Source organism: Hyla sarda, chromosome 6 (genome assembly GCF_029499605.1).
Source record: "Hyla sarda isolate aHylSar1 chromosome 6, aHylSar1.hap1, whole genome shotgun sequence".
Lineage (NCBI taxonomy): Eukaryota > Metazoa > Chordata > Amphibia > Anura > Hylidae > Hyla > Hyla sarda.
In genome coordinates, this window is record NC_079194.1 from 219,026,215 (window position 1) to 219,098,303 (window position 72,089).

At 44.1% G+C, this 72,089-nt stretch overlaps 2 protein-coding genes across 4 annotated transcripts in view; one reads left to right on the top strand and one right to left on the bottom strand.

Moving 5' to 3' along the window:
* The first annotated feature begins 4,639 nt into the window (after window positions 1-4,639).
* On the top strand, window positions 4,640-41,190 carry LOC130277694 (para-nitrobenzyl esterase-like). Of its 3 annotated transcripts, XM_056528415.1 has the most exons (10): window positions 4,676-4,771; window positions 24,699-24,796; window positions 25,971-26,668; window positions 28,742-28,849; window positions 32,594-32,790; window positions 35,957-36,159; window positions 38,672-38,730; window positions 38,817-38,984; window positions 39,641-39,862; window positions 39,940-41,190. In XM_056528415.1, exons 3-10 carry the CDS (start codon window positions 26,119-26,121, stop codon window positions 40,080-40,082), a joined length of 1,650 nt encoding a protein of 549 aa, XP_056384390.1. In that variant the 5' UTR covers window positions 4,676-4,771; window positions 24,699-24,796; window positions 25,971-26,118; the 3' UTR covers window positions 40,083-41,190. The 3 variants fall into 3 exon arrangements, with proteins under 3 accessions (XP_056384389.1, XP_056384390.1, XP_056384388.1); XM_056528414.1 differs by lacking the exon at window positions 24,699-24,796 and having other exon boundaries at window positions 4,640-4,771; XM_056528413.1 differs by lacking the exons at window positions 4,676-4,771; window positions 24,699-24,796 and adding an exon at window positions 20,550-20,827.
* A 15,635-nt stretch (window positions 41,191-56,825) lies between these two features.
* Window positions 56,826-72,089, bottom strand: part of ARFGAP2 (ADP ribosylation factor GTPase activating protein 2) — a 29,413-nt gene continuing 14,149 nt past the window's right edge. Inside the window, exons 5-16 of the mRNA XM_056526464.1 lie at window positions 71,937-72,017; window positions 71,659-71,764; window positions 71,529-71,585; window positions 68,678-68,730; window positions 68,466-68,602; window positions 68,253-68,384; window positions 65,091-65,216; window positions 64,815-64,952; window positions 60,230-60,353; window positions 57,873-57,966; window positions 57,665-57,783; window positions 56,826-57,584 (exon numbers count right to left, since the gene is read on the bottom strand). Of these exons, the coding sequence (XP_056382439.1) occupies window positions 57,564-57,584; window positions 57,665-57,783; window positions 57,873-57,966; window positions 60,230-60,353; window positions 64,815-64,952; window positions 65,091-65,216; window positions 68,253-68,384; window positions 68,466-68,602; window positions 68,678-68,730; window positions 71,529-71,585; window positions 71,659-71,764; window positions 71,937-72,017 (1,188 nt within the window). The 3' untranslated portion in view covers window positions 56,826-57,563. The remainder of the gene's footprint in view (window positions 57,585-57,664; window positions 57,784-57,872; window positions 57,967-60,229; window positions 60,354-64,814; window positions 64,953-65,090; window positions 65,217-68,252; window positions 68,385-68,465; window positions 68,603-68,677; window positions 68,731-71,528; window positions 71,586-71,658; window positions 71,765-71,936; window positions 72,018-72,089) is intronic.

Genomic DNA, 72,089 nt, shown 5'->3' on the forward strand with positions numbered 1-72,089 from the left:
AAATTTTTCATTTTCACAAGGGAAAATAGGAAAAAAGCCCCCCAAATGTGTAACCCCATCTCTTCTGAGTAATAACATACCCCATATGTGAATTTAAAGTGCTCTGCGGGCGAACTACAATGCTCAGAAGAGGAGGAGCGCCATTGTGATTTTGTAGAGAAAATTTGTCCGGAATTGAAGGCCACATGTGTTTACAAAGCCCTCATAGTGCCAGAACAATGGACCCCCGACACATGTGACCCCATTTTGGAAACTACACCCCTCACCGAACGGGACAAGGGGTATAGTGAGCCTGAACACCCCACAGGTGTTTGACGAATTTTCATTAAAGTTGGATGGGAAAATGAAAAAAAATTATATTTTTTCACTAAAATGCTGGTGTTACCCTAAATTTTTCATTTTCACAAGGGAAAATAGGAAAAAAGCCCCCCAAATGTGTAACCCCATCTCTTCTGAGTAAGAACATACCCCATATGTGAATTTAAAGTGCTCTGCGGGCGAACTACAATGCTCAGAAGAGAAGGAGCGCCATTGTGATTTTGTAGAGAAAATTTGTCCGGAATTGAAGGCCACATGTGTTTACAAAGCCCTCATAGTGCCAGAACAATGGACCCCCGACACATGTGACCCCATTTTGGAAACTACACCCCTCACGTAATGTAATAAGGGGTACATTGAGAATTTACGTCTCACAGGTGTCTGACAGATTTTTGGAACAGTGGTCCGTAAAAATGAAAAATAAAATTTTTCATTTGCACAGCCCACTGTTCCAAAGGTCTGTGGTGTGTAAATACTCACTGCACCCCTTATTAAATTCTGTGAGGGGTTTAGTTTCCAAAATGGGGTCACATGTGGGAGGGTCCACTGTTCTGGCACCACGGGGGGCTTTGTAAACGCACATGGCCCCTGACTACCATTCCAAACTAATTCTCTTTCCAAAAGCTCAATGGCGCTCCTCCTCTTCTGAGCATTGTAGTTCGCCAGCAGAGCATTTTATGTCCTTACATTGGGTATTTCCATACTCAGAAGAAATGGGGTTACAAATTTTGGGGGTCATTTTCTCCTATTACCCCTTGTAAAAATGTAAAATTTAGGGGAAAAACTGCATTTTAATGTTTTTCATTTACTGCACAAAAATGTTTTTCATTTACACATCCAACTTTAACGAAAAGTCGTCAAACACCTGTGGGGTGTTAAGGCTCAGCAGACCCCTTGTTACGTTCCTTGAGGGGTGTAGTTTCCAAAATAGTGTGCCATGTGGGTATTTTTTGTTGTTCTGGCACCACAGGGGCTTCCTAAATGCGACATGCCCCCAAAAAAACATTTCAGCAAAAGTTGCTTTCAAAAAGCCAAATGTGACTCCTTCTCTTCTGAGCATTGTAGTTCGCCCGCAAAGCATTTTACGTCCTAACATGGGGTATTTCCATACTCAGAAGAGATGGGGTTACAAATTTGGGGGGGGGGGCATTTTCTCCCATTACCCTTTGTAAAAATGGTAAATTTGGGGGGAAAACTGCACTTTAGTGTGAAATTTTTTTTTTCCATTTACACATCCGATTTTAACGAAAAGTTGTCAAACACCTGTGGGGTATTAAGGCTAACTGGACCCCTTGTTACGTGCCTTGAGGGGTGTAGTTTTCAAAATGGTATGCCATGTGGTGTTTTCTGCTGTTCTGGCACCATAGGGGCTTTCTAAATGTGACTTTCCCCCCAAAAACCATTTCAGAAAAATTCACTCTCCAAAATCCTATTGTTGCTCCTTCCCTTCTGAGCCCTCTACTGCTTCCGCCGAACACTTGACATACACATATGAGGTATTTCCTTACTCGAGAGAAATCGGGTTACAAATTTTGGGGGCTTTTTCTCCTATTACCACTTGTAAAAATTTAAAAACTGGGTCTACAAGAACATGCGAGTGTAAAATATGAAGATTTTGAATTTTCTCCTTCACTTTGCTGCTATTCCTGTGAAACACCTAAAGGGTTAACACACTTACTGAATGTCATTTTGAATACTTTGAGGGGTGCAGTTTTCATAATGGGGTCATTTGTGGGGTATTTCTAATATGAAGGCCCTTCAAATTCACTTCAAAACTGAACTGGTCCCTGAAAAATTCAGATTTTGAAAATTTTGTGAAAAATTGGAAAATTGCTGCTGAACTTTGAAGCCCTCTGATGTTTTCCAAAAGTAAAAACATGTAAACTTTATGATGCAAACATGAAGTAGACATGTTGTATATGTAAATCAATATATAATTTATTTGGAATATCCATTTTCCTTATAAGCAGAGAGCTTCAAAGTAAAAAAAAAAATGCAACATTTTCAATTTTTTCATCAAATTTTGGAATTTTTCACCAAGAAATGATGCAAGTATTGACAAAATTTTACCACTAACATAAAGTAGAATATGTCACGAAAAAACTATCTCGGAATCAGAATGAAAGGTAAAAGCATCCCAGAGTTATTAATGCTTAAAGTGACAGTGGTCAGATGTGCAAAAAATGGCCGGGTCCTTAAGGTATATTTGGGCTGGGTCATTAACCCCTTAAGGATGCAGGACGTAAATGTACGTCCTGGTGCGGTGGTACTTAACGCACCAGGACGTACATTTACGTTCTCTGCATAACCGCGGGCATCCGAGCGATGCCTGTGCCATGAGCGGCTGATCCCGGCTGCTGATCGCAGCCAGGGACCCGCCGGCAATGGCCGACGCCCGCGATCTCACGGGCGTCCGCTATTAACCCCTCAGGTGCCGGGATCAATACAGATCCCGGCATCTGCGGCAGTGCGCAATTTAAATGAGCGATCGGATCGCCCGCAGCGCTGCTGCGGGGATCCGATCATTCAGAACGCCGCACGGAGGTCCCCTCACCTTCCTCCTTCCGGCTCCCGGCGTATTCTGCTCTGGTCTGAGATTGAGTAGACCAGAGCAGAAGATGACTGATAACACTGATCTGTTCTATGTCCTATACATAGAAAAGATCAGTATTAGCAATCATGGTATTGCTATGAATAGTCCCCTATGGGGACTATTCAAGTGTAAAAAAAAATGTAAAAGTAAAAGTAAAAAAAAAGTGAAAAATCCCCTCCCCCAATAAAAAAGTAAAACGTCCGTTTTTTCCTATTTTACCCCCAAAAAGCGTAAAAAATAAATTTTATAGACATATTTGGTATCACCGCTTGCGTAAATGTTCGAACTATTAAAATAAAATGTTAATTATCCCGTACGGTGAACGGCGTGAACGTAAAAAAAAAAAAAAGTCCAAAATTGCTACTTTTTTAATACATTTTATAAAAAAAATTATAAAAAATGTATTAAAAGTTTTTTATATGCAAATGTGGTATCAAAAAAAAGTACAGATCATGGCGCAAAAAATGAGCCCTCATACCGCCGCTTATACGGAAAAATAAAAAAGTTAGAGGTCATCAAAATAAAGGGATTATAAACGTACTAATTTGGTTAAAAAGTTTGTGATTTTTTTTAAGCACAACAATAATATAAAAGTATGTAATAATGGGTATCATTTTAATCGTATTGACCCTCAGAATAAAGAACACATGTCATTTTTACCGTAAATTGTACGGCGTGAAAACGAAACCTTCCAAAATTAGCAAAATTGCGTTTTTCTTTTTAACTTCCCCACAAAAAGTGTTTTTTGGTTGCGCCATACATTTTATGATATAATGAGTTATGTCATTACAAAGGACAACTGGTTGCCCAAAAAACAAGCCCTCATACTAGTCTGTGGATGAAAATATAAAAGAGTTATGATTTTTAGAAGGCGAGGAGGAAAAAATGAAAACGTAAAAATTAAATTGTCTGAGTCCTTAAGGCCAAAATGGGCTGAGTCCTTAAGGGTTTAAGGGGTTAAAGGGGTACTCTCGGGTAAAACCTTTATATTTTTTTTTAAATTAACCGGTGTCAGAAAGTTAAACAGATTTGTAAATCACTTCTATAAAAAAATCTTAATCATTCCAGTACTTTTTAGGAGCTGTTTACTAAAGAGAAATCCAAAAAAGAAATGCATTTCCTGTGATGTCCTGACCACAGTGCTCTCTGCTGACCTCTGCTGTCCATTTTAGGAACTGTCCAGAGCAGCATATGTTTGCTATGGGGATTTTCTCCTGCTCCTGACAGTTCCTAAAATAAACAGCAGAGGTCAGCAGAGAGCAAGTGGTCATGACATGAGAGGAAATGCATTTCTTTTTTGGATTTCTCTTTAGTATACAGCCCCTAAAAAGTACTGGAAGAATTAAGATTTTTTTCAATAGAAGTGATTTACAAATCTGTTTAACTTTCTGGCACCAGTTGATTTAAAAAAAAAAAAAGAAAGTTTTGCACGGGAGTACCCCTTTAATGGAGCTGAGCTACAATACTAGATACAAGCCATGGACGGGGTGGGACGGTTTCTGTAAGTAAGCACTTGGTATAATCTTGGACAAACCCTTTGATTAAATATTCAGTGTGTTCATGTTCCTTTATCGTCTGCAGGAGGTAATAATGTTCAGCAAACTTCTCTGACTGGAATTACAACTTGTGTAGGCAAAATGAAGACTGCCCCGCCACCTGTTGGGTTGAAATAAAAAAAAAAGAAAGCATGTCGCATGCCGCAAGTATTTAATAGTCACTGAGCTGGTCAGACTGTGCAGGGAGGTGAAACACGTCCAGAACAAAGGTTGAGTCTCGCCCCAAAGCTGACAGCAACATAGGGAGGAGCAAAGCTACACTACACTGTGCCTTCATATAATCCAGCATCATGGCGGGGGACAAGTGAGTATCCTACTATGACAGGGGGAGGCTGGGGGGTGTAAGAGAGGGTGGCTCAGACTGTAGATGCAGTTCTTAGGCCTTATCCTCTCCTCAGCCAAGGTAATGGAATACTAGGAGCCAGCTGTGGATCTTTACTACCGGTCATCTCCATGCACCTTCTCGGTAGGCAGAATAAATGTTTGTAGGACATGATGAATCCTAATCATGGGGTCCTAATATTCCACTGTCATCTATACTAAAGACTCTACAGACAGATCACTGGTGGTCAGGCCAGTGACATACATAGAAAGGGGGTCCCAAATATCCAGGTGAGCCTATCTGGTTTTGCCCCCCAGGACAGAAAGGTGTTTATTTCTCTCCGCTTTCCATAACCCATTAGTCAATACCACTCTACTAATATGGTGGCCATGGATTTCACTGGAGACAGTCCTTGCATCATTTCTTACCAATAGAAAAAGAAATAGGACCAACCGTGATGAGGACCCTCTTCTCAAGGGTCCCATAGCAACCACATGGTCTACCACTAGGGTACGTACACCCCCTTGGGTCAGTCTTCACTGCTTGTCAGTGCATTTAGGCTGCACCTCGCTGGGATTTTCTTGCTAGGGTGTTTTACGCTGACATTTGGGTCTGATCAGATGTAGTGTGCACTGGCGGACATTTTTCATAGACAGTGTAGGGGACTAATGTTATACAGTGGTCCCTCACGTTACAATATTAATTGGTTCCAGGACGACCATTGTATGTTGAAACCATTGTATGTTGAGACCAGAACTCTATGGAAACCTGGTAATTGGTTCTAAAGGCACCAAAATGTCATCCAAAAATAGGAAAAAGTGAGGATTAAAGAAAAATAAATAGATTACTAATATAGATGAAGCAAATCCTTACATATAAAAGTAAGAAAGATCTTCTGGGAGCTGTAATCACTGTCTATGTCAGTGTTTCCCAAGCAGGGAGCCTCCAGCTGTTGCAAAACTACAACTCCCAGCATGCCCGGACAGCCAAAGGCTGTCCGGGCATGCTGGGAGTTGTACTTTTGCAACAGCTGGGGGCACCCTGCTTGGGAAACACTGGTCTATGTAGAGGACAGGAGCTTCTTCGGGGTCCTGTACAGTACACAGTGTCCTAAAAAAGTAACATGGAGTCACCCTCACCTGGTGTCCAAAGGAGCAGGTTACCCTGGTACAGGTAAAGTGTACAGAACATGTAATACCTCCCTGTACTGTAGGGGGTGCTACCAGACATCAGTCAGTGCATACGCTTCAGTAATACAGGTAAAGAGTACAGAACATGTAATACCTCCTGTACTGTAGGGGGCGCTACCAGACACCAGTCAGTGTGTACACTTCAGTAATACAGGTAAAGAGTAGTACAGAACATGTAATACCGCCCTGTACTGTAGGGGGCGCTACCAGACACCAGTCAGTGCCTGCACTTCAGTAATACAGGTAAAGAGTAGTACAGAACATGTAATACCTCCCTGTACTGTAGGGGGCGCTACCAGACATCAGTCAGTGCATACGCTTCAGTAATACAGGAAAAGAGTACAGAACATGTAATACCGCCCTGTACTGTATGGGGCGCTACCAGACACCAGTCAGTGCCTGCACTTCAGTAATATAGGTAAAAAGTAGTACAGAACATGTAATACCTCCCTGTACTGTAGGGGGTGTTACCAGACATCAGTCAGTGCCTGCACTTCAGTAATACAGGTAAAGAGTAGTACGGAACATGTAATACCTCCCTGTACTTTAGGGGGCGCTACCAGACATCAGTCAGTGCATACGCTTCAGTAATACAGGAAAAGAGTACAGAACATGTAATACCGCCTGTACTGTATGGGGCGCTACCAGACACCAGTCAGTGCCTGCACTTCAGTAATATAGGTAAAAAGTAGTACAGAACATGTAATACCTCCCTGTACTGTAGGGGGTGTTACCAGACATCAGTCAGTGCCTGCACTTCAGTAATGCAGGTAAAGAGTAGTACAGAACATGTAATACCTCCTGTACTGTAGGGGGCGCTACTAGACATCAGTCAGTTCATACGCTTCAGTAATACAGGTGTTTTACCAATAAATTGCCCATTCTGATTGGTCGGTTCTTCCGGCCATTGACACGTTTCACAGATCTAGACTGTCCGTAACATTGTATGTTGAGTCTGGTTTCAAGTTACAATGGTCCAGAAAAGACCATTGTATGTTGAAACTATTGTATGTTGAGGCCATTGTAAGTTGAGGGATCACTGTACACAGGTTTTGATGGTGTAGTAGTAGTAGTGTACATGCACCAAATGTATACACATTTTTGTGAAATTTTACTTCAGAACCGCACTTTGTGTTATCCCTTTTCTGCGACTTGTCTGAGACTTTTCCACCCAAGCGACCTTTTGTGTGACTTTTTGAAACTGGTATATGTTTGTAGCGTTATTGAGGGCTATGCGAAAAATCTGCGACTTTTTAGAAAAAGTTCCATGTTATAAGTCTCTTACCAATGCAAAGCGAAAAAGCAATAGTGTGGACCCAAGTCATTTTAGTCAAAATCACTTTAGCAAAAAGTCGCACACTTTTTGTGCAAGTGTGACAAATCTGACACAAAATAGTGTAAAATGCTTGATAAATGTCCCCCGTTGTGACCATTCTAGAACCATATGAGCATATATTATTGTAGGCTCCTCAATTTCAGAAAACAGGGCATTTTTCTCCCATAGAAGTCTGTGGGTGTGAAAAAACGCCCCTAAAAAAAAAAAAGCTTTGGGTGTTTTAACATTGGTGTTTTTGCCGGCGTTTTTTATAGTTTTTATTTTTATTTTTTTTACTTTATCGATCCAAAAAAGGATGGAGATTATTTTTATTAAATTTTGGAGGTTGCTATTAAAAAATAAATAAATAAAGATACAGTACAGATGGAAAAAAATTGTAGGGAACGAAATTTATATATATATTTTAAAATTTGTATTAATTTTTAATCAGGGACCAATTTATGTAAGCGGGCAGGGACATAAAAAATGTAGCCGGCAATAACGCCGTAAAAACTCCCCGCGTCCAGATGTTAGCTATTCACTTGCCATTTTTCAGTTTAGTGTTTTGTTTTTTTTTATCCTTTGGGCCTTTTTCAGCTATTTTGGCCTCAGAGGCTGGTTTTCAAAAACGCCCTCCAAATCCTAATTTGGCATTTTTATCGGGAAAATGTTGGCGTTTTCCTCCCATAGAAATCTATGGAAGTGAAAAAACGCTCAGAAAAACTCCATGTGGGTTTTAACTTTGTCGTTTTTGCTGGTGTTTTTTATTCTTTTTTGGACTTTTGCGATCCAAAAAAGTGAACGAGATACCTTTTTTTAATAAAATTTCGTAGGGTACCATGAAAAAAAAAAAAAAAAAAGATACAGTAGTGAAGGAAAAAAATTGTATTACCTTTTAAACGGGGATCAATTTTATGTGTGCGGGCAGAGCAATAAAAATGTAGCCGGGAATAATAAAAATGTGTGTGTGTGTGTGTTTTTTTCACTTCCCCCCCCCAAATTTTTAGGTAGTACTACTACTCCCAGCATGGAAGACACTGTTTGTTCCATGATGGGAGTAGTAGTACCTGTACTAATTGACAGATCGCCGCAGGTGTCACTTCTGACACCCGTTGCGATCCTCCTGTATAATGTATAGATGCGGCCGGCTGCTCTTCTATGGTGACGTATATATGCACATATTCATATTTCCCGCAGAGCTGTGATTGGCCAGATGGTTCCAGACAATCACAACTCTCTGTGGGAAATATGAATAGGTGTATATAAACGTCAGTGCAGGGGACCATAGAAGGGTGACCGGCCGCACCTATACATTATACAGGAGGATAAACTGTCTATTAATGCAGGTACTACAGCTCCCAGCGGGGAGCAGAGTGTGCTCCATGTTGGGAGTAGTAGCATCTGTAGTTAAGGACAGATCACAGCAGGTGTCCCTCCTGACACCCAATGCGATCATCCTATCTTTTGCAGAGATTTGGAGCGGCTTTCTCCTGCGCTCTGCATCTCTGCTCTGTACGCCGGCCGGCCACTCATTCATTCATATTTCCCTCTTGGAGCTGTGATTGGCTGCACCAATCCGGCCAATCCCCACTCTGGGCGGAAAATATGAATGAGTGATGTTCTGTTCACATCACTGGCCGGCCCGAAGTACAGTGCAGAGATACGAGTGCTGCATAGAACCGCTCCACATCTCTGCTGTAGAAAGGACAATCGCATCGGATGTCTATTAGTACAGGTACTACTACTCCCATCATGGAACAGTCTGTTCTATGCTGGGAGTAGTAGTATTACCTAAAAAAAATTAAAAAAAATAGAGGGGGGAAAAAGTGAAACACACACACTTTATTAAATTCATAAAAATTTTGTTAAATACATTTTTTTCCATCACGACTGCATCCAAAGGGTCCAAAAAAGGAAAATTCCACACAAAGGTAAGAAAGCCAGAAAAAATGCAAGAAAAACGCCAAAACGCAGGGAAAAACAGTGCCAGTTTTTCTGGCTTTTATAAGCTTGGCTCTAGAAAATTAAACAGATTTATAAATTACTTCTATTAAAAAATCTTAATCCTTTCAGTAAATATGAGCTGCTGAAGTTGAGTTGTTCTTTTCTGTCTAAGTGCTCTCTGATGACACCTGTCTTGGGAACTGTCCAGAGTAGAAGCAAATGCCCATAGCAAACCTCTTCTACTCTGTGCAGTTCCTGAGACAGATAGAGATGTCAGCAGAGAGCACTGTTGCCTGACAGAAAAGAACAACTCAACTTCAACAGCTAATAATTATTGGAAGGATTAAGATTTTTAATAGAAGTAATTTACAAATCTGTTTAACTTTCTGGAGCCAGTTATATATATATAAAAAGTGAAATAACATACTATTTCTGTGCTTTTTTTTAAACAACTTTTTTTTATTTTTTTATTTAATTAAATTATTTAGTTTTTTCTTAGTTCTAATGAAAAGCACATAACAGGTTCTAAAACAGGTTCAGTAAAAGAAAATGAAGGGGAGGGGGATGTCTGCCTTAGCAGGTGAACCAGGTCTATCGGAATTCCACCACATCATGTAGACTGCAAATCAGTAACATAAGTGACAATAAGCCTGAATGAATATATATGAGATATATATATATATATATATATATATATATATATATATATATATATATATGCAAAAAATAGCAAAATAGCGGCACACCAAGTAAAGTATGCTGGTGCAAGCAGTCAAAATACAGACAAAGGCAAAGAAGTAACTACAGCACTCAAAAATAGTGGAAAAAGTATAAGTAGCTTCATTCCATACCAAAATTACAGAGGCAATGTTTTTTCTGCCTGTGCAGCCTTTCTCAAGCATAGATAGTGACTGAATTCAGTAGCATTTATATGCCAAACATTTATATTGAGTGAAAAAAAATCATAGCAGTTAATAAAAATATAGGAATATACATTAGTAAAAGTGAATACATATCAAAGTGCATGGTATCAGAGGCCGACAAAAGCTGCCAAGTATACATAGTGTAAAAAAACTCTGATAAAAAGTGCCAAATGTGCATTTAAAAACACGATCTTATACATAATTAATACTTAAAGGGTCACTCTCAATAAAACTAATTTTTGCACTCCTTATGGTAAATGAAAAATATTTCTAATATACTTTGTTAAAAAAAAAATTAAGTTTTTTTAAGCACAAATAAAACATAGAAAACTTCATTTTTTTTAAACGAAGTATATTAGAAATATTTTTCATTTACAATAAGGAGTGCAATAGCAAAAATTAGTTTTAATGAGAGTGCCCATTTAAGTATTAGAGAAGGAGTATTATAGAGGGAGATTTATCATTCTTTTCAAACGTATGGCTTTTATATGACAATTTTTTTTTAAACTTATTTTCCTTACATGCGAACTACTTATCAAATAGTGGCATGACCTTGATAAATAAATCACATGTAAGCAAAACCTGGGAAATCCGCCTACCAAAGCATTTTTTAAAGCAGAAAAGTTTCCCCTTATGTTAATAGCCGAAGTTCTAGCATTGCTAAAGAGTGATGAGAGTGGGGGCGTATCACATCGGGTGACACCCTGACTGGCCTGCCTGGCACTAAATAGCTGCACTCCATCCACCCTCCTCAGAAATTAAAAAATATTAAAACATACTATGTCGCACCATGAATATCCATACCTGCATTTTGTGATGTTGGTGGGAGGAGTCTTGCGGCGCTGAGGCCGGAGTTTATGTCAGGAAGGAAGACAGCGCAGCACCAACAGGCACATAAACAAAAGTGAAGGGAAAAAAAACTCTCTGTATGTTACCCACCCCAAAATGTGCATGAAGCTGTATTACTATGGATGTTTCTTTTTTTTTTAAGGAAAACTTTTAGTGCCACATATGAGTTATTTACGTAGTCTGTAAAAATTCTTACAAAATTATTTTGTGCCTTATTCTATCTTAACACATTAATTTAAAAATTTAGTGGGTACGCCAGCATGTACGTGTCCTAAAATTAACAAGGTGTGCAGTGTGTATTTTCAACCTTAAAATTTATAGTTATTAGTTATATCATAAAAAAAAATTATAATTAAAATTGACATTAATGTAGTAGCTTTGTTTCATGATGCGGAACAAGAACAGTTGTTAAAGTGGGTGTTAATTTCCTTTTCTGCAGACGTATGCACTTTCTGTAAGCCAGGTTGGACCTGGAATACATATGAGACTTTTAAATGAAGATGCAACTTTTTTTCTTCATAAATAGCGACTATCGCATTTGATAAATACATGACCACTGCAAAGTAAAAAAAATTACAACGTGAGCAGATTTCAGAAATGTGCTCTGGAATAAGCAAAAATAAAAAAGTCGCAGCATGAATAGAAAAAAATCTACTACAGAGCTTGATAAATCTCCTTCATAGACTAAATGCCAATCAGCGTGTAAAGTGCTGCGGCTGCGCGGCAGCCCTGAACAGCACAGAGCATATGTTCACCGATCAAAAGACAGGTAGAGGGTCACATGCGCACACAGTCAGAGGGCCGTGGGCGCATGTGCAATGAAGACTTGAAGTAGTAAGCACCATATTGTGTAAGGCCGCCATCAAGCGTGCCCTCCAAGGAATACATACTGGAGCATAGAGTGTATTGGGCTCAACAGTATTTGTCACAGCTCAGAGAAAAGGAAGAAAGTGTTACGCCGAGCGCTCCGGGTCCCCGTTCCTCCCCGGAGCGCTCGCCTCATCCTCGTTGCTGCAGCGCCCCGGTCAGATCCACTGACCGGGTGCGCTGCGGTACCGCCTCCAGCCGGGATGCGATTCGCGATGCGGGTGGCGCCCGCTCGCGATGCGCACCCCGGCTCCCGTACCTGACTCGCTCTCCGTCGGTCCTGTCCCGGCGCGCGCGGCCCCGCTCCCTAGGGCGCGCGCGCGCCGGGTCTCTGCGATTTAAAGGGCCAGTGCACCAATGATGGTGCCTGGCCCAATCTTCCCAATTACCTTGATTAGTTTCCACCTGTGCACTCCCTACTTATACCTCACTTCCCTTGCACTCCCTTGCCGGATCTTGTTGCCCTTGTGCCTAGTGAAAGCGTTCCCTTGTTTGTTCCTAGCCCGTGTTCCAGACCTCCTGCCGTTGCCCCTGACTACGAACCTTGCCGCCTGCCCCCGACCTTCTGCTACGTCTGACCTTGCTTCTGTCTACTCCCTTGTACCACGCCTATCTTCAGCAGTCAGAGAGGTTGAGCCGTTGCTAGTGGATACGACCTGGTCACTACCGCCGCAGCAAGACCAACCCGCGGGCTCTGGTGAAAACCAGTAGTGACTTAGAACCGGTCCACTAGCACGGTCCACGCCTATCCCTCTCTGGCACAGAGGATCCACCTCCTGCCAGCTGGCATCGTGACAGAAAGTAGCATAGAGTAATATAGAATAAAAAAGAACAGCAGAACAAAAAAGGAAACCGATGAGGAAACGAAATAACTGAAAAATAAATAAAAGAAATATATACATACGTTTGGCAAATAAAGAAACAAATAAAAGTAAAAGAAAAACATAAGAAAAATAAGAAAAAAATATAACAAATAAAAGGTAAGAAAAAAATATAACTAAAAATGAAAAAGAAAAAATAAAGAATAATAAAATAATAATATAAAAAAAAGGTATTTTAGCTAATTATAGTAGTTAGAGATGAGCGAACTTACAGTAAATTCGATTCGTCACAAACTTCTCGGCTCGGCAGTTGATTACTTTTTCCTGCATAAATTAGTTCAGCATTCAGGTGCTCCCGTGGGCTGGAAAAGGTGGATACAGTCCTAGGAGACTCTTTCCTAGGACTGTATCCACCTTTTCCAGCCCACGGGAGCACCTGAAAGCCAAACTAATTTATGCAGGATAAGTCATCAACTGCCGAGCTGAGAAGTTTGTGACGAATTTAATTTACTGTAAGTTCGCTCATCTCTAATAGTAGTGTCATCTCGGCATATTTATATTAGTTCCAATTGAACACATTCAGACGCACACACAGCTGGGGCAATATGAAGGCCTGCCTCTGGATAGCCACTCTGGCTGTTGTCTGGAAAATCAAGACCTCTTCTTTTACTTTTATTTGTTTCTTTATTTGCCAAACTTATGTATATATTTCTTTCATGAATTTTGGTGTACGTTCCCTCCTCACACCGACTGGCGTTTGGTCTCCATGTTTACTGTGATATCAATTATCCCGGTGAGTGTTTTTTACTGTCATGACCCTTGCCCCCTGATAATGCGCCTATGCGATATACTTTAGTATTAATTATGTATAAGATCTTGTTTTTAAATGCACATTTGGCACTTTCTATCACTGTTTTTTACACTATGTATACTTAGCAGCTTTTGTCGGCCTCTGATACCATGCACTTTGATATGTATGCACTTTTGCTAATGTATATTCCTATATTTTTATTAATTAATTGCTATGATGTTTTTTTTTACTCAATTGAAATGTTTAGCACATAAATGCTACTGAATTCAGTCACTATGTACTTGAGAAAGGCAGAAACATTGCAATTGTAATTTTGGTGTAGAATAAAGCAAATTTTTTTCACTATTTTTGAGTGCTGCAGTTATTTCTTTGCCTTTGTCTAATATGTGTGTGTTAAAACTATACTGTATAACTCATATACACCATTTGTGAGATATATAGTAAAATAAGAAAAATAAAAATTAAAAAATTAGGCGGGCAACAGAAGAAAAGAAAAGGACAAATGGATGTGTTAGCTGCTTTGGTTCAGGCTACAGGGGAAAGCACAGAAGCTAAATCACATTGGGATGAGAGGATAAACATATTCATACTTAGCCATAAAACTAGACCAGTGAACCAAGTCTTTCTGAACCTATTGATGGCGGGGTCTAGACAGGCCACAAGCTCCTCTATTAACATAACCTCACAAAGCCAATAAAGTCACACATGCAGGAGGATGGGGACCCTCAAGCGCCACCACAGATAATTATTGAGGCACTGGACGTGAAGTGATGGTAACTTTTCACCATGATATCACTGAGATGGCACAAGAACGAGTCCAGGGAACAAGGAAGAGTGAAATCCGTAAATGTGTATGTAATCCGCCAAATCTCGTCCCAAAGGCGATGTAAGGCTGAACAGTTCCAAAAGACGTGCTCAATTGTGCTTGTTTCCAGAATACAATATCAACACCTAAGAAAGACCAAAGAAAAGATCCAGTGGAGAGCAGAGGGGACTCTGTACCAATAGCTTGGATCCAGTCTTCTTATGATACCTGGAGATAAAAGCAGGGAAGCTGTGTTCATGTATATATGTGGGAGGGGAACACTGTCAGATAGGACAGACGGGGATTAGGAAGGAGGTGTTTCATAGGGAGGATGGTTACGAGATAAAACCACTGGAGTGGAAAGGCACAGCAGAAAATGTAGTTAACCAAGGTGGGCCGGAATACCCAGACACAGAGCTAATGCGCTAAAGAGGGACCCCAAAGAGAGACCCTGATCGCCCTCTAGAGAATGTGAGGCCAAATATTTGCCAGAATCTGACACTCTCAGGGTAAAAGCATTAATAGAATTTAAATGGTAAACTGTCCCCTAGAGAAGTATTGTTGGGCTAGCCAAATGGTAGCACCTGTTGTTGAGTGTTTAGGTATCACGACAATTGAGGCTAACCATTGGAGACCCTAAAAGAGAGAAATACAGGACGTTCTCTTATAATGATAGTGCTGTTTAAAGGTTTAATGGCGGCACCTATCTACGATGCAGGTAAGGTGAGTGGCAGAAATATGAGAGGATAGAGCTCTTTTTTTTTGTAAGGAACATGGGCATACTTATTATTATACAATTTTCTTTCACCAAATGACCCCTTTAAGGTGTTAGGCTGTTTTGTTCCCCATTTTTACATACCCTAATTGGGACATCTGAAGTAGGGGTCCTGTGTTCAGGACTCCCACCTGTTAACCTATGGAAAGAGGATATAGAAAGATCCACTTGCACTTTGGAGGACCCAGCAAGTCCATTGATTCTAAAAGAAATGTGTAATGCTTTATTTGCCCTATAGGGATGCTGCAACTTTCCACACAGATTTCTGCTGGTTGCTGGGGGTCCTAGCAGAGGAAGACCCTATGGTCAGGTTAATCTCTGGGGATATGTGTAACAATAGGGATGGTATGCTATACTGTACAATATGCCATGTTTATTTTATGACGGAACTATCCTTTAATAAATATGGCTACATCTATAACCTTCTTAAATAGCCCCTGGTCGTTCATAATGTAGTATCCACCCTTCTTTACTTTTAGGCTTAGGAACCTAGGTTGGCACGAGTAATGACTCCTTACAGCTGTGAAATTAATATCGTTTAGAAAAGACAGACAACAGAGTTTTTTACAGAACTAGTATGAAGATGCATTAGATTGTTACTCCAGTTTACTACAGAAGTTTGTTTTTGTTTTTTGTCAGTCCATACAAATCCAGCTATAAAAAGTGGCATTCTCTACAACGTTCCATTTGTGCAGAGCATTGGTTGTAAGGGAAGAATATGGCATCCAAGCAGGCTTTATTCCAGTGTGCCTACGCCCCAAGTCTTGATATTGGCCCACATACTACAGTGTACCATAGGTTGACACCAAACTTTTCCTCCTGTAGTCAGTAGCCCACCTGTAGGCAGTAGCCCCCTGTAGTCAGTAGCCTCCTGTAGTCAGTAGCCCACCTGTAGGCAGTAGCCCACCTGTAGGCAGTAGCCCCCTGTAGTCAGTAGCCCACCTGTAGTCAGTAGCCCCCTGTAGTCAGTAGCCCACCTGTAGTCAGTAGCCTCCTGTAGTCAGTAGCCCACCTGTAGTCAGTAGCCCACCTGTAGTCAGTAGCCCACCTGTAGGTAGTAGCTCACCTGTTGGCAGTAGCCCACCTGTATGCAGTAGCCCCCTGTAGTCAGTAGCCCACCTGTAGGTAGTAGCTCACCTGTAGTCAGTAGCCCACCTGTAGGTAGTAGCTCACCTGTAGGCAGTAGCCCACCTGTAGTCAGTAGCCCACCTGTAGTCAGTAGCCCACCTGTAGGTAGTAGCTCACCTGTAGGCAGTAGCCCACCTGTAGTCAGTAGCCCCCTGTAGTCAGTAGCCCACCTGTAGGTAGTAGCTCACCTGTAGTCAGTAGCCCACCTGTAGGTAGTAGCTCACCTGTAGGCAGTAGCCCACCTGTAGGCAGTAGCCCCCTGTAGTCAGTAGCCCGCCTGTAGGCAGTTGCCCCCTGTAGTCAGTAGCCCACCTGTATGCAGTAGCCCCCTGTAGTCAGTAGCCCACCTGTAGGTAGTAGCTCACCTGTAGTCAGTAGCCCACCTGTAGGTAGTAGCTCACCTGTAGGCAGTAGCCCACCTGTAGTCAGTAGCCCACCTGTAGTCAGTAGCCCACCTGTAGGTAGTAGCTCACCTGTAGGCAGTAGCCCACCTGTAGTCAGTAGCCCCCTGTAGTCAGTAGCCCACCTGTAGGTAGTAGCTCACCTGTAGTCAGTAGCCCACCTGTAGGTAGTAGCTCACCTGTAGGCAGTAGCCCACCTGTAGGCAGTAGCCCCCTGTAGTCAGTAGCCCGCCTGTAGGCAGTTGCCCCCTGTAGTCAGTAGCCCACCTGTAGGCAGTAGCCCCCTGTAGTCAGTAGCCCACCTGTAGTCAGTAGCCCACCTGTAGTCAGTAGCCCACCTGTAGTCAGTAGCCCACCTGTAGGTAGTAGCTCACCTGTAGGCAGTAGCCCACCTGTAGTCAGTAGCCCCCTGTAGTCAGTAGCCCACCTGTAGGTAGTAGCTCACCTGTAGTCAGTAGCCCACCTGTAGGTAGTAGCTCACCTGTAGGCAGTAGCCCACCTGTAGGCAGTAGCCCCCTGTAGTCAGTAGCCCGCCTGTAGGCAGTTGCCCCCTGTAGTCAGTAGCCCACCTGTATGCAGTAGCCCCCTGTAGTCAGTAGCCCACCTGTAGGTAGTAGCTCACCTGTAGTCAGTAGCCCACCTGTAGGTAGTAGCTCACCTGTAGGCAGTAGCCCACCTGTAGTCAGTAGCCCACCTGTAGTCAGTAGCCCACCTGTAGTCAGTAGCCCACCTGTAGGTAGTAGCTCACCTGTAGGCAGTAGCCCACCTGTAGTCAGTAGCCCCCTGTAGTCAGTAGCCCACCTGTAGGTAGTAGCTCACCTGTAGTCAGTAGCCCACCTGTAGGTAGTAGCTCACCTGTAGGCAGTAGCCCACCTGTAGGCAGTAGCCCCCTGTAGTCAGTAGCCCGCCTGTAGGCAGTTGCCCCCTGTAGTCAGTAGCCCACCTGTAGGCAGTAGCCCCCTGTAGTCAGTAGCCCACCTGTAGTCAGTAGCCCACCTGTAGTCAGTAGCCCACCTGTAGTCAGTAGCCCACCTGTAGGTAGTAGCTCACCTGTAGGCAGTAGCCCACCTGTAGGCAGTAGCCCCCTGTAGTCAGTAGCCCACCTGTAGGCAGTTGCCCCCTGTAGTCAGTAGCCCACCTGTAGGCAGTAGCCCCCTGTAGTCAGTAGCCCACCTGTAGGTAGTAGCTCACCTGTAGTCAGTAGCCCCCTGTAGCTAAAATCCCACCTGCAGGTAATAACTACCCTGTAGTTAGTAGCCCACTTAGGTAGTAGCCCTATGCAGGTAACAGCCCCCTGTTGGTAGTAGCCTTCTGTGGCGGCCACACGTGAGATGGCAGGGCACAGAGCCAGAGGCTCTTTGCTCTGTCATAATCGTCGGTGCCAAGTGCCGCCCCTGACAAAAAATCACCTAAACTGAGGCCAAAATGAAATACTTATGGCTTCTATTGGGTAATTTTGGTCTGTGGATACATTTATTGTTTCTCATCCCCCCCAGATAGATCATTTAGTCAGGATTGGAGTGGATAATATCATCTTAAGAAGGTCTGGGCATCCAGTATGTGTCAGTAAGATTCAACATATCACAACAACAACTACCTTATTTACCTTCAAAAACTCCAAACCTGTACAGTCTTGCTAGTCCTTACTAGTCTCTCAACTGAGAAGTGGATACAGTTGTGTCCAGTCTAAGCAATGCACTGTGATGTAAACAGACTGGGCTTCATGCGGATATATTTGTAGCAAATTACCAAAGATATTTGTGCAGCTACTGCTGAAATGTCAGGCTTGTCATCTGAGAACAGTACTAGGTTTGTATATCCAAAAGCAAGAAATAAAGCATGGAGCACTCACCAAGTGCTTTAGAAAGATACCTGGTGAGTGCTCTTTCTCTTGCTTGTGGATATATGCACTATTGGAGAACTATTTTTTTGTGAGCACCGAAGGAAGGTATCATTTTATGGAACTGCTCATGGAGTCGTGTTTATAGGTTTATAGCTGAAAGTTTCCAAAAATGTACATGTTTAGTGGTGCCGAGATAGTTTTTTTTTTTTTTTTTATTCTACTGGAGATTAGTACTAGGTTTGTTCAGTCTTCATTTACTCTACCCTAAAGGATATTCCTGGCGAAAATGAAATATCTATGTCTCATCTCACCTCCCCCATGCTTACACCATTGTTATAATAAGGAATCAATTTACCTGGTTGTACATGGCTATGGAAATGACAGGATTCTTCTACCATCCAATCTCAGAATGTATAATAAAGTCACATACATAGCAGATAGGTGGCGATACAGTTCTATGAATACTATATTATATAAGACGTGCAGGCACATGGATATTACTTAATGCCAGTGCTAAATCTCATTAAAGGGTAGATCAGGAATGTGCATTGGGCAAATGTAATTAGAACAGCAAACTGCCTGAGGGCATTCACACCCACAACACAATGGCAGTGCCACCTGCATAGCTTTTAGTTATTTAATAATATCACTATTATGCAAGTGGCTTTATACCTGGGTGAATCCTGCTCTATACGAACTGCAGGTAATTCTTACTGTCATTTTTTCATGTTTTCCATTTTGGGTTTCTTCACCCCAATTCGGGGCTCCTCATCACTGGGTGCATTGTTTTTACTAATTTTATGTCACAAAGTGTCGCTTATTTCTGGTAGCATGACTATGAGGTTTGTTAGTGTTTGCATGCATATGACCTACTACATAGGACTGGGAGGTATACTGGGAGGTATACCGAATACTGAAATTTTTTGGCTGCACTATATGAATTTTTCCCATACCGCAATACCGGTTGGGCCCCTCCCCCTTGGGAATGAATTATCAGCCCAGCGCAGCGCTGCGCTGTCCCCAACTAATCTTGTGACCCGCTGTTCTGCTCCCCCCAAATCATGTTACCTGCCGCTGTTCTGCTCCCCCCCAATTATCAGCCCAGTGGGGTACTACTCACATATGTCACCCGCAAGCACTGCCCTCCTCCTCTTTTTGGGGGGCCGCCGGCGCTAGAACTCACTGTACGCCAGTGGTCTCCAACCTGCGTACCTCCAGATGTTGCAAAACTACAACTCCCAGCATACCCGGACAGCCAGCGGCTGTCCGGGCATGCTGGGAGTTGTAGTTTTGCACCAGCTGGAGGTCCGCAGGTTTGAGACCACTGCTGTACGCTGTATCCCTATGCCCGGGCTGCAAAACATAAAGAAAATAAACAGACGTAGGTAAGTTAAAGTTTATTTTCTTTATCTTTTGCAGCCCGGGCATAGGGATACAGCGTACAGCAGTGGTCTCCAACCTGCGGACCTCCAGCTGTTGCAAAACTACAACTCCCAGCATGCCCGGGCATGCAGGGAGTTGTAGTTTTGCAACATCTGGAGGTCCGCAGGTTGGAGACCACTGGCGTACAGTGAGTTCTAGCGCCAGCGGCCCCCAACAAAGAGGAGGAGGGCAGTGCTTGCGGGTGACATATGTGAGTAGCACCCCGCTGGGCTGATAATTGGGGGGAGCAGAACAGCGCTGGCGGGTAACATGATTTGGAGGGGGGGGGGGAAGCAGAACAGCGCTGGCGGGTAACATGATTTGGGGGGGAAGGGGGAAGCAGAACAGCGCTGGCGGGTAACATGATTTGGGGGGGAAGGGGGAAGCAGAACAGCGCTGGCGGGTCACATGATTGGGAGGGGGGAAGAAATACCGTTATATACCGTGGAACCGCCATAAGTTACAAAAATACCGTGATACACCTATTTGGTCATACCGCCCAGCTCTACTACTACATAATACAGACTATAGCATCACTGTCACTGCTGGGGAAATTTAGCAGTTCAATCATATACAAAAATGTTTGGCAGAATGGGAGCCACCCACATAGATAAAGCATATGGAAAGGGTTGTCCTCGTGAGATGACCCATTTAAAGAATCCCACTTCTAAAGCAACTGTTAACAACTGGCATAAGTTAGACGTTACATTAAAATTTTACTTTTATTTTTTTTATTAGCAACAGTCATTATAGGGACCATTGCCTCATTGCCCTTGATAATGCCGGACCTCTCGTAAAACCTGGTGGGGGTGTTAGTACATAGGTTTTATTATCAAGCAACTACTCTCATTTTATTACAGGGATAAAAGTCAAATCTTTGAGTGGAGACAGGTACAGACAATAAAGAACATGTCCAGCCTGATAGGTATTACAGTCAGCCCACAGTGAGTTCTTTATAATATATGTATATACTAAACCCTGTAGGTTTATATCCAACTAGTACATTATCATCCACCAAGAAAGGGAATTAATGAGACGCCAAGGAGCTTTATTTGAGCTTAATGGATGAGTTCAGCTTAAATTACTACCATACAGTATAACTCTGCAGAGGCGTTGTATGACGATAGGTGACTTATTACATTATCAATCAGTAAAAATAAATATAAAAATAATATACTGATTTTAAAGTGGAGCTATTTCAAACAATCTAGCAATGTAGTTTATTAGTGTACTCTGGCCCCTTCTGTGTGAAAATAATTCTTAAAGGGGTATTCCAGGCCAAAATTTATTTTTTTTTATATATCAACTGGCTCCGGAAAGTTAAACAGATTTGTAAATTACTTCTATTAAAAAATCTCAATCCTTCTAATAGTTATTAGCTTCTGAAGTTCAGTTGTTGTTTTCTGTCTAACTGCTCTCTGATGACTCACGTCCCGGGAGCTGTGCAGTTCCTATGGGGATATTCTCCCATCATGCACAGCTCCCGGGACGTGACATCATCATTGAGCAGTTAGACAGAAAACTTCAGAAGCTAATAACTATTGGAAGGATTAAGATTTTTTAATAGAAGTAATTTACAAATCTGTTTAACTTTCCAGAGCCAGTTGATATATATAAAAAAGGTTTTGCCTGGAATACCCCTTTAAACCCTCCCAACCTATTCCTATAATACTGTTGGTATGCTGTGCCCATACACAGTAGCTGTAGCTGTGGATGTGTACGGGCAGTACTGTGCTGTACCTAATGATAGAGACAGAGGGCATCAGGTACAGCATCAGGTCAACTTATTTAGAGAGAGAGCACCGGGAACAGCGGAGTGCACACTGGATGTACCGCTCATGCATCCCCTGCTGCTGTCCATACTGTATTCCCATATCTTTCTCTCTTTCCAGTGCTGTTACTAGTGCTATCTGTCTCTGGCATTGGGTACACCATTGCCAGAGCACCAGAACAAGCAAGAGCACAGTGCAGCTCTTCTACTGCCATTCACAGCTAATTGTGTACACTTAACTATGGCACTTTAAAGGGAATCTGTCGGCAGTATCACCCACACTAACCCGTTTATACAATAGTGCGGGCGATGCTGAACCTAATGTAGGTTTCCTTTTTTAATTCCCTTGCACTGTTCCAGAGATAAATCCAAGTATGAAAATACTGGTACTGGTTGGGAATATTCTCACAATTTTTTCTTGGTGGGAATTTCCAGCCATATATTCACAGGGTTTTGTGTGAATTCCATAGTAAATGGGTTTAATTGTAAGGACACGCTACTTTTTACAGCCAACCACACCCCTTTTCCAGCAGACCACGCCCCTATGTCTGTTACTAACAATAATATAAGTTAACCTTATTTTAACCACCATTCAATAACAACTGGAAAACTATTGCCTCAGATCATTTGTACATATGACAACATATATTCTACATTCCAAAAATGGCTTTAATAATGTAATTATGTACGGTATATTACAGTTGAAAAAGATGTTTGTGATCGGTATAAGCATCCCCAACTGTGGTGAAGACTAGCCTTGGCTGGTAAAGTAGCTATGTATGGAAATACCTCCCAAACTTTCATCTTATAGAAATATGGCCCCTCTTTGACTCTCCAGAATTGTCATAATGGGGGTTATGTTTTCCCTAATGTTAAATTATCACTTCTGTTAAAGTAGACCAGTGATTCCCAACCGTGGTGCCGCGGGATTTTGCAGTGAATTTTTCACAATTTATTTATTAAATGTCCAGCCCCAGCCTGTGCGCCTATGACTCACGGTGCCGCAAGGGGAAGGGAAGCCTGCTTGCGCACTGCGCACACAGCGCCCCTCAGCGTCCCCCTCCCACTTGCGGTGCAGTGAGCCAAAAATGGTGCCCTGCTACAACTATAAGATGCCATCGCCGGATTCCTGTGCCATGGAACTGCAAGCTGCGCCTGATTTCTGTGCCGGCTTGCTTAAGGCACTGTACCCTTTCTACCCCTCTGTTACTCCTTCTCAACCCTGTCCACCCAACCCCCCCATCACTTATGTCCACCCTCCTGTCATCCATGTCCACCTTCCTGTCCAACCCTGTCACCCATGTCCCCCCTCCTGTCATTCATGTTCGCCTTGTCCACCCCCTGTCCATTCCTGTCACCCATGTCCACCCTCCTGTCACCCATGTCCGCCTTGTCCACCCCCTGTCCCCCATGTCCACCCCTCCTGTCACCTATGTTAACCCCCTTCACCCATGTCCACCCTCCTGTCATCCATGTCCACCTTGTCCACCCCCTGTCCATCCATGTCATCCATGTCTACCCCCCGTCACCCATGTCCACCCTCCTGTCATCCATGTTCGCCTTGTCCACATCCCTGTCCAACCCTGTCACCCATATTCACCCTCCTGTCATCCATGTCCACCTTGTCCACATCCCTGTCCATCCCTGTCACCCATGTCCACCCTCCTTTCATCCATGTCCACCTTGTCCACATCCCTGTCCATCCCTGTCCCCCATGTCCACCCTCCTGTAATCCATGTCTGCCTTGTCCACCCCCCTGTCCATCCCTGTCACCCATGTCTACCCCCGTCACTCATGTCAACACTTCTGTCATCCATGTCCGCCTTGTCCAACTCCATGTCCATCCCCCCTGTTACCCATGTCCGCCTTGTCCACCCCCTGCCCTTCCGTCACTCATGTCCACCCCCCTGTCACCCATGTCCACCCTCCTGTCATCCATGTCCTCCTTGTCCATGCCCCTGTCCATCCCTGTCACCCATGTCCACCCTCCTGTCATCCATGTCCACCCCTCCTGTCACCCATGTCCACCCCCCCATCACCCAAGTCCACCCTCCTGTCATCCATGTCTGCCTTGTCCACCTCCCTGTCCATCCCTGTCACCCATGACCACCCTCCTGTCATCCATGTCCACCTTGTCCACATCCCTTTCCATCCTTGTCACCCATGTCCACCCTCCTGTCATCCATGTCTGCCTTGTCCACTCCCTTGTCCATCTCTGTCACCCATGTTCACCCCCCGTCCACTCCCTATTCACCCCTGTCCCTTTGTCACCCCAGTCTACCCCTCTCTGTCACTCCTATCCACCCCTCTTTTACCCCCTTGTTACCCTTGTCCACCCCTCTGACCCCCTTGTCTCCCATGTCCACCCCCCCCCCTATCCAACCCTCTGTCACCATGTTCATCCTCCATTGTCCACCATCCTGACCACATCCTTTTCACCCATGTTCACCCTCCATTGTCCACCAATCTGACCACATCTCTTTCACCCATGTCTACCCCCTATTCACCCCTCCGTCCCTTTGTCACTCCTGTCCACCCCTCTGTCACCCCCTATACCCCTCTGTCACCCATGTACACTCCTCTACACCCTTGTCACCCATGTACACCCATCTGTCACCCATGTACACTCCTCTACACCCCTGTCACCCATGTACACTCCTCTACACCCCTGTCACCCATGTATACTCCTTTACACCCCTGTCACCAATGTACACTCCTCTACACCCATATGTCACCCATGTACACTCCTCTACACCCCTGTCACCCATGTATACTCCTCTACACCCCTCTGTCACCCATGTAAACTCCTCTACACCCCTCTGTTAGCCATGTACACCCTTCTAAACCCCTCTGTCACACACTACGCCCCTCTGTCACCCATGTACACTCCTCTACACCCCTCTGTCACCCATGTACACTCATCTACACCCCTCTGCCACCCATGTACACTCTTCTACACCCCTCTGCCACCCATGTACACCCTTCTACACCCCTCTGTCACCCATGTAAAAAAAAGTGTGGAGCCTAATAGGTTTGTTTTGCAGGTTTAACGGTGAAGAATTGTGGCTGGAAGAAATTGCCATGATGGCCAGGCCAGATTGGGAAGAAAAGGGAACAACGCTCATTAGAGAAGACATCATTTGTGAGTTGCTGTCTATAGTAGCAGTGTAGCAGCCCCCCCCCCCCCCTTTTTTTTTTTTTTTTTCATTGCTCGTCAACTTCGGTCGGGGTGCCCTGTGAAATATATATTTTTTTTTTCAGAGGGGTGCCCTGAGCCGAAAAAGGTTGGGAAACACTGAAGTAGAGAATGTTATTATGGCTGTTAAAAATGTTTGCCACTGACAGCAAAACCCTCTCCTCCCTCTGTTGAATAGGAGGGGTAAGATTTCATCTCTAGAGACGCCGTTCTTGTATGTCAGCAGACATCTTGCTTGGCCAAACACGCAGTACGCTGGCTACTAGCACAAAGGCAAGGGCAATCTTAGCTCTAGATGAAGAAAATGGGCCCATGCTCCCTGAGGAAATTCTGAGTGGAAACTCACCTGTGTTACCTCTCTAAGGGAGCTGTAACTCATAAGCTAGATGATATAAATGGGACCACTGCCAGGAAAACATCCATCTTAGTGTAAATTGCACTTCGGATAATGTTCACATTTACTAATGAATGAGACCATTTAAATTTATTGAGCAATCTGTTCTTTTAAAGGACATCTGCAGCGAAAAAAAACGTACCCCTCTATACAGCTCTATAAGAGAGGCGGGAGGCATGAACGCTGCATTCCTGCCTATCCCATAGAGATACATGGAGGGGGCGTGACGGCCATTACGCCCCCTTCCCATAGACTTTCATCAAGGGGGCGGGATGTGATGTCACATGACGGGGCGTGACGTCATGAGGGGGCGGGTGTGAACACGGAAGCCCGCACACAGCATTCGGAACTCAATGTTCTGGATGCTGGGGAGCGGAGTAACCCTTTAAGGGACAAGAAATGCTTATTGTTCAGCTTTCTCATGATCCGTGGCCTGACTGATGCTGTGGTTTTTGGCATCTGTGTAAATTTTTAGGCCCAATTCTGTGCTGATTCATTTCTTTTTCTTATTCTGGACACACAGCCTATTTGCGACAAAACTTAGATCAGTCTAATAATAATTATGTGTGTGTGTATATAAATATATATATATATATATATATATATATATATATTAAAATCAATGATTGCCAATTCTTAGGTATATGGTGAGCAATGTAATAGGTCACAGTCATAGACCAAAACATTTGTGCCTTCTCCATTAACTTGTCTTTCTGTGATTGTCAGACGTGTGAACACACGGAGGGAGGAGGGCTTCCAATCTGAATTTAAACATCTGGTCGACTCAGACGACGACAACGAAGAAGAAGAAACGTTTCTTGACAAGGACTTTGATATACCAGAACCTTCTTGCAGCTTCCCAGCCTACAAGACTATGGCAGCTATGTTTGGGGCTCTTCTGTTGCTGTGTATCGTGGTGGCCAGTTTGGCATATCTATCTGGAAATTCAGCATGCACTTTAGTAGATGTGACAACAGCATGTGGCAAAGTACGTGGTCAACACTGTGACGGGATTTACACATTTAAAGGTATTCCATATGCAAGTCCTCCCAAAGGATCATTACGGTGGAGACCCCCAGAAGAGCCCACCTGCTGGAATGGCACACTGGATGCTACGGAGTTCAAATCCATGTGTGCCCAAATTCAGCCTTTAAGTGAAACAGGTGAAGTGATGGGATCAGAAGATTGCCTCTATATTAATGTATGGACACCATCAGTGGATCATGAGGCCAACCTGCCGGTTATGGTCTGGATACATGGTGGATATCTTCTCATTTTAAGTGGATCAGAGCCTGTGTACTCTCCTACTGAGGAGCTAACTAGTTACAGTCACGTAGTCCACGTCAGCTTCAACTATCGTCTAAATGCATTTGGATTCATGGCTTTGTCGGTGCTGAGAGAAGGATCCCCTACCAACACCTCTGGTAACTAGAGCTCTTACCTTACATAATATTCTATTCTCATTGTTACCTTCACCAGCTCAATATGCTTATCTCCAAGTAATATTGTATTCGGCTTAGTACAGGACCAACAAGGTAGGAGAATGACACAGGGCTTATTTCTGCAATGTCCCAGCCCCTCCGGTGCTGCACCAGGCATAACACAGTGTTTATGTTCTGTCCAAAGTGTTGTTTTACTATTTGGTTTTCCTCCATCTTCAAAGTAAAATATGCTAAATGTTTAGAACATAATACAGCGGTCCCTCAAGTTACAATATTAATTGGTTCCAGGGCGACCGTTGTATGTTGAAACCATTGTATGTTGAGACCAGAACTCACTGGTTCTGAAGCCCCAAAATGTCATCCGAAAAAAATAAAAAGTGAGGATTAAAGAAAAATAGGTAGATAACTAATAGAGATAAAGCAAATCCTTACATATAAAAGTAAGAAAGATCTGCTGGGAGCTGTATTCACGGTCTATGTCAGTGTTTCCCAAGCAGGGTGTCTCCAGCTGTTGCAAAACTACAACTACCAGCATGCCCGGACAGCCAACGGCTGTCCGGGCATGCTGGAAGTTGTAGTTTTGCAACAGCTGGAGACACCCGGTTGGGAAACAATGGTTTATGTAGAGGACAGGAGCTTCTTCAGGGTCTTATACAGTACACACAGTGTCCCAAATGGAGCCGCCCATACTTGGTGTCCAAAGGAGCAGCTAACCCTGGCACGGTTAAGGAGTAGTACAGAACCTGTAGTTCCTCCCTGTACTGTAGGGGGCGCTACCAGACACCAGTCAGTGCATGCACTTCAGTAATACAGGTGATTTACCAGTAAAATGCCCATTCTGATTGGTCAGTCCCTCCAGTTGTGACACATTTCACAGATCTGGACTGTCTGTACATTGTATGTTGAGTCTGGTTTCAAGTTACAATGGTCCAGAAAATACCATTGTATGTTGAAACTATTGTATGTTGAGGCCATTGTAAGTTGAGGGATCACTGTAGTCTGGCCCCAGATGTTTTTCTAACCCCAGGGAAACCTATTAAACCATATCAGTTGTGTGTCCAGTCCGTGTACGTGAATCTTTCTGTATTTCCTATAAAATACACACAAATGTTTTGTGAGTCAGTGCTTTTAGCTGTCCTGTGGCTGGTCATGGTACATTTGTAAATATATATTATAATGTTTTCCAGTGTCACTTCCAAGTCTGTGTGAAAAACAGCATTATGTAAAACTGGTAAAGGTGTCGGCTTCAGGTTTTTCCTGTGTGATCAGCTATAATCTGTGAGGAAACCTGGCAGCAAGTGCATAATTCCTCTGTAGCGCCCCCTTAGGAAGAATAAAACATAATACTAAAATCAGTAGACTGTCTGTGTAATGTATGGATGTGTCAGGTCCTCTAGGGAAGGATATCATGTTTGTATTCAGTTTGTGCTCTGGTAAAGAGATGAGGTTCTTGAATAATAAGCCCCTCTTACAAATTTCCTAAATAAGCAATTTGACCGTGTAGTAGGAGATGTCGGCGCTGGATAGAGGAACCAGGAGGAGTGCAGCATAAAATCAAGTTGGGTTTATTAGATGCAACGCGTTTTGCTGCGCATGCACGGCTTCATCAGGCCTGATGAAGCTGTGCATGCGCAGCGAAACGCATTGCATCTAATAAACCCAACTTGATTTTATGCTGCACTCCTCCTGGTTCCTCTATCCAGCGCCGACATCTCCTACTACACGGTCAAATTGCTTATCTACTGCCTCTTAGGAGGGCTGCGGATGAGGACACAAGCATTTACAGGCGCTTCCCATTGTTGTGTGTGTGCACACAACCAACTCTGGTAAGCAGCGTGGGATAGATTGTTTCCCTTCCCTATGGGCCTGACCTGCTGATCCCGGACATGGAGCGCCTTCTGCTTTCCTTTTAGATTATCAAATTTCCTAAACAACATTTTTGGGAACCAGATAACCTCTAATGTTCAAGTTTTTATTTTACATTTACTACAAAAGAATGATTTTAGTTCTTCTTTGTTCTATTCAATTCTTTCTACGTACATTATTGCCCTCCAGGTAACTATGGTTTCATGGATCAGATAGCTGCACTAAAGTGGGTACAGAAGAACATCAGATCTTTTGGCGGAGATCCAAACAAAGTGACCATCTATGGGCAGAGCTCAGGTGAGACCATTCTACATTTTGTAAGTAATACCATCATTCTAATGACACAATTCCCCACAGTGCCCTGTGTGAGTAACAATATGCTATGCTTAATACCGCCCAAGCTGCAGGCCTCATGTAACAGACAGGAGGAGCAGAGCAAATTGTTATATATGTTTGTGGGAAAAGTTCCAGGATAGTTTGTTTATTCATTTTTTATGTAAAATTGTCAAGTGGGTGGTGCTACTTAGTGATTGACAGCTCTCTATATGCACACTCCTACACAGATAGCTGTCAACCGCTGCTTACATCACCCACTTGACTACTTAGTACAGAATGAGCAGATGTTTAAATTAATAAATGATAAGTTATCCTGGAACGTCTCCCGCACACTTAGAATCTATCCTGGAACGTCTCCCGCACACTTAGAATCTATCCTGGAACGTCTCCCGCACACTTAGAATCTATCCTGGAACGTCTCCCGCACACTTAGAATCTATCCTGGAACGTCTCCCGCACACTTAGAATCTATCCTGGAACGTCTCCCGCACACTTAGAATCTATCCTGGAACGTCTCCCGCACACTTAGAATCTATCCTGGAACGTCTCCCGCACACTTAGAATCTATCCTGGAACGTCTCCCGCACACTTAGAATCTATCCTGGAACGTCTCCCGCACACTTAGAATCTATCCTGGAACGTCTCCCGCACACTTAGAATCTATCCTGGAACGTCTCCCGCACACTTAGAATCTATCCTGGAACGTCTCCCGCACACTTAGAATCTATCCTGGAACGTCTCCCGCACACTTAGAATCTATCCTGGAACGTCTCCCGCACACTTAGAATCTATCCTGGAACGTCTCCCGCACACTTAGAATCTATCCTGGAACGTCTCCCGCACACTTAGAATCTATCCTGGAACGTCTCCCGCACACTTAGAATCTATCCTGGAACGTCTCCCGCACACTTAGAATCTATCCTGGAACGTCTCCCGCACACTTAGAATCTATCCTGGAACGTCTCCCGCACACTTAGAATCTATCCTGGAACGTCTCCCGCACACTTAGAATCTATCCTGGAACGTCTCCCGCACACTTAGAATCTATCCTGGAACGTCTCCCGCACACTTAGAATCTATCCTGGAACGTCTCCCGCACACTTAGAATCTATCCTGGAACGTCTCCCGCACACTTAGAATCTATCCTGGAACGTCTCCCGCACACTTAGAATCTATCCTGGAACGTCTCCCGCACACTTAGAATCTATCCTGGAACGTCTCCCGCACACTTATATATCAATCTGCTCAGCTCCTTCTGCTCTATAACATGATACCTGCAAACTGGATGGCATTTTCAACATGACAGGTTCCCTTTAAAGTGCTCAGTTTACCAAACACCCACCCAGGCTAGGAAACATCCGAGTGCAATGCTTTGATGAAAAACATCATGGTCCTCTATATATAAATATAAGAAGTGCATTTATGTTAGTGTAACACCCTGGGGGGGATTTACAGGCCTGCCTTTAGTGACGTCCCGGTGTCCGTAGCATTCAGCAGATTCATTTAAAATCTACTGCCTCTAAATGAATCAGGTGTTTCTGCGCCGGTCCCGCGTGCTGTACTTTTGAAATTTATATTAGCTCTCAGCCGGTGTATATATCAGTTACAAAACTGGAGTGCAGTGTAATAAGTTAGACGTGGTGTCAGGAAATGCCCCTTTTTACACCAGGTCATGCCCACTTTTAAAAACAAACAGCAGCAGAGGTAAGAACTCCTCTGTACTCCAATGATTCAAAGTGAAGTATTTGTTGAAATGACATGTCGCCTAACAATAACGCGTTTTGGTATTCCCCTTCGTCAGATCATTAGGATGAAAGAACTTAACATAAAACATACACCAGTGATTTCTATATCCTCAATTTCCGCCACCACTGAGGAAAAGGAAGGCGTAGTTAGCCGTCAAGGATTAGGTGAAAAGAGTTACTGTCTGTGCAAACGTAATATACAATCCACATTTATCAGAAAAAAACATGATTAAATAAAAACATTCAACACGCACAAAACATATACCTTAATTTCATTAGGTAACACCAAACCTGCTCTTAACTTCTTTCAGTAGTAACCCAGGACTCGTCACCCAAACCAACAGAAAGGACATACATTTGCCAGCACAACGGAGGAGTATATACGTGACCTACTACATTAACAGGCACATATATAACATTTATAAAAGAGTTTATTACTTTTCCAAACTTGGATTTAAAGTCCCCTACATACTGGTTTGTGAAACAGGGGTAAAACATGTCCCCATAGCAGTTCCACAAACCTCTATATAGACCTGACTCCTGAAAACATTGGGGGGAGGGGGGGGGGGGGGTTATAGTGTAAGAATTTAGCACCACTTTTTTTTGGGCCTTAGCTGCACCACATTTGCTTAAAATGTGGTGCACACTATTAGCGCCACATATTCAGATATTAAGCACTTGATTTAGCACCCTGTTAGGCAGTTTTTTTTTTAAAGGGGTGTGCTTAGGGCGTGGTTAGGCTTTTTGTGCTATTAGCACCCAATTGTCAAAGGTTTAGCACAACTCTCTGGCGCAAAAAAGTGTCCCAACTAATACTGAGTATACTTGGTGTTAAATGACTTGCTTTTTGTGCTATTTGCCCCAAATTTTCAAAAGCGCCAACCACACTTCTGAAAATGAGGTGCAGTTAACACTCTTTGCGGTGCAAAATAAAGAGCCCTAATAACACAAGTCTTTGAATATCCCCCCCATTATGTTTGTGTGAAATCTATTCCATATAATAGAAAACTAAATTCACTCACAAATCAGCATGGATCTCTCCGCACTTCCTTACACGGTATATAAAACATATGAACTTTTTTCCATCTTCATTAAAAACAGTGGGGTACAAATTGGTAAAAACCGATTGACGCGTTTCAGCATACAAGCCTTTCTCTAGGTCCTCCAAGTGAATTAATGATAAACCGAAAAAATACACAAAACCCTTTTCATTAACCCCTCCCCAAAATGCACATCACAGTAGACTTTTCTACTATTTGTGCTTGAGTTTATTACTATTCCATCTATAACATGCTCATTTCATTTAGGAGGCATTTGTGTATCCAAGCAATGATTAACAGCCCTTCATCATTACGATTGTGCCATGTCTAAAGTCCCTGTCATGACGTGCATAGTCTTTTTTTTTTTTATTTGATGGTAATGTAATTACATACATATGGAGCTGCAAATTAATGACCTAATAGGGAACTCATACTTACTATTAGGGTCCGACTTGGGGGTTTGCTTCATACTTTTGAATATTTGGCAAGTGATTGTACACTGGTAAAACTGTATTAGGATTTTTTCCCCCCTTGAAGGTAAGGATACCATCCATATAAGCATATTTTCATAATTTATAAAATTGTGATAGAAATTCAGGGCTAGGATCTCCTTAAAAAGGCCTATAATATTCTTCGTCGGCTAGGATTCAACACGCTTCTTCTAAGTAAGCCGACCAATCCCGGATGACAACCTCTCCCAGGGCTGTATTTAATTATGATTGGACCCTTGACAAAAAAAATTTTGGCCCCCTTCTCCACCTCTTAAAAAGGTCTGGTGCTGAGTATTTTGCTGGGCTGAGTTTCCGGCATGTGCAGTACGGTATACTTACGCTGCCTGCTCTGCTGGTGACACTGATTGCTTGTGTGTCTTCATAAAGACTCTTATTTTCACTTGATTTTTTTATTGTTGTTGTCTTCAGGAGGAACCTCAGTGTGGACTTTGATGGTGTCACCCCTGGCCAAGGGTCTTTTTCATCGGGCCATGGACATAAGCGGATCATCTGTATTTAAAGCCACATTGGAGGAGGCAGAGGAGACCAACCTGATATTCCTGAACCGCACTGGTTGTAAGGATGCTGATTGCTTGAGGAATCTCAGTATACATAAAATCCTTCAGGTAAGAGCTCTTCATAGACATCTTCTCTCTCTCTCTCTCTCTCTCTTTCTCTCTCTCTCTTTTTAGCTTGGCACACATACTGCATGACCACTGTGTGTATATGTGTGTTTGTGTACAGTTGGGGTTTCCTGTATATTTTTTAATGCCTTACTTATGTAGCTTGGTGAAGAAGCCAGTTATGTAATTTGTTAGGTCATGTGATATAATCACATTGTTCATGGGTACAGGCTGTGCCATACTATGGGACTATGTTACAGTGCTATACATAAGTATTCAACCCCCTTGGACATACTACATTTTGTCATGTACAGATTCACCCACAGATTTTGTCACCCACAGATTCAAATTGATTTCAATGCAATTTTATGTAATGGGCCAACACAAAATAGTCCATCATTTGGGAGTAGGAAGGAAATAGTACATAGATTTCAAAATTATTTTCAAATAAAAATCTAAAAAGATCTAGTGCAGCCAGTTGTCTTCACAAGCCACATTATAATTAGTAAATAGAGTCCACCGGTCTGCAATTTAATCCCAGTTCAAATACAACTGTTCTGTAAAGGCTTCAGACATTGTTAGATCATTACTGAACAAACAGCAGCATGAAGACCAAGGAGCTCACAAAATAGGTCAGAGTAAAGTTGTGAAGAAGTACAAAGCATCCCAAGCTTTGAGCATCTCACAGAGCACCATAAAGTCCATCATCAGAAAATGAAAAGAATATGACACAGCAGCAAACCTACCAAGACAAAGTCGTCCACCCAAACTGACAAGCCAGACAAGAAGCAACCAGGATACCCATGGTAACTCTGGGGAGCTGCAGAGATCAACAGTAAAGGTGTGGTGTGGGGTGGGGGTGGGGGGGGATCACAAGACAACTATTAATCATGTACTCCACAAATCTGGCCTTTATGAAATAGAGGCAAAAAGAAAGCCATCATTAAAAAGGAGCCACAAGAAATTCCATTTGGAGTTTGTCACAAGCTATGTGGGAGACACAACTAAAGTGGAAAAAGGTGTTCTGGTTAGGTGTGATCTGAATTCAACTTTTTGTAAAAATGCCATGTGTGGCAGAAACCCAACACTGCCCATCACCCTGAGAACCTCATCATACTGTAGGGATGCTTCAGCAGGCACAGGGAAACTGATCAGAGTTGATAGAAAGATCTCCCCACGGGACATATTCCCTGCTGGTGATTGGCTGAGTGGGCTGTCACTCCTGTTTACCCGAGTGCGTCTCTGATGGTTGAGGCCAGAGGGAGAAAGACGTGACTGCTTATTTCAGCTGGGAGAAACGGGGCCCAGTCCAGGAGATTACAGGGTGACCCAGTGGTTGTACACTTATCTCATATCCTTTTAATGTCCTAAAATGGCTCAGTAAAAGCCCAGACCTGAATCCAATTGAAAATCTATGGCAAAACTTTTTTGCAAGAATTGCTGTTCACAGATGGTCTTCATCCAGTCTGCTTGAGCTTCAACTTTTTTTGCCAAGAAGAATAGACAAACATTTCCATCTCTAGGTGCAAAGCTGGTAGAGGCACACCCCAAAAGGCTTGCCACTGTTATTGCAGAGAAAGGTGGTTCTACCCAGGGGGTGAATACTTCTGCATCCACTTGACAATTTTGTGGAAAGCAAAAGTGTATTTAAAAGGAATAAGAAATATAGAGAAACAACTTATACGTCTTCTTCCTGCTGGATACACTTCTGGCTTTGGGTAGGAAACTGCAGTGGCAGTGTTCCAACAAACTGCCAAGTGGAAATAAAGTCTAAGGGTACGTTCACACGGGTGGATTTTTTTGCGGGTTTCCCGCTGCGTATTTGAAAGTGGGCGGGCTCTTCTCAGCTGCCCGCAGCAGATTTTCCGCGGCAGAATTTACGCTGCGGAAAATCCGCCACAGTCTCTACTGACTTCAATGGGGCTTGCGGCGGATTTACCACAGCGTAGATTCCGCCGTGGAAAATCTGCTGTGGACAGCCGAGAAGAGCCCGCCCATTTTCAAATACGAGGCGGGAAACCCGCAAAAAAATCCGGCCGTGTGAACGTACCCTAAAAGTTATTTTTCACTTCTGCAAGTACTATGCATGTTGTGTTGATAAAATGGTAAATCTATTTGAATTCCAGTTTGTAACAGAAGCAGATTATTTTGTTTGTGAGAGATAAGTTGCCGCCAGAGTAGCCTGAACACTCCGCAAACATTCATGCGTATGGTGTGATCGGGAGAAATAGCTGCCGGCCAAATAACCTGTGTATGAGTACCTTAGAAGCAATGTGCAAATAGCAAAGACGAAAGGTGGCTCTCTAGTACCACCTATTAGATGTATGTAGCCAACTTGATTTTTGTTTCTTGACGTTGCTCTCCCATACAAGTCTATAAAAGAAAAAAAAATACCATAAAAAATGCTATGATGGTTTAGCAAAGAAAACAATTCCAAGAATAAAACCCACTATTAGTGAAAAAACACCACAGAATCTGCATCTTGGGAGCACAAAAAAGCAACAAAGTTTTATGTGGCATTTTTTTCAGGAAAAAAAAATGCCAGAAAAGAAAACAAATGGAAATTTAGCCCAACCCCTGCTATAGTGTATTTTATGTGATACATCTTCAGCCTGTCTCCATGTGAGGGGTGTTTCCCTGTCGTCTCTGACAAGCAGGAGAGCAGTGTCAGGCTATACCTTATACCTCACTAGGGAATCTGTATCATAAAGAGACAGGCAGTGTAATCAGGGGAGGTGTATAACGCTGCAGCTAAACATACTCACCTACTATATGACTGCTCTACTAGTCTCTTGGATAGGGCAGACATTTTCTCTTCAGCAGCAATCTTGTAGTGCATTAGTATGCATGAGGGGGACATACAGAGGAATAAGGAGGGTGGAGCTGGGTAGGAAGGGAAGGGATCTTATAGGCGAGGATGTAATTTTATTAGTTTATGTTATTTTATAAGAAGTCAGCCACACAGGACAGGCCACTTCCGTCTACACAGCACAGTGTGTACTTTTCTGTTTGATGGACTAACTCAGATAAGAGTTCAGCATTTTTGAAGGCAAGGGAGTTGTAATGAAACAAATACCAGAAAAATTAGGAGGGGTTTCTTTAATAGCAAAATAGCAATACGTTATAACCTAATATTGTGAATTAATAACTTTGTCTTTATTACTCCTAGTCCATTCCTTGGTATGGATACCCAAACTGGGCTTCAGAGGACTTGTGTGATCTACCACAGAAAGGAAAATATGTTGGTCCACTGACTGTAGTGGATGGATACGTAGTGCCTGCTTCTCCATTGGATGTGTGGAAACAGAAGATACAGGGTTATAGTGATGTGCCATTTGTGATTGGTACCACGCTTCAAGAAGCAGAATATTGGTAAGGAAGTGTAGTTCAAAACTATTTTTGTGTGTTCATTATAAAGCTGTGGGCTTCATAAAAAATAAAAATAAATCATACATGAGTTATAAAACTATGGGGGACATTTAGCATTGTTGCTTTGGTAAGCGTGTTCTGAAGTAATTTTTATTTTATTTTTTGCTTTAGTTTTGCTTATGTGTGACATGTTTATCATACTTTCACCGAGGGTTAATAACTTTGGCTCACATAAGCACAAACCAATAAATCACTTTAACCCCTTAAGGACGTAGGGCGTACCTGTACGCCCCAAGGCCCGGTCCCGGTGTTTAAAACGGGGTCACGCCGTGACCCCGCATCACACCGGGTCGGTCCCGGCTGCTAATCATAGCCGTGACCCTGGGCTAACAGCGCTCGGCATCGATCATTGTGCCGTACGCTGTTAACCCTTCAGACGCGGCAATCAAAGTTGACCGCCGCGTCTGAAAGCGAAAGTAAACGCTTCCCGGCAGCTCAGTTGGGCTGATCGGGACATCGCGATAAAATCGCAATGTTCCAATTAGCTGGGACGCAGGCGGAGGTCTCCTTACCTGTCTTTGCGGCGTCCGATCGTCGATTGATGGCTCCAAGCCTGAGCTACAGGCTTGAGCAATCAAGCCCCTATCTCACTGATCCATGAAAAGCTATGGCTTTGCAGGGATCAGCATAGGAGATCAGTGTGTGCAGTGCTATAGCCCCCTATGGGAGCTATAGCACTGCAAAAAAAAAAAGTGAAAAAAATAAGTTAACAAAGGTCTTTTAACCCCTTCCTTAATAAAAGTTTGAATCACCCTCCTTTTCCTATAAAAAAAACTAAAAAAAAAACTGTGTAAATAAAAATAAACATATGTGGTATCGCCACGTGCGGAAATGTCTGAGATATAAAAAAATATATTGTTAATTGAATCTCACGGTCAATGGCGTGCGCGCAAAAAAATGCCAAAGTCCAAAATAGTGTATTTTTGGTCCCTTTTTATATCATGAAAAAAAAAAGTGATCAAAAAGTCCAATCAATACAAAAATGGAACCGATAAAAACTTCAGAACATGGTGCAAAAAATGAGCCCTCATACTGGCCCGTAAGCAGAAAAATAAAAAAGTTATAGGGGTTAGAAGATGAGAATTTTTTACATATAAATTTTCCTGCATGTAGTTATGATTTTTTTCCGAAGTACGACAATATCCAACCTATATAAGTAGGGTATCATTTTAACCGTATGAACCTACAGAATAAAAATAAGGTGTTATTTTTATCGAAAAATGAACTGTGTAGAAACGGAAGCCCCCAAAAGTTACAAAATGAAATTTTTTCTTCAATTTTGATGCACAATGAATTTTTTTTTCTGTTTTGCCGTGGATTTTTGGGTGAAATGACTGTCACTGCAAAGTAGAATTGGTGGCGCAAGAAATAAGCCATCATATGGAATTTTATGTGCAAAATTGAAAGCGTTATGATTTTTAGGTGATGAGGAAAAAATGAAAGTGCAAAAACGGAAAAACACGGCATCCTTAAGGGGTTCAAACACAACTTTGTAACACCACCTCCTCTCTTCTGTGACTTTTCTAAAGTCGCAGCTGTGTTACAAAATGTGCAATATATACACTGCTCAAAAAAAGGGAACACTAAGATAACACATCCTAGATCTGAATGAACTATGCGGTTTAATTAACGATATATTTTTATAATTTGGACATTTCCGCACGAAGCGATACCATATATGTTTATTTTTATTTACAGTGGGTTTTTTTTTATGGGAAAAGGGGGAGTGATTCAAACTTTTAATAGGGAAGGGGTTAAATGATCTTTATTCACTTATTTTTTTTACTTTTTTTTTTTTTTACAGTGTTATAGCTTCCATAGGGACCTATAACACTGCACACACTGATCTTTCACATTGATCAGTGGTTTCTCATAGGAAACCAGTGATTGATGATTCTGCCGCTTGACTGCTCATGTCTGGATCTCAGGCACTGAGCAGTCATTCGGCGATCGGACAGCGAGGAGGCAGGTAGGGGCCCTCCTGCTGTCCTGTAAGCTGTTCAGGATGCCGCGATTTCACCGCGGCTATCCCGAACAGCCCACTGAGCTAACCAGCACACTTTCACTTTCGACGCGGTGTTCAACTTTGAACGCCGCGTCTAAAGGGTCAATAGCGCGCGGCACTGCGATCAATTCTGCGCGCTATTAGCCACGGGTCCCGGCCGTTGTTAGAGGCCAGGCCCGACCCGCGTGGGGCCACGTGTTATAGATTGGGAGCGGACACATGACGTTCCAGTATGTCATGTGTCCTTAAGGGGTTAAAGAGGCATTGCCAGTTCTGGTAGGAATAAAGCCAACTTACAGTTTGTCCAGACTTAGGCTGATTTTTAAATCTGGAGTAGCTGAAGGTTGTCTAGTCTCATATACTTTGATAAATCTGGCACATTCAAAGTCTATTAGTCAAAGTTTGCACAGTTTTGGTAAATCTGGACCATTTCTTATTTTTTCTTTGCAGTCCACTTTATGCCAATCTGTCCAAGTGGACGAAAGAAGATTACCATTGGTTTGTGAAGTGTAAGTGACATGTATATACCGGTAGTATCCTAGTTCTTCCAGTAGGTATTACCTTCTTAAAATCCTCTTTTTGTCTTCCTTTCTAGTACATCTGAACACATTTGGAGGAGAACTGTCATCTGACGCTCTAGCGCTCTATCCCACCTCAGAGTTCTGCTCCCAGCCTGAACGATGTGTGGAGAAAACTTACATGACTATGGTGTCAGACCTCAGAGCTTCATGTCCTAACAATATTCTGGCCCGACAAGCTGCAGGTACAGTGACAACCTATACCTTATTAGATTAGACCTTGCCAACCTGCCTGTGAAGAATGTGCTACAGCTGTATTACCGCACACACTTACCACATTTACCCTCAATAGATCTCTGCTTGTAAATAATATTCTGGAATCCTAGCTCCACTACAGTCGAAGGGTGTACATTAAATTTTGCAGTGTTGCAAAACTTTGGGATAATTCCTATACGAACTACAGTGACAGTCAAGCTGCTTCACACCCAGCTTGCCCAGGAACTAGACATTAAAATGTTTTCTCATCGTAGTAAAGTTATTGCTTATTGTTACTGCTCATAGGGTTAAGGCATATCTGAGCCATATACCCTTTTATGACCCTGACCCTTTGAGAATACAACACATCCATGTCATTAATATATATGTAAAGATGGTACCCAGCACTCACCAATCTTGCAAAAGTGAAGATTTCTTAAGCCATATCACGGTACAGGGACGCGTCCCTGTCCTGTACCGTGATATGGCTTAAGAAATCTTCACTTAGGCAAGATTGGTGAGTGCTGGGTACCATCTCTCCTACTATTGACCTTACCTTGTGCACCACCACAAGATACACGGAAGTGTCGACATACCCTCTACACAGAATTTATATGTATGTGACTGATTTGTGTTGTAATTCCAGAGACTCTGAAAAGTCCAGTCTACCGCTATCAGGTCACATACACGCCTTCCCATGCAGCAAAAGTCAAACATCTATTCACCTATCCCAGCTGGTTCTCCTTCCACATGCTGGATACACTGGGATTTTTTGGAACACTGGACGAAGCTTTGGATGGGGTATCAGAAGAGGACCGTGAATTCCAAAGAATGATCAGGAAATACTTCATATACTTTGCAAAAGAAGGTAAGAAATTGAGCTGAAAGCTGAAGGCATGGGACCTGATGTCCACGTTATCTAAAGCATCTTTTTCTTCTGCACAGGGACTATGCCACCTGAGTGGCCGACGTATCCTGAGGGTACTGGGCTATTTTCCACATCTCTGACTTTCAAGAAGGACTATCGCTCTGCTCAGTGCACACTGTGGGAGGAGAACGACATGTTCCAATATGCCTGGATTAACTGAACTTCTTAGGTTTTCCCCTCTTTAGGGTGTGTTCACACTGAGTAAGCTGAGGCAGATTCCACACAGATTTCCATGAGAAGTCTCCCTCATATCTGAGCGACCATTGATTTCAATGCGAAATCAGATGAGAATTTAATCTCCGCTTCAAGATTTGACATGCCAGTTCTGTGTGGAATTATGTCCTAGCACTTTATCTGCTTTGATAAGGATTTTTTAGATAGTAACTGAAGAGGATTTTGAAGAGAACATTTTTGTTTTCCGTTTAGCAAGTGTGAATATACCCTTAAAACAATGCCCAAAAAGTGTGTTTTTATCTGCGGTTTTCTATTGCACCATGTCTTAATGTACCCTATTATTGTACCGCTTAAGTACAATAAGGTTCCAGAGCGGTAAGGCAACTGTGTACATAGGTCCTTATAAAAGGGTCATGGCTCAGCGCTGGACCACACTTGTTCTATGCTTCTTTAGGCTGACTCTTTTATGACCCTAAAAGTATGATGTAGCAGCACGGTCTTAAAAAAAAAAGTCCTTGTTAGCCCTAGCAGCCAACATTCCCCGGATACTCGGTAGTTGCTATGGACAAGAAAAAATTTATAAAATGAGACAGTTGTGATGATGGCCATATTTTACATATGTTTACATCCTCAAAAACCAGTCAAACCATGTCCTTGCCATCCATAAAAAGAGAACATTTTATTGTGCAACCAATCAGCATGACAATTATAGGATTGTAATCAGGTTGCTATGGGCACTAAACTTTTTGTTTGAATAGTTTTTATACCAACTTCAGGTTCCATTGTGCCTTTTCTTAGATCATCACTCCAAAGAGTTTTCATTTCACATCATATTCCTGTACAGGGTTTTCCTAGATATAATGTTGATTACCTAGAGCAATGTTTCCCCGATGCAGTCACCAAGTCCCCCAAACATGTTTTCAGGATTTCCTTAGTTGTTCACATGTGAAATAATAATGGTCCGTGCATTAGGTATCATCACAATGATATCACCTGTGAAAGACTAAGGAAAACATGACATGTTGGGGGGTACTTAAGGACTGAGCTTAGGAAACACTGCTCTAGAGTTGGGACAGACTATTAAAGGGGTTATCCAGGAATAGAAAAACAGAGCAAATTTCTTAAAAAAAAAAAAGGGAGTATATATATATATATATATATATATTTATATTTATATATTTACTGTATATACTCGAGTATAAGCCGACCCGAATATAAGCCGAGGCCCCTAATTTCACCCCAAAATCCCAGGAAAAAAAAAAAATTATTGACTCGAGTATAAGCCTAGGGTGGGAAATACATCATCCCCCTGTCATCATCCAGACCCCCGTCATTAACACCCTCATCATCATCACCCTGTCATCATCCCCCCTTCATCATCACCGCCTGTCATCATCCCCTGTCATCATCCCACACCCCCCCCCCCCCTTCGTCATCCCCTTGTCATCATCCCCTACCCCCCCCCTTCATCATCCCCTACCCCCCCCCTTCATCATCCCCTTATCATCCCACACACACACACCCTTCATCATCATCATCATCATCCTCCTCCCCACCCCCTGGGAGTTGTAGTTTTGAAACCTCTGGAGGTCCGCAGGTTGAAGACCACTGCGGCCTTCGACATCATCCAGCCCCCCCCCCTCCCCCTCTAGTTCTGTACTCACCTCCGCTCGGCGGGACGTTCGGGTGCGCAGGTCCGGTGCTGCAGGACTGTCCGGTGCGGAGGTCGTCCGGTGGGATAGTGGTTCCGGGCTGCCCTCTTCACCGGGGGGGCCTCTTCTCCGCGCTTCGGGCCCGGAATAGAGGCATTGCCTTGACGACAACACAGAGGGACGTTGGTAATGAACGTCCCTCTGCATTGTCGTCAAGGCAACATGACTATTCCGGGGCCGGGAGAAGAGGCCCCCCGGTGAAGATGGCAGCCCGGAACCACTATCCCACCGGACGACCTCCCCACCGGACAGTCCTGCAGCACTGGACCAGCGCACCCTAACGTCCCGACGAGCGGAGGCGAGTACAGAAGTAAAGGGGGTGAGAGGGGCTGGATGATGTCGAAGGCCGCAGTGGTCTTCAACCTGCGGACCTCCAGAGGTTTCAAAACTACAACTCCCAGCAAGCCCGGACAGCCGATGGAGGTCCGCAGGTTGAAGACCACTGAGGGCGGAGAGTTCACTCGAGTATAAGCCGAGGGGAGTGTTTTCAGCACGAAAAATCGTGCTGAAAAACTCGGCTTATACTCGAGTATATACGGTAGCTTTGTTTTCCTATTCCTGGATAACCCATTTAATATATGAACATAGTGGGTCTTAGCACCACAGATTAGCAGAATAAAGCAGCAATCATTTTGGAAGCACCACAACCTCTTTACATGCAGTGTAATTCCTATACAAGTGTGGTTATTCTTATACTGCTGATCAGCCCGTAGCTGGGCTGCAGTACCAGGCTAAGGCATCTATACTAAATCCTGGAAACCCCTAGTAATAGTGAGTAAGCTTAAATGTACTGTGTAAGAAGAATAATGTATATACTGAGCATCTTAATCCTTTTCACAATTGTGGTAAAAAAAAAACTATTATTGTGATAGCTTTTATTTTGTTGGGAAATAAAATGGATAATTCGGTAATATCTCAATGGCATTCCCTCAGGCTATGTTCACATGCCAGAATTTTCGGTAGATGCTATGTCTATAAAGTGACCAATGCATATGCAAGGACACAGCATTGCTTACCCGCAAAGATAACAGTACTGTAACTGCCAGAGTTAATATAGTGTGGGAGGTGAAGAAAAAATAGCAAAGCCCCTACCAGTGTACAAAAAAAAAAAAAAATATACCACCTGACGACCAACGTCATACCACCTATGAGACTGAAAGTGGTTGCTGTTGCCATAATATGTCCATTGGACCTGCAAGAACATTCTTACTGGTCACTCCTCACTGATAGCGGGGTACTGGATCTCCAGCCGCGGGCATGGCAGACACCATGCTTCCCATTGATGAAGTAGAGGGTCCATTGTACGTCAGTCAACTCTCACTTAGTGGAGTACCAGAACAGCTGCCACGGATGTGGAACATCGTGCTCTCTATGGTTTCCAGAGAGGGTCCATTTCTCGGTCAATTCTTACTCATAGTGGAGTACCAGTACTGCAGCCATTGTTCTCCATGAATGTCTTAGAGGGTCCATTGCACATCAGTGATCATTCACTCAGTGGAGTACCGGAACTGCAGACGTGGCAGACATCACACTCTCAATGGACATCTTAGAAGGTCCACTGTACATCAGTGAGCTCACACTCTAGGGGAGTACCGTTACTGTAGCCTCGGGAAGCATATTGCAGTCATCCTAGATGCTGCAGAGGGTCTGTAGCACACACAGGGTCACCACTTCCACAACTCCAGAAGCAGCAGACATAAATAGGTGACCGGTTGTGGAGGAAAACAGGCAGAGCAGTGTCTGGTTTCCTGTACTGTTCAGGGGATATTGTCGGCTGCGCAACGGACCATGCTCCTGGCCAAAGACCATAAGAGAAGTTGGGGCGCACAGACCAGCAGCAGCCGCCGCGAGCGAGCGAGTGCCACACAAATGAAGTGGCAGCCGCAGTTTTTGGAGGAATGGATTACCCCTGTAGCATGGGAACAAGGTGAGGTGGTCCGAATCGTTTGGTTCACATGCTTTAGAAGGGAAGGGAAAGCTAAAGGGGAAGCTGGTTCGCGTGCTGAAGAAGGGGAGGGGAAGAAGAGTGACGGAGCTACACACTGCCATAATGACAAGAGCTCCCACCGGCCAGAGAACCGACTGAGCCAGCAGGACGCCAAACTGCTGATAAAGCTGTTTGACGGAATCGACCAGGGAGCCACCGCAAGAAGCCGGCAGCTGAGAGAAGAAAACATGTGGCCACTGAGAAGTGCAGGGAGCCGCCGCAAGAAAAGTCAGCGGCTGCCCTGAGACAGAAATCCTGCCCGTAAGACTGCTGAGTCTGCGGCCTGGAATACAAGTGACAGGGAACAGAGGGCTGCTTCAGCAGTAGACCCAGCGGAATAAGTGCTGTGCAGAGGCACAGAGGAGCTGTGCACAGTTACCCCCACATGACCCAGTGAGCTGAACACGCATCCTCCTCAGGAGACTCTGAAAGAGCCTTCACATAGAATGCATCCATTTTTACACAGGGAAAGGAGGGGGGGGGGAAATTGTATATACTCACCCACAAACTCCATCTTCCTATACTCGACCTACCTAGACATCATCAACCAGCTTATGGCCACTCACACCAAGCCGCTGTGGGAAAGGCGAGCAGGGGTGAGTGAGGGACCCAGGATACAACCTCCAGGCGCTGGCCGTTAGCGATTAGGGGTTGACGGCCCATATTCTTATGCACCGTGCCTCTTTGTCGCATTTTGGAGATCAGGTAGCGCCATGGTCCTGTCGCCCAACCTAGAAAAATAAAGTAAAAAAACTAACTAGATGTTACTTAACTAGAAAACAAGAAAAGACCAGGTCTGAAGGAGCACCAGACTTGTCTTCCCTTCTACTGACCCTAAGCTAAACTGGTTACCTCACTTCCAGTGGGCGGGTATATCCTGCCAGGGAGGAGCCGACTTTCTTTCCTTTGTGTCAGCGCCTCCTAGTGGTACAGCATATACTTATGGTCCTGTGTCCCCCCCAATGAAGCAACTGTCTGTACCTTGTGGTCGTAGGTATATGAATAAGATCTAAAACTGACCTGTGCTGTTAAATAGGTAGCATGTCTATATGAATTTCACCCCTTAGAACTTAGAGTGAAATCCACTGTGAATCCATAGCATGCATTAAAGTGCATTTCTCAGGAACTAAAAATACTTGTTAAACTGGCCACACATTGCTTTAGGGCCTGACAAAATATTCCAGGAATACCATTGTTCAGCATTAAGGCTGTTTTATATCCATAAAAAGGAGATTTTTTTTTTGTACTCACCGTAAAGTCTTTCTCATAGCATTCATTGGGGGACACAGGAGACCTTGGGTATTATGCTACTGTGCTACTGCCACTAGGAGGCTGACACTAGGCAAAAAAATAAGTCGGCTCCTCCCAGCAGGATATACCCGCCCACTAGCACAGAGCTAATCAGTTGTGTCACAAATCAGTAGGAGAAGCCAAACAAAGGAGATGCGTCCAAAGGACACCAGAAAGTAACAGGCATCAAACAACCTGACCAGGTAACCGTAAATGGGTGGGTGCTGTGTCCCCCAATGAAGGCTACGAGAGAGAGAGATTTTACAGTGAGTACAAAAAAATTATCTCTTTTTTTGGTCGCTTCATTGGGGGACACAGGAGACCATGGGATGTCACAAAGCAATCCCTGGGGTGAAGAAAACAACCACCAGAGAAAGTCAGGTCAGGCCAGAGACTGAGCCATATCCCTTTGCAGAAGAAAGTGGACAAGGACCAGAGGAATCCGGAACCCAACCACTTGGAAACCCCCACAACACACGAGGGGTGAGCCAGAACACAAAATGGAGGAATCGTGCAGAGACTGGATACTGATAATCGACTAAAAATGGAAATAAATGGCCGTCCCAGAGGCCTGCCCGGCCGAACTCATCCTGGCACCAGTGAGGCCTGGCCAGAATGAGGAAGAGAAGAGAAAGCGACAAGAGAACCCCCAATTCAGAGATTCTTCTAAGCAAAAGAACATGGCGAGGAAACGCCAGCTCCTTGGATAGAAACAAGCCGGCGGAAGGCACGGATGTAGGAGCCCTGCTAGGAGGCCAGCTGCAAGTGCAGGACTGAGGCCGAGGCGGTAGAAAGACAAAAAAAAAAGGCAGCTGAGCACACCCAGCAGAGGGGAAAAACTCAGAAGGATGCAAACCAGAAGCTGCTGGCAAAGAAGGAAGAGAAATATAGAGCAAGATCCACATCCAGGCCCGAATAAAAGGGTGATCTGGCCTGGAAGAAGGCTAGGGCATGGAGCCTGCTGCCGACCACCCAAACGGAGAGGCCAGGTACAAGAGCCAAAGGCCCAGGGACACCCTGCGAGAAGCCAGGTGGAAGAGAAAAACCTCAAAAGAACACTCTGTATTGCCTTGAAGTGCAGGGAAAAGCGTGCGACGTAAGGACTACACCCGAAGAAGTGCGCATTGGCCAGACATTGCCAACCAGACTGACCGAAAGGCCCTCTGCACGAGGGAGACGAAGGGAGGTAAACAGGCCGGTAAGGGGGCAAGAGCTGTCCAAAAAACCCCAGAGCAGCCGCCATCAGAACCAGAGGCTCTCGGATCCAGAAATAAGTTGAGGGACTGTGGAGACCCACATCAGTAGACTCTTACCAACTAAAAGCGTCTCCCGTAGGTTATAGCGGAGGGGGTCAGGACAGGAACAACAGACACACACCCTGAAGGGGGGGGGGGGGGCAGTGGCGTTGCGACCCGGGTGCGGGGGGTGCGGCCCGCACCGGGTGACACCAACCTAATGGGGTGACACCAAGATGCTCCGCAGCACCCACCCCTCCCCCGCTACACAGACACCCCCCATCTGTGCCCGACCGGCCTCCCATCCGTCAGCACATCCCCCCCCCGCGCTGTGTGTGCGGTGCGCCCTTCCGTCCGTCAGCAACCCCCCCCCCCCCCCTCTTTCACCTGCACTGTGCACCCGTCCGTCATCACATCCCCTCGCCGTCACAAGCACTGTGCCCGGCCTCCGCTCCCACGTCTGCGCCGGCCTGACGTCACACTGCATGGCCGCGCAGGAGGACGTCAGTTACGTCACTCGCAGGGCGCCAGGTGAGAAGGAGCGCTGCGCTGGATGGGTGAGTGTGTGTGTCTGTCTCTCTGTCTGTGTGTGTGTATGTGACTCTGTGTGTGTGTGTGTGACTGTGTGTGTATGTGACTGTGTGTGTGTGTGACTGTGTGTGTATGTGACTGTGTGTGTGTGTGACTGTGTGTGTATGTGACTGTGTGTGTGTGACTGTGTGTGTGTGACTGTGTGTGTATGTGACTGTGTGTGTATGTGACTGTGTGTGTATGTGACTGTGTGTGTGTCTGTGAGTGTGTGTCTATCTGACTGTGTGTGTGTTTGTGTGTGTGTGTCTCTCTGTGTTTGTATGTGTTTTTTGTGTGTATGTGTGTGTGTGGTGGGGGGGGTTGAACCAGCGATCTAATGTGGGGAGACTTTGACCCATTGTGGGGAACCTGCGGCCTAATGTGGGGAAACTACTACCAAGTGTGCGGAGTCTATGCTACCTAATGTGGGGAGTCTATGCTACCTAATGTGGGGAGTCTATGCTACCTTATGTGGGGAGTCTATGCTACCTTATGTGGGGAGTCTATGCTACCTTATGTGGGGAGTCTATGCTACCTTATGTGGGGAGTCTATGCTACCAAATGTGGGGAATCTATGCTACCTAATGTGGGGAAACTGCTACATAATGTGGGGAAACTGCTACATAATGTGGGGAAACTGCTACATAATGTGGGGAATCTGTGCTACCTAATGTGGGGAAATTGCTACCTAATGTGGAGTAACTGGTACCTACCTAATGTGGGGGAACTGGTACCACATGTGGGGAATCTATGCTGCCTAATGTGGGGAAAAGATGCTACCTAATGTGGGGAAACTGCTACCTACCTAATGTGGGGGAACTGCTGCCTACCTAATGCTCCCGCCCTGGCAGTAGCACCCTCATCATCCACCAGCAACACCCACCCCCCAGCAGCAGCACCTCCATCAGCAGATCCTGGTGGTGGATGATGGCGGTGCTCCTGCCAGGAGGATGATCCTGCCGATGGATGATGGGGGTGGTACTGCCAGGGGGGATGGCCAGTAGCACCCTCATCATCCTCCAGCAACACCCCCCAGTAGTAGCACCCCCATTATCCACTAGCAACACCACCAATACCCCCCCCTCCCGTGGTAATAGCATCAGCTAACGGATGTTGAGGGGTGTTACTGCGGTTGTGGTATTATATTCAGAGGGTGCACTGTATGGCAATGTTATTCATAGGGCGCAGTTTGTGGTAGTATTATATACAGAGAGTGCAGTTTGTGGTAGTATTATATTCATAGGGCGCAGTTTGTGGTAGTATTATATTCAGAGGGCGCAGTTTGTGGTAGTATTATTAGGGATGAGCGAACTTACAGTAAATTCGATTTGTCTCGAACTTCTCGGCTCGGCAGTTGATGACTTATCCTGCGTAAATTAGTTCAGCTTTCCGGTGCTCCGGTGGGCTGGAAAAGGTGGATACAGTCCTAGGAAAGAGTCTCCTAGGACTGTATCCACCTTTTCCAGCCCACGGGAGCACCTGAAAGCTGAACTAATTTATGCAGGAAAAGTCATCAACTGCCGAGCCGAGAAGTTCGTGACGAATCGAATTTACTGTAGTTCGCTCATCTCTAAGTATTATATTCAGAGGGTGCAGTGGGTGGTAGTATTATATTCAGGGGTACAGTATGTTGCAGATTTATATTCAGGGGTACAGTATGTGGCAGATTTATATTCAGAGGGTACACTATGTGGCAGATTTATATTCAGGGGGCGCAGTTTGTGGTAGTATTATATTCAGAGGGCGCAGTGGGTGGTAGTATTATATTCAGAGGGTACAGTGTGTGGCGGTATTATATTCAGGGTTACAGTATGTGGCAGATTTATATTCAGAGTGTACAGTATATGTTGGTATTATATTCAGAATGTACAGTGTGTGGTAGTATTATATTCAGTGGGTATGGTGTATGGAAGGTTTATAATCAAAGAGTATAGTGTATAGTAGTATATTTAGAGGATACAGTGTCTGGCAGGTTTATAATAATAACTGTTTTCATATAGAGGATGAGAATGCGCTGACATAGAGAGGAGACGTCTGGGCGTCACATTCTGCAGACAGAAGTTTTAGCTGGAACAAGTCCTGGCGGTATGTACCATCTGAATTAGATAAGGGAAGACTATAGAGAAGACGTCACCTGTAGTCACTGATATCATTGTGTATTCTCCTCACTATAGAGAAGACGTCACCTGTAGTCACTGATATTGTGTATTCTCCTCACTATAGAGAAGACGTCACCTGTAATCACTGATATCATTGTGTATTCTCCTCACTAGAGAAAATGTCACCAGTAGTCACTGATATCATTGTGTATTCTCCTCACTATAGAGAAGACGTCACCTGTAGTCACTGATATCATTGTGTATTCTCCTCACTATAGAGAAGACGTCACCTGTAATCACTGATATCATTGTGTATTCTCCTCACTATAGAGAAGACGTCACCTGTAGTCACTGATATCATTGTACATTCTCCTCTCTATGTCCTATCAGAGCTGTAGTCACTTGTAAGTTCTACAGTTATGGTGAGTGAAACGACAACTCCCAGCATAACCTCACCACTGCTCAAAGGGGTACTCTACTGGAAAACATTTTTTTTTTATCAATTGGTGCTACAAAGTTAAACAGATTTGTAAATTACTTCTATTTAAAAATCTTAATCCTTCCAGTACTTATTAGCTGCTGTATAAGTGATTCACAGGAAGTTCTTTTCTTTTTTAATTTATTTTCTGTCTGACCACAGTGCTCTGTGCTGACACCTTTGTCCATGTCAAGAACTGTCCATAGTAGGAGCAGATCCCCATAGCAAACCTATCCTGCTCTGGACAGTTCCTGACATGGACAGAGGTGTCAGCAAATAGCACTGTGGTCAGACTGGAAAGAACTACACAACTTCCTGTGGAGCATACAGCAGCTGATAAGTACTGTAAGGATTAATATTTTAAATAGAAGTAATTTAAAAATCTGTTTAACTTTCTGGCACCAGTTGATATAAAAGTAAATGTTTTCCAGTGGAGTACCCCTTTAAGTAATTCTGGGAGCTGTATATTTAAATGGTGAAAACTTCCTTAACACTTTCCTATTCTGTGGCAACTGGTATATCTGATTATTATACTGGAATTTCTCACAATGCGCTACAACAGTGGTGTCTGTCACAACAGGCTAAAAACTTACTGGGGGGAGGGGGTAGGTATGGGGTGACACCATTTTCTACCGCACCGGGTGACACCAACCCTAGCAACGCCACTGGGGGGGGGGGGGGAGGGGGGAGAAAGAGAAGAGCGACAGAGATATTGCAAGGGTCAAACACATGCAAATTATATGGAAAATTACCAAGTGTTTTTTTTCTAGGGCATGTAATACTAGGATGTGGCTAAGGGAACAGTAACAAGGTACAAATTCTCCTGCACCTCCAATGTTCTCCACTTTGCCTATGGCAAAAGTTCCAAAGTCTTTTATAACAATTAACTGAAGAGACAAAAAGAGAGAAAAGCGCGATCCTAGTGTATTACCATAGTATAAATGAGCAAGGGTTTCAAATAAGTTAAGCTCACCGGAGTTGGTTATGCTCAGAGCAGCATATAACTGAGCGGGTCAGCAGTCTTGGAGCACCCAATCCTCCAAAAGGGTCAGCAAGCAGAAATGGATTATAGTAGTTAAAAGAAAATTCTCCAAACGTGGCGCTTCTGAAAGAAAAGATTTTCTTTATTTCAACATTAAAAAGGTATAAAGGATGGTGATGGCACTTCCAACACGTTTCTAGCTCGTACCGAGCTCTTTATCAAGATGTGCATATAGATACATAGCCAGGACACATTATAAAGAGGCATACTAATGAGTGGACAAGCTGTGGATATACCCGGGAAATTGGTACACCCAAACCTTGGCTTAACTTAAGGGAGTCCCAAAATGGCGATTCCAGGACTTCCTGTGTTACATAACATTATAAAATTACATAAATAGTTCCAATATGATTAAAAAAGGTGAAAACCAGTCATTGACCTGGTTAATGATGAATTAATTAACAATACAAATACAACAGTTCTTAAATACATATAAAATCATAAAAAAACTAAAAGATTCCACTAAAAGTTGAAGGCAAAAAAAAAATATATATATTGAGGACTGCTGTTCCACGATCTCTTCATATCATTCATTGGTTCACTCAGTAGTAGCGCTATTCTTTGTAATAGAATGGACAATGTAACAGTGTCAGTACGCCGTGTATATGTTACAGTGATATTGCTTGTAACAGACCAAATGTCAGCTGACATTGGAAAACCTTTTGCCCCGAGATAGTGATTACGCATCTCTTGATTGCATGACACTGCTCTAATATAAGAGGTGGCCTTAATTTAATGCCGAAACAAGGATCAAGGTTTCCCGTGCATTGAGTAAACTTGGGTGCATCCCGCTATACACGATATGTTTGCGCTTCCAATTAATGTTATTTGACAGTCCAAGAAAACAGTTCAAGATGCGCTATTCGCGTATTGTTTCTGCATCCAATTTATGCTGTTTGACTGTGCGACAATGGAGGGAATTGGTTAGTTGTATGAAGTAATAGATATTCATTTTTCAGAGTATTTTTCCTGAGTTTCCCACAAGTTTGTCCACTATTGTCAAACTATACAGGGGCAAAAGAAAAATGTACATTTATCCTTTTAACAAGAATGTGGTATTATTGTGTGCTTTAGGAGAAATATATACACATTTATCGTTTTTTTGCAGGGATGTACTATTTTTGCAGTATGCTTTGGGCTCTATTCGTTAAATTGTTCCATTTCCGTTCTGCTATTGTATGGGCGCAGATATGTTGGTCTTGACCAGGGCCATATGAGGGACTAGTTGAAAGGAGTGGGGAGGGGGGGGGGGGGGGGGGGGGAAGAAGGAATTGTTGAAAGAGATTTCTTCCATTACTGAATGATGGTTTCCATGATCTCGTTAAGGCCTTCTGGGGTCACTAACATTGCCCATACCTTGGGCTGAAAGCTGTAGAAAAATACCTTGCACAGGATATGACCATCCTTGAGATACAGAGAGAATTTCTGTTGAAAGGGCTTGGGTTCACTTTGAATAACAATTGTTTTCTGTACAATGGTCGGACATACCAACAAATCAAAGGGACGGCCATGGGGGGCGAAACTGGCCCCCTCGTATGCCAACTTATTCATGGGGGCCTTTGAATATGAGCATGTTTGGGTTAAAGAAGATCTGACCAAACACATTAAACTATATAGTCATTATATTGACGATCTCATCTTCGTGTGGGATGGCCCAGAGGAATCTGCCTGGAGTCTGTTGAATTCCCTAAATGATAACAACTGGGGGATTAGATTTACCATGACTTCCAGTGACCTACAGATTAAATTTCTGGACCTATGCATCACACACGATGCCACAAGATTTATTACTTCCACGTTCCTAAAAACTGTTGATACAAACAGTTATTTGGACTACAAAAGTGGACATTATGACAAATGGATAAAAAATATTCCATCCAGCCAACTAAAAAGAATAAGAAAGAATTGCACGGAAGACCTCTACATTTAAACAACAAGCAACTAAGAAAAAAAAACAAAAAAAAAAAAAAACGATTTTATGCTAAAGTGATATCCCAAAACATTGGTAGCACATGCATATGAAAAGGCAAAATCACTCGCAAGCAGATTGTCTGGTTACTAAAAAGAAATCCTCAAAAGAAGGATTTCTCAGACCAGTGTAATTTTATTACAGTATTTAATAAATCCGCTAAAAACCATCAAAAGTGTCCCGAGAAACAACTGGCACATCTTAAAAATGGATCCATTCCTAAAAGATGTCATTCCAGCAGCATCTTTGGTCACATTTAGAAAAGCTCCTACTCAAAAAAAATAAATAATAATAATAATAATAATAAAGCCCTGTTGCAACGAAATATGCCAAGGAACTATTTTCATTACATCACAAAAGTAATGGTAATACTTCTGCCATTAAATACCACCTAACCTGTGATACACCTTATGTGATATATCTCCTGGACTGTTGCTGTGGTAAACAGTACATCGGAAGAACTGTCCAGGCTCTTGGATGCAGAATCAACAAGCATTGTCAAAATGTTTGAAATGACTTTCTCTTGCACGGGTTCTCGAGGCATTGAGCCACTAAATATGAGGATAATATGCAACCCTTCAAAGAAACGCCAATCGATCATATACCTAGTGCTGGGCGATCTGACCAAAAATGAGTATCACTGTATTTTTCTAAAGTATCACGGTATTTTATTTTTTTTACATTGAGACTTGCATTGAGGTGGCGTAGTGGAACTAAATGGGCTTTTGGAACTAAATGATCTGAACACTGGGGCAGTGGAGTACCCTTTTAAATAGATGTAACAAACAACCCTACAGCCTCCAGCTGTTGCAAAACTACAACTCCCAGCATGTTGGACTATATAGTAGTGTATAGTATAGGTCAGGGTTTCCCCAAGTAGGGGTGCCTCCAGCTGTTGCAAAACTACTATACCCAGCATGCCCGGACAGCCGTTGGCTGTCCGGGCAAGCTGGGAGTTGTAGTTTTGCAACAGCTGGAGGGCCTCAACAGCTGGAGGGCCTACTGTAGGTATAGTATATTATACAGACCCCTGTCCATCCCAGAACCCTGACTCACCTTCCCAGTTGCTGCAGGGACCGTCTGGGGAGGGTGGTCCGGGCCATCCATCCTTCCTGTAGTGTCCGGCAGCATTCCGGGTGGAGGGTGAACCGGTCCGGACTGTCCTTCTCCGGGGGTCCTCTTCTCCACTCCGGGCAGGCTCCGGCCTAGTAATGCTGCATAGACACCACTGCGCAGTGACGTCCGTGCGCAGCCTGCCCGGAGTGGAGAAGAGGACACCCGGAGAAGGAGGACAGTCCGGACCGGTTCACCCCCCGGAATGCCGCCGGACACTACAGGAAGGATGGATGGCCCGGACCACCCCCATTATGGGAACGTTTAATTTTTTTTATTGACTCGGAGGGTGGGGGAGGGGCCCGACCGGTATAGCGGTATGGGCAAAAATTCATACAGTGGGAGAAAAAAAAAAAAAAAAGGTATCCGGTTCATACCGGTATACCGCCCAGCACTACATATACCTAGTACAGTTACCAACAGATTTGAACTTTTGCAGAAGAGAGAGGTCTTCTGGATTTACAAAATGGGAACGCTGACCCCAGAAGGCCTTAAAAGGGGTTATCCAGGAAAATTTTTTATTTTTTTTTTCTTATATATATCTCAACTGGCTCCAGAAAGTTAACAGATTTGTAAATTATTTCTATTAAAAAATCTTGACCCTTTCAGTACTTATGAGCTTCTGAAGTTAAGGTTGTTCTTTTCTGTCTAAGTGCTCTCTGATGACACCTGTCTCGGGAACCGCCCAGTTTAGAAGAGGTTTGCTATGGGTATTTGCTTCTAAACTGGGCGGTTCCCGAGACAGGTGTCATCAGAGAGCACTTAGACAGAAAAGAACAACCTTAACTTCAGAAGCTCATAAGTACTGAAAGGGTCAAGATTTTTTAATAGAAATAATTTACAAATCTGTTAACTTTCTGGAGCCAGTTGATATATAAAACATTTTTTTTTCCTGGAATACCCCTTTAATGAGATCACGGAAAACATAATTCAGTAATGGAAGAAATCTTTTTCAACAATTCCTTCTTTTTTGCCACTCCTTTCAACTAGTCCCTCATATCACCCTGGTCAAGACCGACATACCTGCGCCCATATAATAGCAGAATGGAAATGGAACAATTTAACTAATACAACCCAAAGCATACTGCAAAAATAGTATATCCCTGCAAAAAAGCAATATAATATATATATATATATATATTTCTCCTAAAGCACACAATAATAGCACATTCTTGTTCAAAACGGATAAATGTACATTTTTCTTTTGCCCCTGTATAGTTTGATAATAGTGGACAAACTTGTGGGAAACTCAGGAAAAATACTCAAAAATGAATATCTATTACTTCATACTAGGGATCGACCGATTATCGGTATGGCCGATATTATCGGCCGATAATCACGATTTTGGGCATTATCGGTATCGGCAATTATCTTGCCGATAAGCCGATAATGCCCCGCCCCCCGCACCGCGACCGCCACACCCTCGACCTGCCGCACCGCACCTCAGACCCACCGCACCGTGTCGCACCCCCCCACCGTGATGCTAGGCGGTATACCGGTATGGATTTTTTCCCATACCGCTATACCGGTCGGGCCCCTCCCCCACCCTCCGAGTGAATAAAAAAATTAAACTTACCCGTAATGGGGGTGGTCCAGGCCATCCTTCCTTCATGTAGTGTCCGGGGGCGTTCCGGGTGGAGGGTGGTCCGGACCGGGCTGTCCTTCTCCCACGGTCTTCTCCACTCCGGGCAGGCTCCGGCCTAGTACGCTGCATAAACGCCGCGACGTCAGGTGCGTCGCTGCGGACGGGCGTCACTGCGCAGCGACGTCTATGCAGCGTACTAGGCCGGAGCCTGCCCAGAGTGGAGAAGAAGGACAGCCCGGACCGGACCACCCTCCACCCGGAATGCCGCTGGACACTACAGGAACGATGGATGGCCCGGAGCACCCTGGCAGGTAGGGGAGAGAAGCGGGTGGTGGCAGCGGCGGCCTATGGCCCCGCAAAAGCCACTGCAGATCATTGATTTAAAGCGCCCGCTTTAAATCAATGATCTGCAGCGGTGTCGCAGGGGGTTAAATAGCCGATAACTTATACCAGAATATCGGTATAAGTTATCGGCTATCGGCCCTAACCTGCACCGATTATCGGTATCGGCCCTAAAAAAACGATATCGATCGATCCCTACTTCATACAATTAACCAATTCCCTCCATTGTCGCACAGTCAAACAGCATAAATTGGATGCGCAAACAATACGCGAATAGCGCATCTTGAACTGTTTTGTTGGACTGTCAAATAACATTAATTGGAAGCGCAAACATAGCGTGAATAGCGCGATGCACCCAAGTTTACTCAATGCACGGGAAACCTTGATCCTTGTTTCGGCATTACATTAAGGCCACCTCTTATATTAGAGCAGTGTCATGCAATCAAGAGATGCGTAATCACTATCTCAGGACAAAAGGTTTTCCAATGTCAGCTGACATTTGGTCTGTTACAAGCAATATCACTGTAACATATACACGGCGTACTGACACTGTTACATTGTCCATTCTATTACAAAGAATAGCGCTACTACTGAGTGAATCAATGAATGATATGCAGAGATCGTGGAACAGCAGTCCTCAATATATATATATATATATATATTTTTTTTTTTTTTTTTTTCTGCCTTCAACTTTTAGTGGAATCTCTTCTCTTGTTTTTTTAATGATTTTATATGTATTTAAGAACGGTTGTATTTGTATTTTTAATTAATTTATCATTAACCAGGTCAATGACAGGTTTTCCCTTTTAATCATATTGGAACTCTATGTAATTTTATAATGTTTTGTAACACAGGAAGTTCTGGAATCGCCATTTTGGGACTCCCTTAAGTGAAGCTAAGGTCTGGGTGTACCAATTTCCCGGGCATATCCACTCATTAGTATGCCTCTATATATAATGTGTCCTGGCTATGTATCTGTATGCACTTCTTGATAAAGAGCTCGGTACGAGCTAGAAACATGTTGAAAGTGCCATCACCATCCTTTATACCTTTGATGTTGAAATAAAGAAAATCTTTTCTTTCAGAAGCGCCATATTTGGAGAATAGGAACTGATAGCACAGAAAAAAAGGTGCAAGTCTTTAGATTGTTTTTCTTAGTATCTATTCCACTTTGTTTTTTTGTAAAAATACCCAATATAGACCAAAATACTGTGTGTTCACTGCGACCAACATTACGCCAACCTTCTGATTCTCAGCAGATCAGAATAAACCTTTTGTCTAAAAAGAGAAATCACACAGAACCGCTCTTGTGCCTCAGTATCTTTATTCACTTTTATCTGTCAACACTAACATTCTGAGACGCAATAAAATGGACACACCCAACCTTGCACCTGACAGGCAGCTGTGCACCAAGAGACGACAAAATAAATACTCATGCAGCCAGTCTCTATGGAGTCTCCCCCGCCATGCAGGGAACGATGAACACAACAGCTCCTTTTCATGTTCCAGTACCCTGCACACTTGCTAAGGATTAAAATATTAAAAAAACAATAGTCACACAGGGACCAGAGAAGTTAATACAGAACATGATAGTTCCTCATCCAGACAGTAACAGTCATTAGTTCCCTAGAATGAGGCGCTTTAAAGTCTTCTCCATCCCATCAACTCATGGTCAGGGTTTTAGCCTGCCTACAACGCAGTCATAACATGCTATACAGATAGACCCTGCCGTCATTAACATAAGAGACCCCCATATAGTCTTCTCACACAAACACAAATTAAAAGCACAGTCTTTGGGTGTTCCTTACAGGGGGAGCAGCAGCTGATGGGCACGAGCAACAGCAGACACTGTAAGTGGGGTGAGTAATGCTCCAGTAGTGGACGTGGTGTTAGAGAAATACTGAAGTGGCCATTTTCTATAAAGGGGCATTTGCCACCAGCTGGAGAGATACAGATGACTCTCTACCTGCCAAGCTCCGCCATTTCCCTTGCCCATGGGTAATGTAGGAGAATACTACAGTAGGATCAGACTTCCTCTTTCCTGATTAATAGGAGCTGTATCGATCCTGTTGGAAAGAAAAGGCTGGGTAAATATAAAATATAAGAGAGGTATATGAGAAATATAACAATTTAATAAATGTGGCACCTGTAGAGAGTTCATTACGCCATTTGCCAGGACTGCCATCTTGCCTGCAACAGATTTTACTCCCTGCTTGAAGTGAGTGATGTCTGCAGATGGGATCACATTACCTAAGGAAACACCAGCTGGGGGCAGAAGCAGAACCTGCTCAATATACATCCAAATGCAAGGGAAAATTGTAAGAAAAAAAAAGTGCAGCAGAGGAAAAACGTACCGTCAGGATTTACTGAATCAGACTCTCCAAAGAGATCAGCTGAGCTGATGGAAGTACTGGAAGATAACTGCTGCAAGCGGGATTTGGCTTCATACTGCAGACATAATGAAAGATTATTATGCCTCATTCAATACCTTCATTTCTTAGTTTTGGAGGATTTGGCATGTCTGTACATTAAGGTAACACTTTCTGCTGGGACCCTCTCACATTTTACGGATTTTCACGGAGAGTCTCAGAACTAAACACTGGTAAACACAGGGAGTCCCGCTGCTAACATAAGGGTCTTACAAAGAAGACAACCCCTTCACGGTCCTGTGCCGACTATAATATATATATATTTTATGAGAACCACAAGGAAAGCCGCACATCCCAAATAAAGTGCACGGGTGCCGTCAGCCAGATCCCAGGTCCAGGGGTCCACGTAGATACAAACAGATAAGCAGCAGCTTATCTGTTTGTATTTTATCTTATAGATATAATTAATAATAAGAGGATATATAGGTTGCTTGCAGTCTTCGAGTCATAGCCTAAAGTGGATTCAAAAAGGATTGGAGAATGAAAAAAAATAATAATAAATTATATATATATATATATATATATATATATATATATATATATATATATATATATATATATATATATATATATATAAAACTTCAGTGGCAGTTTAAGAAAAACGAACAAAAAAAATAATAAAATTTTATATATATATATATATATATATATATATATATATATATATATACATATATATACATACACACACACACACACACACACACACACACACACACACACACACAATGTAGCAGTGGGTTTGCTGCTGATTTCCCTTCCAGATTTTTCAGAATAAAAATCTGCAGCGGAATACAGTGGAAAGCAAAGTGGATGAGCTATCCTATATAAATGCTTTGAAAATGTTTCTACATGTCAATTTATCTTGCGGTATGTTGTAGAAGCTTCCAATTAACAACAATTAAGTGATAAATCATAACCTGCAATCACATCCACAGATCTACAGCAAAATCCTTCAATAAGAATTTTCAATGAGTGGGTTTATTATATAAAAGTCACTGGAGGACTTACTCTAAGGCTGGATTCACACAAGCTCTTTTGCACCCATATGACAGCATCAAAACCTGAGTCAGCACTTGTGTCCAAAATACTTGAGGAAAAATTCACATGTATAACACTTGTATGAATCTAGCCTTATAGTGTAGTTCAATCAGTATACCGCTCATTATCTCACATAAGACCCATATTCTACTTGGACCTCCCAAAACTTAACCCCTTAAAAAATTTATAAATTAAGGGGATAAGATGTCTAGGGGCGTAGTACCCCTTTAAGGCTGTGCTGCAGTATTATTCAGCAAGGACATTTGCTGTGCAGAAGTATAAGTGGCTAGTAATAGCAACTGAATCATTTTCCAAGGATTGCTAAGGAGCGTTTTAGGGTACAGCTGAACAGATTCCCCTCCGCCTCATCAACCTGATTTGTTTCTTCATCAAACCCTTCTTATACTGCACAATACTCAGAATAAACCTCTAACCTAGTTTTCTTAGTCTGCAAACAGCCAGTAAGCTGTAGTTCAGCGAGGATGGGGCAGCACAATTCCTGGAACAAAGTAGCTCTATAGCAAGAGGGTGGAAGGGACAGTCATAAATCTGTCACTGCCTAATAAATACTCCTGCCTGGTAGCAGCTAAAAAGGTTACAGAATGAGTTACAGTTGAGAGAACATTGGTGCAGCCATGCAGAGCAAATGCTGATATATAATGAAAAGGCAGAGGGGGAAACATTTCTGAGCAGTGCATGCGAGGACATTAGGCTGGTGATTTCCACACCAATGATTCAATGTCCCGGGGGGAAAAAAATGGGGCTTTGTGTAGATTATAAGATAGTGAAAAATGAGACAGGGAAGAGAAAGAAACCAATTAAATAATCAACTAAAGAGAATCAAAGCTATTATTCCAGCAAAGCCAACGAGACAACCAGCAAAGATAAAAACTGTATATATGTGGAGAAACTTGAAAAGATTGCAGAAAAGGGGACATTTCTTATCAGCTTATTACTTATAGCTCTTGCCTGTTTAGTGCCAACAGAGGTTTGGAGTGCAGAACATTGGGAGTCATCAACCCCTGTCTCTTAAACATACACATGCTAGAGTCAATTTCAATTGGTACATTTCTAGAGTGTGGGATGAAGTCAGGCCTAGGGGAACTGGTAAATACATTATAAAAAAAACAAAAAAAAAAAACAACAACTAACAGAAAACACAACAATATAGGACTAGTGCAAGGACACAATTCACACTTGTGCAGCTTTAAATTTTCAAGGGGTTAAGGCAGAGCTCATACCTCGGCATCCTGCTCTCTCCCAAAGAACATGTCTGAGGAGATTGCCTTTGCACTGGCAAATTTCATGCGAGCCTCATTGGATTCTGGAGCCGGGGTGCTCTCTGGCTTTCTCCTATTTGCAGGCCTGTGGTGTAAAAACGTTAAAAAAAATAAATAAATACATAACATTAGTAAGTAAGCTAACCTTTAAAGAATACTAAAAGTGTGATTTTTTTGTTGTTGTTGACCAATGTATTGTTTCTTGCTGCCCATTGTTTAAGCCTTTGGGAAATCAAAGCCACTTGCTCTTTGTCTCATTTTATAATATCACTATGTTGTCATGTTTTTAATCAAGGAAATAAGAGGATTTTTTAGTTATCACAAAATTCCTCTGGTAGACTTTATTGTAGAACAAGAACACAGGAGGCTGACTGTGTTACCCTCTGACCTGATGTGTATTTCCTGCAACTGAAGAATAAAGATCTTGTTTTATAGTGAGTGCCGTCTTTGAAGTCTTCCTCTGCATATAAACATCCCTCCAGTGCCGCTCGGGCACCCTGGGAAGAGGTTTGGGATGCAACAGTGGCCAGACAAGAGGGCCTTCCCCTTAGAACGATAGGCCTCAGATATAGCAGACCGGATCCACCGGGATATGGTCACCTTAGAAGCCAGAAGCCCCTTGCACCGGCATTCCGGAATGACGAACAGTGAATCAGAGTGGCGAAAAGAAGAGGTGGCTGAGAGATAGACACGCAGAGCTCTGACCACATCCAAGTTGTGGAAAGAACGCTCCTTATGGAGAGAGACAGAGAGAGACAGAGACAGACAGAGACAGAGAGAGACAGAGAGAGACAGAGAGAGAGAGAGAGACAGAGAGAGAGAGAGAGAGAGAGACAGAGAGAGAGAGAGAGAGAGACAGAGAGAGAGAGAGAGAGACAGAGAGAGAGACAGAGAGAGACAGAGAGAGACAGAGAGAGAGACAGAGAGAGACAGAGAGAGAGACAGAGAGAGAGAGAGACAGAGAGAGAGAGACAGAGAGAGAGAGAGACAGAGAGAGAGAGACAGAGAGAGAGAGAGAGAGAGAGAGAGAGAGACAGAGAGAGAGAGAGAGAGAGAGACAGAGAGAGAGAGAGAGAGAGACAGAGAGAGAGACAGAGAGAGAGACAGAGAGAGAGACAGAGAGAGACAGAGAGAGAGACAGAGAGAGACAGAGAGAGACAGAGAGACAGAGAGAGAGACAGAGAGAGACAGAGAGAGAGAGAGAGAGACAGAGAGAGACAGAGAGACAGAGAGAGAGACAGAGAGAGAGACAGAGAGAGAGACAGAGAGAGAGACAGAGAGAGAGACAGAGAGAGAGACAGAGAGAGAGAGGAGAGGAGAGAGAGAGACAGAGAGAGAGAGAGACAGAGAGAGAGAGAGAGACAGACAGAGAGAGAGACAGAGAGAGAGACAGAGAGAGAGAGAGAGAAACCGTGAGCCCTCAGCACTGCAGTGTCAACCTCCACGCCGTCAAACGCAGCGGCAGTGAATTGGGGTGGCAGGACCTTGAAAAGAGAAGGTTGGGCCAATCTAGGAGCCACATGGGAACGTCCGCCACGAAACGAACTATGTCGGCGAACCACGAGCGCCGGGGCCAATCCGGAGCCACCAGAATCGCTGAGACGCCTTCCGCCTTGAGCTTCCTTCCTACCCTGGGTAGGAGGGGAAGCGGAGAGAAGAGGTAAGTGAGGGCGAACTGTGACCAGGAAATGACCAACGCATTTACAGCCAGAGTCAGAGGATTGTGGGATTTTGCCACGAAGGTGGGAACCTGCTGGTTTAGGCGGGACGCAAATAGGTATACGTCCAGGGTCCCCCAATGTTCGCAAATTGCTGACATTTGCTCCTTCCCGGGGGTCGGCCGCCCAGATAAACATCCCAGACAAGGACAGACTGATCCGGTGATGGAGGGACCAAGGAGACTTGCCCCACAGAGACAGGATGGCCCACTGAAGAAGGCAGCACCAGAACTGAGCAAAAGGAATGGCTTCCATGGCTTCTGAGCTGCCCCCAGAAGAGCAAGTGTTAGAGCAAGGACGCCACCTGGTAGATGGGCTAAGGGAGTGAGAGCGGCATGGAGATGGCCTATCGGGCGAGGAGTCAGAGTAAATGACCCTAGGGCACTTATGAGAGCGCCGGGAGGGGCGGCCAGAGGACGCTGAATGAGCCTCACAGGAGTGAGGGGGCTCAAGGAGGACTGCTTCAAGGCAGTAGACATCTCCCTGGAAACTTACACCAGATCAGAGATCGCCAGAGAGAGAGAAGACACCCAAACCGGGGGAGGGCCAGGGACCGTACACTCCAGGGAGCCATCCTGGGCGGAAGGCACAGGAGGGCTGGGACGTGAAGAGGAGCAGGCACAACAGATGGATTCAGCCAAACCACCTGGCATTTTAGACTTACAGCCCATACAGGAATAGTATGTGACTAAGGCGGCGACTGCCTGTCTGGGAGGGGGTTCGGTTCTGGGGTAAGACATGGAAAGAACCCAATGTACAAATCAGCCAGACCCAGAGGAAAAAAAAAAAAAAAGGAACAAGCTCAACTAGGTTCCTGTGTCCTATAACGGCTGGATAGAAGGTGGAGATCCCTTGCAGAAGTGGAGGTCCTTGCAGACGTAGAAGTCCCTGCAGAGTCACCAAAGATGGAGGTCCCTTAAAGTCCGCGCTGAGAGGGAACAGCAGCAGCCCGGGGAACAGCAGCAGCCCACGGAACAGCAGCATGCACGGAGAAAAAAAAAAAAAAAAAGACCACAGCAGAAATGAGCGTTTCCAGCTACAGCAGCGTGCCGTGTGAGAGACCAGTGACGTCACAGGCAAGAGCGGCAGTGCATTGGCCAGGACTTAAAAAGAGGAGGAGCGCTGGACAGAGCAAAAAAAAAAAAAAAAGGAGGGCGGAGCTACCACCGGGAAGGCCCAGGCTGAAGCCACGGGCTAGATTAACTGCTGCCTGCCGGCCGCAGCCCCCGAGCACTGGATAATGCGCTGTTTTAGAAGAAGCCGGCCGTTGTCGCAGTGGGGAGTCAGAAAAGAGCCGTTCGGCAGGAGTATAGACTGCCACGGCCGAAGAACAAAATGGCAGTGCGATTACGCGAGGTGCGCAAAGATAGGGAAGGCATCTCGTGTGATGTGCGGGGATGCCGTGCGACAGAATATTGTCGCAATATAAAGAAGGCATGTTAGGAAAGAGGTACAGGGACCTATTGTTCACCCCTAAACCGCCAATAAAAGAATAACACCCCTTAACCAGGGGGAATGAGGGACCTATAAGCTTTAAACCCCTAAACCCTCAATAAAAAAATAGCGCTGTTTAACAGGGGGGAATGAGGGGAACGGAAGGTGGAGGGTGTGTACTTACCTCAAGGGAAGAGTTCCTTACATACTCAACCATCGAAGTCTTCAACCAGCCTAGTGCCACACTGCATCATACCAGGCTGTCATAGCAGGGCAAGCAGGGGCAAGAGGGGGACCCGGGGCACACCTCTAGCACTGGTCAGTGGTGAGGGGGGGTTAACGGTGCATACTTTATATACTGTGCCCCTTCCCTGCAAGTGGGGGATCAGACAGCACCATGCTCCAGTTGCCCCAACCTAAGGAAAATAATAAAGGAGAGAAAACTCTAAACTCTAGTAAAAACTAGAACAAAAACAAACAAACAAAAAAAGACTAGGTCTGGAGAGCTCCAGACCTGTGTCTGTCTCCTACTGACACTAAGCTAAAACTGATTAGCTCAGAGTCAGTGGGCGGGGTATATCCTGCCAGGAGGGGACGACTTATTTTTTGTTAATGCCTAGTGGCAGCAAGATATACCCACGGTTCCTGTGAAACTATACTATTAAATTAAACCTACATAAGTGTTTACTTTATTACAGCTCCTTAACATTCTGTATAGTTTTTCCAATATATAAATAAGCTTTTCCACGAGAGACTTAGGTTTATGTATCTTCTACTCGTTCATAGGTATTTTCTCTGCTAGAAATCAAACGGAGAACCCCTACCTTCTTGGGATCTTTGGGGTCCTAGTGGTCAAAACTATACTAATCAGGCTTTAGCTGTACTATCAGTGGGTCCAAATGGCATTCATTTATACTACATGCCCTGATGTCTCACAGGCTGAATACATTTGATAAAAGGTCCTAGACTGGCCGAAATGTTGTGTAATGTCAGCCTTCTGAGTTCTCGCTTACATTTGGATTGGATGCAGTATGAAAAATTACAAAATTTCTGAATTACTTGCTTGAATCTTTTGCATTGAAAAAAACAAAAAACACAAAATTACTTCACTTGTAGATTATCTTGTGCATAAGGTTTGACATCTGGGACCCCCCCCCCACTGACCCTACAAAATAAAGGGTCTCCACCATTGATTCAGTGCAGGAAAAGCACAGCAGAGCTCAATTTGAGTTAATGGATCCAGCCGCTGTGCAGTAAGTAGTAAAGGGGCCACAGTCCCAAATCAATGCCGCAGACCCTTCATTCTATGGATTGAAGGTCAGACTTCCACTAATCATAACTCTATGAAATAGGAAAACCACTTTAGCAGCAGCTAACAGACAGCAATAACTCACCGCTCTCGTGCTGGTTGAATACTGGAGATTGTCACCTCTCGCTCATCCTCAGCCTTATCTGTCGATCCCCACGTTGAGATTTCTGTTTCCCATCGTGGGCTAAACCCTTCCCCTAGTGAGAATGGGTTATCTTTATATCTAAGGAAAGAGAGGAAACAGTCAGACCTCGTGTGGGGTTTTACATATACTGTGAGACTATACAAGTAATTACTCCATCATGCATTGTGTTCTTTAGCTACACAAATGATTACAACAGAAACACAAAATAAAACATACTTAGGCGGACCGGATGTAAAGCTGGCATCTTCCATAAGATCAAGCTGGGAACGGGAGGATTTTGTAGCGACAGGCGTTTCTTGTTCAATTACATGCATTTCCGACAGAACAGAGTGAGAGATGGAGCTGGGCAAATAAAAACCAAAAACTTAAGCATTATAATCTGACTGTAAACTGCCACAATGAAATGAATGAAGTTTTCAATTAAGCATTCTAAAGTATTTTGTAAATAAGGAGATTTTTTTTTTTTGTACTCACTATAAAAGCTCTCTCTCGTTGCCTTCATTGGGGACACAGAGACCATGGGTATTATGCTCTTGCCACTAGGAGGCTGACACTAGGCAAAAAAAAGAAGTCTACTCCTCCCAGCAGGATATACCTGCCTACAGGCACAGAGCTAATCAGTTGTGTAACAAAGCAGTAGGAGAAGCCAAAACAAACAAACGAGATCCGTCCGAAGGACATCAAAAGCAACGACAGGCAACAAACAACCTGACCAGGAACAGTAAATGGGTGGGTGCGGTGTCCCCCAATGAAGGCTACGAGAAAGATTTTAAAGTGAGAAAAAAATAAAAAGTCTCCTTTTCCTTGGTCACTTCACTGGGTGACATAGGAGACCATGGGACATCACAAAACAGTCCCTGGGTTGGGGAAAACAACCGCCAGAGAAGGGCAGGTCAGGCCAGAGACTGAGCCATACCCCTTCACAGAAGAAAGTGGACAAGGCCCAGAGGAATCCGGAACCCAACCACCCGAAAGCCCCCCAAAACATAAGGGGTGAGCCAGGGGTCAGCAGGTAGCCTTTGAACTACTACCCCTTGAAAACAACAAACTCCACAAGGAAGGGGGGGGGGGGGGAAGGACGCCATGACTGTCGAAGTGTCTGGTGAATGCGCAGGGTCACTCCACAAGGCCCTTCATTCTATAAGCAGGGTACCAGAACCGCCGACATGAAAGAAGCAATCATAGCAGGGGCTTCCGGTTAATGCGAAGTACCAGAGTTGCCCTTTAAGGTGGTTATTACCAGAGGGCTGAAACCGGGGCTTCAGTTTTGCCAAACCAGCAACTGACCACTGTTCCATCTAGGAGCCCTCCAGAACCATAGCAGATACCACTGAATAGCAATGTTGCTATACAAAGCCATTGGACACCTCCAAAAGGAAGGGGGGTCCGAAAGCTCAGCCACAGTGTGGCAGACCGCACGCTCCCCTGGACATTGTTGAGAGCCCATTTTACTCGCATGGTGACCCCTTTGGCAACTCCCACGTGCAGTGGAGTACCGGAACTGCAGCTGCGGAAGACATTGCTCCCTCCATGGGCATTGTAGAGGGTCCAAATTACATCGGTCCACTCGCACCAGCAGTGGAGTACTGGAACTGTAGCTGTGGGTACGACAAATGTCATGCACTCCATGGAAGTTGTAGAGGGTCCTTTGTATATCGGCCAACTCCCACTCACAGTGGAGTGCCAGAACTGAAGCTGTGGTAGACATCGCCCTCTCCTTGGGCATTGTAGAGGGTCCATCTGATATCGGTCCACATACACTTATAGTGGGGTACCGGAAGTGCAGCCGCGGATGAGGCAAACATCACACACCCCATGGAAGGCGTAGAGGGTCCATTGTACATCGGCCAAACTCTCACTCACAGTGGAGTGCAGAAACTGCAGCTGCTGCAGACGACACACATGGGCGCCATGGAGAGTCCATTTGATGCAGGAATAGTCCCATGGAAGCTGCAGAGAGTCTGTTGCACATGTCGGGGCACCCATTTCAGCCACCTGGCACACCTGGTTTTCCTGGTATGCCCCAAGGGACTTTAGGAGTAGAGTGGGGAGCCACACTGATGAGTATCCCCAAGTCTGGACCTCTGTCAAAACATACCCATACCCGAGAAAAACAAAAAAACATTTCCATACCCCAATAAAATGAGCAACAGGTCGCCACGGAAAAACAGGCCGAGGCCCGAAACTATCACTCATAACAGAGGCGAAGAAGCACATAGTGCTGGCTCTAGGTCCGCAGCCCATGTATGCAAAACGATACTGTGCTATGTGCTGCAAAATGGCAGACCAAGGGTAAAGAGAGCCAGTAATGGCAGCCGCCGTCAGATAATGAAAGCCCAGTGGCTGCGGCATGGGGAACAACAAGCAGGCATGTAGGCGGCTGAAAACGAAAGTAAACTGCCGCCAGATGATTAAGTGGTGGTATGGCAGGAACGGAAGAGCGCGAAGTCTGCAGTGTGTAGGTTCCGCTAGAAAGGATGGGCGTGCTGCAAACACTGGAGGGGAGGGGGAATGAGAAGCTGACTCCTGGCAGCCAGACAGGTATAAAGCTCGCGGCAGCCATACGGGGGAAGGAAGAAAGTCCAATAGAAAGGACCCACAGGCCATGAGATGCCCAGACCACCACCACCATAATGGCAGCCTTGAAGGAGCTGAATTGACCAATAAGGGGATCCCCGGAGGGGAGTCGAACTTCACAAATTGAGACCCTAGGGACATAGAGGAAAGGGGGGGGTGTGTGTACATACTCACCTACACTCCATCTTCCTATACTCAGCCAGCTTATGGCCATGCTGCATTGCGAAAAGCTGCCATAACGAGGCGGGCAGGGGTAAGTGGGGGACCCGGAACCAGGGAACTCAGCCAGGCGCTGGCGATAAGGGGTTAACGGACCATACTCTATGTTCCGTGCGCCTTTGTCGCATGTGGGAGATCAGGTAGCACCATGCTCCTGTAGCCCAACCTAGAAGAAAAAAAAAAAGGAAAAAGAACCTAACTAGACATATTGAACTAGAATATAATAAAAGAAAAACCCAGGTCTGGAGAACTCAGACCTCTGTCTGCATCTTACTGTCACTAAGCTAAAACTAATTAGCTCTGTGCCTGTGGGGGGCGGGGGGGTATACCCGGCTGGGAGAAGCAGACTTTTTTTTTTGCCTAGTGTCAGCAGCATAATAACCATGGTCTCTGTGTCCCCCAATGAAGCGACCGAGAAAAGTATGCATTTTACAGTTCCTCCATGTCTGTGGTTTGTGTCTATTCACATGTCCTCACTGTCCAATCAATATCAACAGTGTTTGTCAATGCAGAGACATTACTGACGAGGGCAATGGTAACGTTCCCTACATTGGTACATTATAAAAGGTAAAAAGCATATACCTGCGGGAAGCAAGGCCCATACCCAGGCGTTCAGCCTGTTCTCTCTTCTTTCCTTCCAAGGTCTGCAGTTTCTTCTCCTCCTTCTTGCGATCTATCTGTAGCTCTTGGTATGCCAGTCTCATGGAGGAGACACTATGAATAAAATTATGGGAGGCAGTTAGGTTTGAACTTCCACACATACAGGCAGATTAAGAAATGCACAAAAATACTCACAGTGACTCCTCTGCTTCTTTGCGAAGCTCTACTGCCTGTTGCTCCCTCAGCTTCTCTGCCACCTGTGCAGCCTTCTCAATCTCACTAAAACTTTGGCTGCTCACTTTTTGGGCACCAAGACCCTTTTTCGCGCCTAGCTGTAAATGAGTTAGATGTGAGGAGAATGCCGCCATTTGACAAACCAACATCCCCTCTTAAGTATTGGTACTTACGCCTTTCTTGGCAACTGTAGGTTTCTTTTTTCCAATGAGCGATGGTTTCACCTCTACAAAAAAGCAGCAGATGGTAAAAAGACTACAAAGCACATGGGCTTGAAGTTAGTAAAAAAAAAAAAAAATAAAAGGCAGAGCACAGCAGTGAACCCCATGCCAGACATTGCATATTGTTAGTATTGCAGGATCCAGAACAATTGTAAGATATCCCGCTGTGCAAATCGTCAACAGCAAAATGGTTAAACACAGACAACTTTGTACCAGTTACAGTAACTCAGTGACTCAGTTTCACTAAAACAGACTAGGATTCCACAAAAGCATACATAGTGCAGCTGCAAAGTCTCCAAGGTGAAGCCAGAGGGTAAGAGCAGTCAAGAGACATGCCAAGCACACAGCAGCCAGAGCGAACCAGTCACCATCTGGTCACCTGTGCTGGGGGATGGCTCCTGAACAGAGAGGCACATGGCCAGGTCTGAGGAAGAGAGGAACACGACGCATGACAACTCAGAAAACTTATGGAACAGGGTCTAGTGTCTATCAGGGCAAACTCTGGAAGATAGCAAGCAGCCATCTCTCTTATGTATGTGCTCTGATACCCATCTCATCCCTATGGCAAGTTTAATCTTTTTCAGACATTAGTCCAGATTTATCAATCTGCCTGAAACCAAAACTGTCTGGTCTTGCCTATAGAAACCAATCACATCTCAGTTTTCATTTTATCAGCTTTCAAATCAAATAAAAACTGAGCTGTGAGAAGCATCATCCTTGCACCCTGTTCTAAAATCTGCTTAGAAAACACAAACTACTGCATTAAGTAAACTGCTCAAAAAAAAAAAAAAAAAAAAAAAAAAAAAAGGGGGACCCTAAGATAACACATCCTAGATCTGAATGAACTAATCGTATGAAATACTTTCATCTTCACATAGATGAATGTGCTGACAACAAAATCACACCAAAATTATCAATGGAAATCAAATTGATCAACCCATGGAGTCACACTCAAAATGAAAGTGGAAAACCACACTACAGGCTGATCCAACTTTGATGTAATGTCCTTAAAACAAGTCAAAATGAGGCTCAGTAGTGTGTGCGGCCTCCACGTGCCTGTATGACCTCCCTACAACGCCTGGGCATGCTCCTGATGAGGTGGCGGATAGTCTCCTGAGGGATTTCCTCCCAGACCTGGACTAAAGCATCCACCAACTCCTTGACAGTCTGTGGTGCAACGTGGCATTGGTGGATGGAGCGAGACATGATGTCCCAGATGTGCTCAATCGAATTTCGGTCTGGGGGAACGGGCGGGCCAGTCCATAGCATCAATGCCTTCCTCTTGCAGGAACTGCTGACACCCTCCAGCCACATGAGGTCTAGCATTGTCTTGCATTAGGAGGAACCCAGGGCCAACCGCACCAGCATATGGTCTCACAAGGGGTCTGAGGATCTCATCTCGGCACCTAATGGCAGTCAGGCTACCTCTGGCAAGCACACGGAGGGATGTGCAGCCCCACAAAGAAATCCCACTGACCGGTCATGCTGGAAGATGTTGCAGGCAGCAGAACGTTCTCCACGGCGTCTCCAGACTCTGTCACGTCTGTCACATGTGCTCAGTGTGAACCTGCTTTCATCTGTGAAGAGCACAGGGCGCCAGTGACTAATTTGCCAGTCTTTGTGTTCTCTGGCAAACGCCAAACGTCCTGCACGGTGTTGGCCTGTAAGCACAACCCCCACCTGTGGACGTCTGGCTCTCATACCACCCTCATGGAGTCTGTTTCTGACCGTTTGAGTGGACACATTTGTGGCTTGCTGGAGGTCATTTTGCAGGGCTCTGGCAGTACTCCTCCTTGCACAAAGGCAGAGGTAGCGGTCCTGCTGCTGGATTGTTGGTCTCCTGATGTACTGGCCTGTCTCCTGGCAGCGCCTCCATGCTCTGGACACTACACTCTGGACAGACACAGCAAACCTTCTTGTCACAGCTCGCATTGATGTGCCATCCTGGATAAGCTGCACTACCTGAGCCACTTGTGTTGGTTGTAGACTCCGTCTCATGCTACCACTATTCAAAAGTGACCAAAACATCAGCCAGGAAGCATAGGACCTGAGAAGTGGTCTGTGGTCACCACCTGCAGAACCACTGCTTTATTGGGGGTTTCTTGCTAATTGTCTATAATTTTCAGCATTCAAAGTGTTTCATTTGCAGAACAGCATTTGAAATTGATTGTCAATCAGTGTTGCTTCCTGAGTGGACAGTGTGATTTCACAGAAGTGTCATTGACTTGGAGTTACATTGTGTTGTTTAAGTGTTCCCTTTAATTTTTTTTGAGCAGTGTATCTGGCCTGTTAAACATTTTTACTGTTTCCTATATTTACAGATAAAACAAAGTTAAGATACTTTGTAGTATTATGTATCTTGTGTTTAAAGGTGAAAGCACATCCTCTGTATTGTTCTAATCCCCCGGAAGAGTTTTACCCAGATATTTATCACCTATCCTGTTGATAACCTATGTAAAATGTGGGAGGCCCATTGATCACTAGAACAAGGGTCCCAAGTGCCTAGTCCTCCTTTCTGCACAACTGAAATGTGAGGGAGATGGAACAGTGCGGCACATGAGAATGTACACTTTCACTGCATGTAAAGTCTAAGTGGTTAATGGAAACAGCTATCAGTCCCAGACTTTATTTGGAGCAGCAGAATCCATGCTTGACCACCACTTTACATTGTATCCCAAGTTCTACTCATTGTGGTCTTGCAGAGAGTTTATAAAGTCTCGAACTACTTAACAGTTAGCCTTGGGATCCAGTCTCCCCGATACTAAAATAGTAACAAGTGAAAGGGAATAACTGAATCACCTACCTACTGGAGCTTTGGGTGACGTGCTCAGAATATCAACACTTGGACCTGACTCAGTACCTACAGGAAAAAACTGATGAGAGCTGAACAGGAAAATGAAAACTCTAAAGTCACAAGATGAGGAAACACTCACATGAGGGCTCCTCACTTGAAGGGGCACCGGTTGGCTGTTTTGAAGCTGGTTGAATAGACTGTGGTACTTGTTCTAAGACTGGTGCTGCCTCCCAGGAATTGGAAGACTAAAATAAAAAGCAGAAAATTTTAAAGCTGGGTTATTGAGGAAGCTAACAATGTATACTAGTGTATTACATCCCCCATGAAAACCTATTTGGTCAATATAATCTGACCGCCTCCAGAATATACAGGTAACAATGGTTATAAAAATGTCAAACAGAGAGGTGCAGGGCATACCTGGGTCAGCTCAGCAAAAAAGTCAGACTCTTTCTTCTCTGGAGAATTTGCAAGTGGGCAATTCATTCCATCTACCCAAAGCTTCAAATAAATAAATACATAATAAAAAAATAGTTAAAGTCTCAATTCAGACACAGCTTCAAACACAAGATG

Excerpts from the sequence above, each read along its gene's own strand:
- LOC130277694 (XM_056528413.1), top strand. The coding sequence starts at position 20,793 with ATGTCCAGCCTGATAGGTATTACAGTCAGCCCACA. Across the intron at positions 20,828-25,970 it reads GGTATTACAGTCAGCCCACA|ACGTGTGAACACACGGAGGG; the intron begins GTGAGTTCTTTA and ends TGTGATTGTCAG. Across the intron at positions 38,985-39,640 it reads TCTGGCCCGACAAGCTGCAG|AGACTCTGAAAAGTCCAGTC; the intron begins GTACAGTGACAA and ends TTGTAATTCCAG.